Here is a 72,089-nt window from a genome sequence, read left to right on the forward strand (position 1 = left end):
TCCCTTGTCTAGCCATAGATGCTCGATTTATTACAGCTTCTCTAAAACATCTTCTAAAGGTTCTTTCTATCTCTAGATCGAATAGATTTAAATCATTTCCACTTCAGGGAATACTACTAGAAATAAAGATGTAAGTATCTACAAAAAAAAACAAATGAGCAACTAATTAATAAACTCTAAAGTAAAACTGTTGCACACCGACAATGGTGCCAAACACATGATGCTAGCTATATGCTATAGCGAAAGTGCAAGTATACATTATTGTCCAAATAATAAAGTGGTAACAAATTATTGGTACGAATGTCGAACCTGTAGGGAGCAAGTTTCTTACAGTAGAGTTAAAGTAAAACAAAGAAGAGTTGAAGTGATGAGTGACAAATAAGAGTAAAATGTGAGTTTATCAATGTTAAAGAGCAGGGAAATGCCACAACAATTAATGAATCATTCTAATAAAATGAACCCTATATGCTATTATATTTGGGTTACTTAACACATTATTAATGCTGAAGTACTACACTTATGAGTTACGTTAAGATTAATTCACAATATTGAACTTATATTTCTCATTAAAAAACCATATGTGCATAATCATAGGTAAGTAGACCCATATATTTAATGGTTTATGTTTTTTGGTTTAATTGGGTTGGATTTGGACCCAATTAGCCATAAAAGAGGAATTTTAAATATGAGAAAAATTAAGGAGGACTAACGGTGTAATTAGACTACTAAAAGAAAAAAGATGATATTTTTGGCTTTTAAGTGTGTTTTGGACGTGGAGTTCCCATATCTTATTCTTCATTTCTAATTTATTCCTCCTCCACAGCTAGAGCAAATTCAAGGTAAGTGTTTGGGGTTCTTCAATACACCTCTAAGCTTCAAATATTAATCCATAATCTTCCTCTTCTCGATGTTATTCTAAGAATCATTGTCTTTATTTTTCTTGTTTGAGCAAAAATGGTGGAAAATCAACAAATTCAAAATGGAAAGTGTTTGATAGATAAAGGAGCTTCATTATAAGATCTTAGTATCAAGGTAGTATGTTTCTAATTCTTTGGAGTATTAAGCTTTCATAAATTTAAAGTATTTGCTAAGATTTGTAAAGTTGAATAGATTAGGGTTTAAATTTGATCTCAAGATTAAAAGATGTTTTAGGTGTTAATAATGCGTTTTATGACATGTAAGGACCCAAGTTAACTGTATAAAACTTTAGTAAATGATTTAGAATCAAACTATGGCCTCTAGGATGAGTTTTAAGTACTTTTTAAGCGTAAATATCTATTTTAGGGTTTGAGTATAGATACTAGGATGAACAATATCAATACTGAATGAATTGGGGCAAAAATTAGGGATTTGATTGGCAATATCAATACTACGATGGGGAGTATCGATACGTCCCTTGCAATATCAATACTTAGGGTGTCAGTATCGATACTGAGGTCTTTTTTCACAAAAAATGCAGTTTTGGTACCAATACTCATAGGGGTATCGATACTTGACCCTAGGGTATCAATGCTGCAAGTAGAGTATTGATACTACTCACTTTGGATGGTTAGATTTGACTACTTTAAGGCCTGTAAGAGCTAAGTACAATCCGTAGTAGTAAGATTCAATCCATGAGAGACATAAATGACTAAACACTCTTAGAAATACTTGTAGGAGTAGGTTACAACAAATGTAGCCATATTAAATGTAATATGTTGAAGTATCTTCCTTCGATGATGTATACAGATAGTTGGGATCGATGATCATTCATGAGATATCTAATAAGTGGTACAATGAATATGTCAGATTCAGTGGTAGCGAAAAGTATGAGCTTTGAGAATATTAGTGAAGCAAGGAAGATTAAGCCATTCTTTTAAGTTCAAGAGGTTCTAAAGGGGAGTACGATAAATCAAATAGAGTACAACTACTTAGAAATGAACCCGATCCAGATATTGGGGTAGCCAGTTCGACAGTTAATAAATAAGCCTTCGCATAACATTCTAGATAGGAGAATGAAAGAGATAGCGACTAGTAAGAGGATGACTTTACATAGTGAGTACAACTATGTTAGGGTATACCCAAGTTACTTTAGTTACCTAGTGGGGGCATTGCTAGTGCACGAGGTATTTCAGGGGCTAACTAGGGTGTGAGACCCGAACGCATGTAAGGAATGGGTTAGCGATGTCAGTGTTATATGGTATGTACATCTTAGATATACATGGGTAGTTTTGTCAGTTAAGTACAGTCAGGTAAGCTCCGATACATGTAAAATTTTTTTTCGTACCCCAAGGCTATTTTGTATTCAAGGTAGGTTGGGGTGTTGTTCTAAGATGCACGTAAAATTCCTTCGACCACACACCAGACCTACATCATGTTTGTTTGTTTCAATCGTGAATGTATAGTCCTATCAGTCCAGTATATAAGATATATTAAAGCTTGTCTTGTAGTCTATGTGAGACTGAGCCAATGCTTTAGTTGTGTGGGAATTGTATCGATGCTATGTGACATCAATACACATTTAGTGATCTATTTGATGACTAGGAGATCATTCAGTATATTTTTTGGGAATTGCACCGATGCTATGCGATATTGGGTTCCCTCAGTAACTAAGATCTGATGGCTAAGTGAAACCATATACTAGTCAGGGTGCATTTAAATAATTCACATCATGGTCAGGTTTGCATTCAGATAATGCATAGTATGTTCGGATTCACATTCACAAAATGCACATAAGTATCAATGTCATATTTAGATAATGTGTAGCCAGTGCATTCATTAGTGTAAGAGACACTTCAGTGGTGTACTCACGGCAAGGCCCTTAGCAAGGACTAAGGGAAGCGTGAGTCCCTTACTTCATTGATAGAACAGAAAAGTCTTAAGTAGGTAGCACTCGATCTAGATCATGTATGTACCTACTGCTTAGTATCATGTCTTCAACATGCTTATGTTTATAAAATTCTTATTCTGTTCTAGATTAACGATTATGTAATACCCCAAAATTCTGGTTAGTGACCAAAATATAAAATCTAAAAGTTTAGTAGCTAAAGTGTAAATTTTGGAAAAGTTTAGTAACCAAAAGGGTATTTTTTAAAAGTTTAGGGACTAAAAGTGTAATTTTCAAACATTATGTATTTTGGCCCTGTAAATGAATAGTTCTCCCCAAGAATGATGTTTTGGTGGGAGTCATATTTTTGATCTGAAATTTATGTTAAAAGCTTTATAGTGTTTAAGTATGGTAAAAATTTGATAAATCAGGTCAAATAGAAATTTTGGGAAAATTTGAAGGTTATTAAATTAAACTTGGAAATATTATTTCCATATTTTGAAATGATGAAAAATAATATGATCATTGGATTTGAGAATTTATTTCCATGTTCAATTTAGACCGTTGGATGAAAATGAAATGATTGAAATTTATGGAAAATTGCATAGATAAAGTTGTCAAGGGCATAATATTTTGTTCATCTTTCACTTTGGAATATGATAAGTGTTGTGTGGCTTGGTATAGACGTAATTATCAAATTTCATTAATGGTAAATGTCGAGACATTTCTCTGCCTGGCGACGGAGAGTTCAAATAGTACACCTCAAGGGGTGTAACTAGTCTCGAAAAAGTAAGTATTTATCCTTCATGAATCAGATTTAATACCAAGGTGTAGAGTCTCCACCAATATTTTATTTTGTGAGATTGGTCACCAAAATGTTATATTACTTTAATAAAATTCCTAAGAATATTAGTAAAATAATACAACTCTGGTCTATTTACCAGAAAAATGAGTTCGGGAGTCGGTTACGTATAGGGAAGGATTAACACCCCCATAACGCCCAAAATTTGTACCAGTATTTATTAATTAGTTTCTTTGCAATAAATTATAAATTTGTAATTAATTTAATTTACAAATAATTTAATATAAATAAATATAAAATATTTAACATAGATACCATTAATCTTATTATAAAATTATACTATAATTACAAGTTATATAAAGTAATAATCTTAAAATATAAATATTAATTAATTATATAATATACTAATTATTAAAAATTAATACACAAAATATTTATATTAATTAATCTTAATTTAAAACAATCCTAAAATTATGGACTAATTATATAATTTACCTTAATTTATTAATACGAGATAAAAGTAGAATTAATTAAATTATATATATACGGTTAAGGACTAAAATAAAATTAAATAATATTTGAAAATTGAATAATAATATGCGAAAACATGCTTTTAGTACTAAATTGAAGGATTACAAAATTACAGGGACCTCAGATGGGATTTTCCCATACCCAATTTAGCACCGACACTCTCTCCCCAAAACGACATTGTTCAGGGAGGGGTATATATAGACCCTAAACTGGTTTTAAGAGGCTTTAAGCCTCATTTCATCAAATTTCTTCTCTCTTAGAGAGAGAAGCTATCGTCCCTCTCTAAGATTCCCTCACCGGAGGGAATCCGACCACCGTCAACCACTGTATGTCAGCACCGACACCCACCATTGGCAACCACTTACGGTGGTCAGAATTTACCCGAATACACCAAAATGAAACCCTAATCATCCTAAAACAAAATCCTACAACCGTTTCTCCAAAATAGCCTTAATCAATGTAGATATAAGATTTATACCTTTGAAACTTGGCTTCTCCGGTGGCGGTTGAAATCTCCGATGACTGTAAGACTTCCCTCTCTGTCTTTTTTATGATTTTTCTGTGGTTTGGGTTATTTCCTTGGCTTGTTCTTCGTTGTTCTCTTCTTTGTAGGTGCATCCCTATTTATAGGGGGTTTCGATGCTCCCTTTGGACCGGTTAAAAGACCGTACCCTGGCGAGTTACCAGAGCTACGGTGGTGACTCAGCCTAGGGGTGGTGAGCTATGTGGTAGAGAGGCTGAGTGCATTTAATGCACTCAGATCATGTGAATCCGACGAGGACGCTGCAACTATGTGGCTACTTTTGGTTGGAGCATTCGGCGTCGAGGACATCATCACCTTTGTGGTGCCGCCGGAATAGCCCTAGGGTTACAATCAGTACCCTAGAGTTTTGCTGGTGCCTTTTGGATCGTTAGATCTCCTCTGATTGAGTGGCTGTGGAGGAACGACTGCTACTGCTAGGGTAAAAATGCTAACTGATGAAAGAGATGAGCATTCCATCTTCATCTGGATCGAATGGTTGGGAAAGCTTATGGCACTGGAACATTTGTGAAACTCTAAACCGAACTTGGGTCCGCTTCTTGAGCATGCTGGGCTGCTCGGGTGGGATTTAAGCCTGAATCGAGTCTGGGTCTGCTGGATATGTTGTAATTGGGCTTTGGGTTGTAACTTATTTTGCATTTGGACCTTCATATTGTAATCGAACCTCCAGACTTAATGTGCATTTGGGCCTGTAAAATTGTAATAATTAATTATAATAATATAATAATATTTATTACAATATTTATAACGTATATATAAAATAAATGTCACTCAGACAAAAACTAATGTCGAAAACTGCCCCTCTTTGCTTATTTTTGTGTTAACAAGAATAAAGCAAAGATAAAAAGATAAGAAGTTTTCATCGAGTGATTTTTTATTTGATAAAAATTCGTTCCACTACTCTTCCGTGGAGATAGAACTTTTGATCTGATCTTGCTTCACTACTCTTTTATGAAGGATTGATTGCATTGCTTGTTTCCACTACTCTTCCAAGGAGATCAGATTGACTTGAAAGAATCTATTTCACTACTCTTCCGTGAAGATCAAATTCAAGGTTGATTTGCTTCCACTATTCTTTCGTGGAAATCAAATTTCGGGATTGATCGAATTTCTAAAAAAACCTGCAAATGTTATTTTGTGTTTTCCATCATGCATTTATAAATGTCATGATCCTATTTATTCCTAAAATGTGTGTAATGACAAAATTTCGGGGTATCTTATTTTTCTTCGAACAAGGACCCCCTTTTTGTTGTCCATTATTGACTTAGTCTCATCATGGGTGCTGCAAATATAATCATTTTATCTCAATCGATCGTCTTGATCCTTTTTGGTTGAACCTAAACTTGTCTTTTTTCTTCTTGAATTCCATTTGACAAATCATTCAATTAATGAAAAATATTTCAGATCATCATTAAGTATCTGAAACCTCCTATGCACTTCAATGTTTCATGTATCATGCCACCATATGTTAAAACATTGCTAGCCTCAGAATGACTGCATTTTTCAAAGACTTTTTGTGCAATAATACACCATGATTTTATGTACTTCAAATTAAACTACATGTTTTAAATTTTCAAAGCAAGATTTTTTACAAAAAGAACTTACAAGAAAACGTTTCTTTTTATTCATGCAAAGAATTTACATGGCAAACTTTTACTTGTAAAGACAAAGTAGGTGTCTTCAAACACTAATAGCATAAATGCTCTTGAATTGGCACACCATAAAGTGATTCGAGTGTAGCTTCTGTCGAAAGGTTCTTGAAATTATGATGAAGGTATGGAATTCCTCAAATCCTTCTTTCCTTTCATGCAAAATACCTTTTAACTGCATATGAATTTACTGGATAAGGTAATTCATGTCCATCCATTTCAGCAAGGATTAAAGCTCCTCCGAAAAAACCTTTTTTACAACATAAGGTCCTTCCCAATTTGGCATCCATTTTTCTCGGAAATCATTTTGAAAAGGTAAAATCCTTCTGAGTACAAGATCCCCTACGTAAAATTCTCAGAGGGGAACTTTTTTATCATGTGCTCGTATCATTCTCTTTTGATACATCTTACCATGACAAATTGCTTTCATTTTTTTTCTTAATCAAATTCAACTGGTCATATCTGGTTTGTACCCACTCTACCTCATCTAATTTTACTTCTGATAAAACTCGTAATGAGGAAATTTCTACCTCAATAGGTAAAACTACTTCTACCCATAGGTTAATGAAAATGGAGTTGCCCCAGTCAATGTCTGAAGTTCAATAGGCTAACAGCGCAAATGGTAGTTTCTCGTGCCAATCCTTATAGGTTTCAGTCATCCTCTTTATAAGCCGCTTGATATTCTTATTAGCTGCCTCAACCGCTCCATTCATCTTTGGCCGATAACTAGTGGAAATATAATACTTTATCTAGAATTGTTCACAAATTGATTTCATCATTTTGTTGTTCAGATTCAAAGCATTGTCGGTAATAATTATCTATGGAATACCATATCAACAAATTATATATTTTTTCAAGAATTTATAAGCTGTGGACTGAGTAATGTTCGCATAAGAAGTTGTTTCTACCCATTTGGTAAAATAGTTTGAAGCTTTTGCAAAATTTTGTCCTATAACATCTATGCCCCACATAGAGAATGGCCAAGGAGCTGTCATTACATGCAATGGATGAGGAGGAGTATGATTCCTGTCTCCGTAAATTTGACACTTGTGACACTTTCAGGCATAATTGATACAGTCTGTTTCCATAGTTGACCAATAGTATCCAAATCTCATAATTTGTCTAACCATTGTATGTCCATTACCATGAGTACGAAGAACCCCCTCGTGTACTTCTTCAAGAATTAATTTAGCTTCCTTGGTATCCACACATCTCAACATGACTTGATCCAGGATCTTTTTTTACAAGACTTCCTCTTCGATTATATACCCTGATGCCATTCTTCGGATAGTTCTCTTATCATTTTCAGTGGCTTGTTCGGGATAATTCTAATATATGATATATTACAAAATATCATAATACCAAGGTTTCTCTTCTTCTTCTTCTTCTTCTTCTTCAATTTTAAGACAATGAGCTAGATATTAATAAGCCTACATTTCAATAGGCATCATACTTGCATGTTCATTTACTTTAAATGTGGCTGCCAAAGTTGCCAAGGCATCTGCCATTTGATTTCTTCTCTGGGGATGTAATCAAAAGTCACTTCTTCAAATTCTTTGATGAGTTCCAGAACCAGTTTATGATATTTTACTAGCTTGAAATATTTTGTCTCCCATTCTCATATGATTTGGTAAATTACTAAAACTGAATCCCCATAAACCTTGAGCATTTTTACTTTACGTTCAATGGCAACTCTAAGACCCAAAATACATGTCTCATACTCAGCTGTATTGTTTTTACAATCAAAATTAAGTCTGCTAGTAAATGGTTAATGCTCTTCATCTGGTGAAACTAATATTGCCCCAATTTTGTATCCAAAGCATTTGAAGCACCATCAAAAGTCAACTTCCAATATTCATCATTGGACGCAATTGACTCTCCTATTGAAATTTCCATTAACTCCTATCAGGAAAATCAAAATTTATTGGCTCATATTCTTAAGATGTCCTACTTGAAATAAATTCAACTATTGCACTCCCTTTTACTCCTTTTCGACTGACATATTGGATGTATAATTATGACAACAAAATTTGCCAACAAGCTAATCTTCTAGATAATGCAGGAACATTCTTTAGATATTTTAAAGGATCAAATCTAGATATACGCCATGTAGTATGATGTAACATATATTGTCTAAGCCTTCGAGTGGTCCATACCAGAGCACAACACAATTTCTCAATTAAAGAATATATGGTTTCATATTCAGTGAACTTCTTACTGAGATAATAAATAACTCTTTCTTTCTTCTCAGTTTGATCATGCTGTCCTAATATGCATCCCATTGATTTTTCCAGACCGATAAATAAAGAATTAAATGTTTATCTGGGATAGGTGGTACTAAGATTGGAGTACTTGATAGATATTTCTTAACTGTCTCAAAGGCTTCTTTACATTCTTCATTCCATGTCCCATAATCATTCTTTCTAAGGAGGCAAAAAATAGGATCACATTTCTCAGTTAGCTACGAAAAAAATTGAGCTATATAATTAAGCCTCCCTAAAAATCCTCAAACATCCTTTTGTGTTTGTGTGGGTGGCAAATCTTGTATAGCCTTGACTTTATCTGGGTCTATTTCAATTCCTTTTTGGCTTACAACAAATCCCAAAAGTTTACCAGAGGTCACCCCAAATGTGCACTTATTTGGGTTGAGCTTTAACTGACATTCCCTTAATCTCTGGAAAAGCTTCCTCAAATTCTCAACATGCTCTTCTTCGGACTTGGCTTTAACAATCATGTCATCAACATAAACTTCTATTTCTTTATGCATCATTTCGTGAAATAAGGTTACCATAGCCCTTTGATATGTTGCCCCTGTATTCTTTAACCCAAATGACATCACTTTATAACAAAACGTTCCCATAAGGTGAAAAACATTGTTTTTTCCATATCATCAGGATACATTCTAATTTGATTATAGCCAAAGAAACCATCCATAAATGAGAATAAAGAATTCTTAGCAGTATTGTCTACTAATGTGCTATGTGTGGCAAAGGCAAATTATCCTCTGGACTGGCTTTATTAAGATCTCGATAATCAATACACATACAAAATTTACCATCCTTTTTTGTTATAGGGATAATATTTTCTACCCATTCAGGGTACTTGGCAACTTTAAAGAATCCATCATCGAATTGCTTTTTTACTTTTTCTTTGATCTTGAGTAGAATTTTGGGTTCCATTCTTCTCAACTTTTGTTGCACCGACTTCTATTCTGATTTTATTGGTAACTTGTGTACTACTAATTTTGTATCCAATCCTGTCTTGTCCTCGTAAGACCAAGCAAATACATACTTGTACTCTTGTAGCAATTCAATCAAATCCTGCCGCCCTTTTTTAGATAAAGTGGTACTAATTTTCACCTTCTTCTTTTCCACATTAGATCCTAAATTTAAGATGTCAATAGGTTCCTTACGAGGTAGGATTTGTTAATCCTATTTTCTACCATTTTTAACAGCTCGGAGGGTAAATCGCATCTTTCACCATAACCCTTAACTTCCTCAGGAAACAAAGGTTGTTCAAAATCAATTTCTGGGCCATCATTAGTATATATGTAATTGATATTTGAGTTCCTGAAAGAAAAATAAACAAAAATATATACATATAATTATGAAAATGCATTTTAAAATTGATTGCCATTTAAAACTAATACGTCTTTTATTGAAAAAGAAAAACACATAGTTTAACCCTTTACACAAAATCAAACTATTTCCCCAGGGTATAGGAAACAATGAAATTTTTGGTGTATTACTCTGAAAAAGACTTGAAAACTACATGTAATTCTTCCGCAGTCCAATTATTTAACTCAAAGTCTGATGATGCGGGGTAAATGCCCATAGTTTTCTTTTTTGCAGATTCATCATCTGATATAACATTGATACTCATTTCTTTCAAAGCATCTTCAACAACCAGCCTTTTGCTTTGCTGATCTTCTTGGAAAACATGTCCTCCCAATACAAAAGTATCATTTAATGGTGGAAAGATCATTGGTTCCCATGTAAGGTATGCTTTAGCTAATTTTTCTTTTCTCAGTTCTTGATTCTTTCTAATGCCCTTCTGTCTCTCTTTTATTGTCGGTCGATATCCTAAACCAAATCGATATTTCTTACAGATAGGTAAAACTAGATTAACTGACCATTGCAAATTGCTTCCTAATCCTTTTCCAGTTTTTACCTATTTCCCTAGGGTCAATCTGAGTCCCATTTTTGTGCAATTGGAAATTTTAGGTTTAGGTATCTTTTTCCCCTCAGCCACAAATATTGCATTGAAAAATTCCAATGATCTGAAAGAGCACTCAATAGCTTCTTCATCCAATTCGACATATGGAGTAGTGGTAGAGACTGAAGCAAATATGTCTTCTTCAGCATTAAGGCATATCAGCCTACCATCTATTACAAATTTTACCTTTTGGTGTAATGTAGATGGAACTGCCCCTGCTTGATGAATCCAGGGTCTTCCCAACAAACAATTATAAGTGGGTATAATATCCATTACAAGGAATTCTATCTCATATGTAGCCGGACCAATAGTTAAAGGAATATCGATTTTCCTAATACCTCCTTCTTGGTTCCATCAAAAGCTCAGACAATAATCTGACTAATTCTCATAAGTATGCTATCAAATGCTAATTTCTTCAAATTCACTAATGGCAATACATTCAAAGCTGAGCTATTATCTATGAACACTTAAGATAAAATATGTCATTTTCACTTAACTATGATGTGCAGAGCTTTAGGGCTACCATTCATTTCAGAAGGAATTTTATCTTCGGAAAAAGAAAGGAAATTGTCAGCCTGTATATTTGCAATTAGCCTATCTAATTTGTTTACAGGCAATTCCTTTGGTACAAAAGTTTGATTTAACACTTTTAGCAAAGTATTATGATGTGCTTCAGACCTTAATAAAAATACTAACACTGATATACGAGCTGGGAATTTGTGCAACTGTTCAACAATATTGTATTCACTGTGCTTGAGAAACTTCAAGAATTCTACAACTTCATTTTCAGTTACAGGTTCATTAATGACAATTTCATCCTCTTTTAACTGTAGCTAGACCTTTTTCCCATTATCACTGGGGCTTGTTTATCAGATTCCTTAGAATAACATTTCCCATTTCTGGTAAAAATGTCATACTTTATCTACTTCTTCATTTCCTCCCATTATTTTCTTCACTTGGCATTCATAATTCCATGGAACTTGCTTGTCATCTTTATAAGGAAATGGGGATGATGAAGTGATGATTACCTTTAGAGATTTCTTATATGGTACCTGAGTCCTTGGTGTGATAATTAGAGGATGATTAAGTCATAATCCTCTCTAAATGATCCTTCAAAGGCACAAATATTCGTTTCTTCTTCAGATATTTCCTGGAAAAATTCCATTTTCTTTTTATCTATCATATCATGTACCAAAACCTGAAAATCTAAGCATTGTTGTATAACATGTCCTTCATAACCATGATAATTACATATATTTCCACAGTTTAATTGTTCTGTTGGCATATCATATTTTAGCAAACCAACTTTAATCATTTGAGTCCATACCCATAATATAGGTGATTTTACTTCACTGACTTGCCTTATCACCTACTCTCCTTTTTCCTCTATAATTGCATTGATCCATGTTCCTGCATGATTTGGTAATAGGTTTTGAGGCACATTTGGTTGCTCTTTATCACCAAAATTTATGATATTCTTTGTTCTCAAGTTTTGAGCAATTCTTTTGAATACGATGCAGTTTTTGATAGAATGTCCACGAGCTCCTGCATGATAGTCGCATTGCAAGTTATCATTATACCACTTAGGATATGGGGGTTGTATGGGTGATACATGATAGGGTGATATTATATACTTGTCATATAATATATGGTATAACACTTTGTAGGTCATTGGAATTGGGTCAAACTGAAGTTTCTCTCTTTCCATCTTTGGTTCCCTTCTCCCTTGTTTGACAAAGTCCTGTGTAGAAGATCCAATATCTAGAGGTCGAGACACTGTAATATTATTGGACTCATATTTCCTTGCATCATTTACCTCACTTTCTTTTTTTTCATAGATGGCTTCTTACTAGATTCACCACTTTCAAGTTTCCCACTCTTAATCGCCATTTCAATCATCTCACCCACTGTAACTATGTCAGCAAAGCTTTTGAAAGAATTCCCTACGAGGTGAGTAAAGAAAGGATATTTCAAAGTGTTCACAAAGAGCACATTTTTTTCTTATTATTTCATGGTGGATGTACCTGTATAGCCATGTCCCTCATCTCTGGGCATATTGCCCGAAACTTTCATTGAATTTCTTTTCCATGTTCTGCAGTACCATTCGATTAGGCCTTATATCTTTCACATGCTTATATTGTTCCAAAAAGGATCTGGCCAAGTCTTTCCAAGATTTAATATGAGCTCTACTTAATTGGTTATACCATTGGATGACTGAACCAGTTAATCTTTACTGAAACAATGGATCAGTAGTTGATCATTCCCTATATAACCCGTTATTTTCCTACAAACATTGTGATATGGGTAGAAGAACATTTCATACCATTAAAATTTTCAAAGTTTGGGATTTTGAACTTGGGTGGTAATACCAAATCAGGTACCAAACTCAATTCCATGGCTTTAATTCCATATACGTTAGAGCATTCCTTTATTACCCTAACTTCTTCTATTAGTTGTTCCAATTGTTTGTTTGACTCTTTCTTTTCTTCTTGATCAAAATTGGAACATTCTCTACTTTTTGTTGGTTTATAGAAGCACTAGGTAAATTTATGTTTACCCTCCCTGTTTGAGTAAATGTTCCGGACTAGGCTTTAATAAGAGAGGCTGCATGATCCGGAGGGTATAAAGGCTCCTCAATTACTTTAGTTTTTAGACGATCTAATTTTGGTGGAAAGCCCGGAGGACATAAAGGCTCTTCAGTGATAGTACCAATACATGGGGCATTTATTTGATCCACGCTTCTTCTTTGTAACATTCTTGCAAATTTTTCCATCATCTCACTCTGAGATTTTATCATCTGTTCATGTATTTCTTTATAATTTTCTTGAAATTCTCTTGTATCTCAAGCTGATTTCTTTCAATTTGAGCGATATTATCATCCATTGCCCTTTTTCTGGCATTATACGGATGCTTAGGGGGTCCAGTATTCTTTGAAAAAGAAGAAAAACCTTTTAATGAATATGGATGTTTATTAATAATTATGAAAAATATAATGTCAAATGTTCATGCTCAATATGTAAATGTAAGATGTTGATATCAAGATGATTTCTTATAACAACTTATATATTAAAACAAAGTTTTATTACAAAGCTTTAAAACATAGTACACATACAACATCACAGATACATCTCAACAGCTTCTCCTAACTGATGTATATGTTCAAGTAACTCAAAGACCTTATGGGCTTCTTTGGTTCCTAGTTCCAATTCTTCAGTCAAAGTGGTAGCTTCGTATGCTAAGTCCACCAAATAATAGGCCACTCCTTGAGTTTGTTCAAAATATTTTGCAATGAGGTCGTCTTTTTGTTTAACTTTCCATTGAGCACGTTCCCAACGATATCGTCATTGAAAAATTCCTTCGTACGGGACAATAGAGTTGATTCACCTTTCTCTGAAGTTCTTGGACTTTGGTTTCCAGCTCATTCACTTGCTTCATTAGATTCTTAGCTTCCGAGTTACTTTTTTGACTTCACAGTGCAGTTTCCAACCTTTTAATCTTGCTTTTTAGTCTCTGGTTTTGAGCTTGATTTTCCAATAGTCTTTGCTCTAATGCCTTCTTTTATTTGGCAAGTATCGTGGTTCGGTGTTTACTTTGTTTGAGCTCCTCTTTACCTTCTTCAACTTTTCTTTTTAGACATGTTGACTCTTGTTTACTTGATCTTTCTTTAATCTGAGTCTTTATCACCCATTGATAGGTTGACTGGAGATCATTGAAATCTATCCTGAGTTATTTTTAAACCCTGTTAACATGATATGCTCTCCCTTTATGGATGTCTATCTCAATTTCTTTGTGGTATACTTCTTGTTCCAGCTTTTGCAGAGTTTTTCTCCATTGCTTTCTTTCACTCTCAAAATCCTTTTTTTGCCAGTTCTAATGGAGATGGTATAGTTATCAAATATTCTTTGATGGGTTGAACATTCTTAAAATTAACCACTGGAATATTTTCGTTGACTCGGTTGATTCTCCATTGCTCATATTCGTGCGAGAGCTTTTGACAGAAAATAAATAAATTTACTCGATGAATCCATTTCTAGGCCTCATCAACCTTTCTGATCTTTACCTTGCACTAACCACTTCTGAATGCAAATTCTGATTCAGATAAACTTGATGTCATAGGAATAAACTGTCTTGATCTATATTGTCTGGAAACCGTCAAAGGTGCATATCCTACAGAACCCCATATGCCAAGTAAGGGAACCCAATCATGTTTTCCACACTTATACATTATGTTTGAAGAAGTATTCCGTGAGGCTTGCCATAATATGTCATTATCTTCGAGATTTTGAAATATGTTTATCTATTTTTCTTCATCATAACCACCAGACCATTTGTGAGAAAGGTAATCTTGTAGAGGTGAGAAGCCTTCCAGAAATACCCGTCCATGAGCTCTTTTGTCATGTTTAAAATGATTCAAAATCCATACCAATAATAGGGTGCACAACCTATAAAATGTCCCTCTCCTTCACATCTGTAGGAATTCAAGGAGCGAAATGTCTTAGCTAATATAGCAGGAACGAGATCTGTATTCTTGTTCAATCTTTCAAATAGGTCTACAGCTGCTATATCCACATGCCCCAGAATCTTCGAAAAAAGAATTAATCTATAGATTCTTAAAGCCAATATATCAATATGTTTTCTTTTGTCTAGATGGCGGTAGATTACTTCTCTCAAGGCAGCCCAAGTAATACATTCACTATTACCTTTCCTCTTGATATTTCTTGTAGCCCACTCTTCACTCATCCCAGTCAATAAAAGTACTTTCTTCTTAAAAGGAGCAGTATTAGGTGACTTGATATATACCATGTCTTCACTGATTCTTGGACAGCGAATAAGAGCTCGATATTCCTCTATAGTAGGTGATGTAGGATGAATCTACATGCTTTAATGGAAGTGAGTAGATAGCCTTATTATGTCCTGATCAAAGGATTGACAAGTACTAATGTCCTTGAATTATAAGTTTGGGTTGCAATAAAAATAAGAAATAAATAATATTAATGATGGACTTAAGAAATGGATAATAATGAAAGTAATGAAAATAAAAAGAAATGAAAGAGATGGCTGCGGAATTAAGAAGATGATGATTGTCTTGATGGAGGATGTTGATGGTGTTTATGTTGAAATGGAGAAGGTGGTGATGTTGTATCTCAAGCACGCCAAAGAGGAAACTATGCTAGAAAGGATAATCTTGATCTTCACAAACTTACTTGAGGGGTGGTGATAGTGTCTTCAACCCACTAAATATAAATCTAGGAATTTAGGAAATTAACTCACAAGAGTTTGTTTAATATATAGATGAGATGATTAAAAATGATGAAAGCATCTCAATTTATAGGAAATAAGAGGGCTTGGCCGAATGGTTATATAGTGTTTTAGCTAAGTACATGTCTATAAGGAAGAACATAATGATTCAAAATGAAAGGAGAAGTCCCTTGGCTTGGTGATGGTTCGACTAACCCTTTAATAAGGGCATTGATGTTTTGGCAAAAGGGTGGGGAGACATCTCCCTTGGCCGAATGTGCATGTTGGTTCAACTTGGCGCCAAAGTCATCTCATTGGCGAAATGATGATGTGATTCCTCATGTTTGGCGTAAAAGCACTCATGTGCAAGGCATGTGGTGTGGACGAATAGTCATGAAGCTTTATCTAATGTACCTTGATGTGTTAGGCCTCCAATGAGTGTGATCTCTTCACCAACGTGCTCATTGGTGAAAGGGTATCTTCATGGATATCATCATTCATGAAAATCACAATGTTTGGAAAGGTAACCTTTCATGTTTGAGCTAGTTCGGAGGTTAATAAACTGGAGATGAACTGGCCATAGGTGAGTTGTAGCATGGTGCACATTATGGCAGCTTCTGTTGAAAAGGTAGCTCTTGAGGTGGAAACTATTCACGAAAAGGTACGATTTCACAAATTTTGACTTAGGACATATTTGAAGTGTCCTAAGTAGTGATGATGATGGTGCAGGTCCCCAGTTGAATTGAAGTCATCTTGTAGCTCAATCCAGTTATGAGCTCACGAGTCTCCGGATAACTTTTCACCACTGGTTCCTTATGCTCTCTTAAACGTCCCCATGTTAGACTCCTTGTTGTTGCCTGCTCCATTTAGCTCCAATATAGCTCCCAAGTTGTAGCCGAATGTGCCTACATACATAACATAAGGAAATAGGTTAATTATATGAATTATATAATGTGTATAAGATAAATATGTATACTATAGGTTATTTAATATTCAACATGTAACATATTAAAAAACCTATCATCTAATGTTTCTTTCTCGTTAAAAGATTTAAAAGCATGAATGCACTTATGAGAAAGTACTTCCCTGAATTATTTTTCCCTTGCACAAGTAATAGGTCCTTTAGGCATGACTTCAAGATCCATTTGTGTAGTTGTGATCATATCATCCTCCCCTTATTTTGAGCGATTTGTCCTCAAACCGTCGTAGTCTTTTAATGGAGAAAGATCTGAAATATTAAAAGTTCCACTTACATTGTATTCACCAGGTATGATTTGAAACGATCCATCTCCTCTTGGTAACAACTTGGATTTCCTTTGATAGGGAAATCATTCTTTCCTGAAATGCACCAACACCCAATCACCTTACTCCAATTTTAGTTGCTTGTGTCCCTTATTTGCTTGCTATTCATATTTCCTTGTTCCTTTTTCTATATTGTCTCGAACTTGCTGATGAAGTTTCTTAATGAACTCAGCCTTGTTCTTGAGGAAAAGGAAGAAGATCTAAAGGAGTTAAGGGATTAAATCTGTACACTACCTCAAATGGTGACATCTTGGTCGTTGAATGGATAACCCGATTGTATGCAAACTCAACGTGTGGTAAGCATTCCTCCCACACTTTGATGTTCTTTTTGATGATAGAACTCAACAAGGTTGATAATACTCGATTCACCACTTAATTTTGTCCCAATCTTATTCCATAATGTCCTCCAGAAATGGCTTACAAATTTGACATCTCTATCGAAAACTATGGTTCATGGAACGCCAATTAATCTCACATTTTCTTTGAAGAACAAGTTGGCCACATGTGTTGCATCGTTGGTCTTATGACATGGTATGAAATGTGCCATTTTAAAAAAACGATCCACCACAACAAATATTGAATCTCGTCCATTCTTTGTCCTTGGTAGTCCCATCATAAAGTCCATTGATATGTCAACCCATGGTGCTTGAGGAATAGGTCTTGCATGTAAAGTCCATGAGGAATAACTTTTGATTTTGCCTTTTTGCAAGTGATACATCTTTCACATACCCTTTCAACCTCTCTGTTCATTTTAGGTGAATAGAGGTGTTGTTTCAAAATCTCCAAGGTTTTACTTACTCCAAAATGACCCATGAGACCTCTTTCATGTGCTTCTCGAACAAGTACTTCTCGAAGAGATCCTTGGGGAATGCACATACACCCTTCTTTGAATAGATACCCTTCGTGCCCATAAAACTTTTCATATGCACCTTTCTCACAAGCTTTATACTTCTCTTCAAAGTCATGGTCAGTAGCATAGCAATATTTAATATATGAAAAACCAATTAAATTTGAATCAAGAGCATTAAAGAGTACATACCTTCTAGAGAGAGTATCGGCTACAATGTTATATTTTCCTTTTTTGTAATGAATAACATAGGGAAATGACTCCAAAAATTCCACCCATTTGGCATGACACTTGTTCAACTTATGTTGGCCTTTGATATGCTTTAAGGATTCATGGTCGGTATGTATAACGAATTCCTTTAGTAAAAGATAATGTTGCCAAACTTCAAGTGCCCTTATGAGAAAATACATCTCTTTGTCATAAGTTTGATAGTTTAACAAAGCATCATTCAACTTTTCACTAAAGTGTGCAATGGGTCATCCTTCTTGAGTCAAAACAGCCCTAATTCCGATTGGAGAAGCATCACATTCCACTTTAAAAGTCTTATCAAAGTTATATAGTGCAAGTAAAGGTGCCTTGGTTAAACATCTCTTTATTTTATTGAAGGAATCTTCTTGTTCTTTGCCCCATGAAAAGATATAATTCTTTTTAATGATCTCGGTTAAGGGGGTGGAAATAAAACTGAAATTAGGAATAAACCTTCTGTAGAAACTTACAAGACCATGAAAACTTCTGACTTGACTGATTGAAGTAGGCGGTGGCCATTCTTGGATGGCTTTGATCTTTTCAGGATCAACTTCAAGTCCTTATGAACTTATAATAAAGCCTAAGAAGGATAAACTGTTAGTGCAAATGACACATTTCTTCATATTAGCATAGAGCTTTTCCTTTTGAAGGGTTTCAAGAACATACCTCAAGTGTTGCACATATGATTCCAAGTCATGGCTATAAATCAGAATATCATCAAAATAATCCACACAAAACTTACTGATGAATGGCCGGAGTACATGATTCATTAACCTCATGAAGGTGCTTGGAGCATTGGTTAAACCGAAAGGCATCACCATCATTCGTACAATTCTTGCTTTGTTTTGAATGCCGTTTTCCACTCGTCTCCTTCTCGCATTCTGATTTGATGATATCCACTCTTTAAAGAAATTTTGTAGAATATAGTGGCTCCACTCAATTCATCCAACATATCATCAAGTCTTGGTATAGGATGTCGGTACTTGATGGTTATTTGATTGAGAGCACAGATATCTACACACATTCTCTATAAACCATTCTTTTTGGGGACAAGTATCACCGGAACAACACATGGGCTTAAACTCTTTTGTATGTATCCCTTGTCCATAAATTCTTCAACTTGTCTTTGAAGTTCCTTAGTTTTTTCAGGGTTACTTCTATATGCTTGTCGGTTTGGAATGGATGCACCGGGTATAAAGTCAATTTGATGCTCGATCCCTCTAATAGGTGACAATCCACTAGGAATATCTTCTGGGAATAATTCTTCGAATTCTTGCAATAAAGACAAAATAGAAGAAGGCAAGCCTTTTGGAATGTTAGTCAAAATTAAGCTTTCCTTGCACCTAAGTATAATTAGAGCTTTGTAGGATAACAAGTGTTTCCTAATGTCTTTTCCTCCAGCATATATGTTCATCTTTGTTGGTTCCTCCTCCTTAATGGATTTGAAAGCTTCAATGCTTTTCTTCAACGCGTCTTGATCTTCAGACACTTGGTTTGGCGAAAGAGGAGTCAAGATGAATTTCTTTTCATTGTGATAGAAAGAATACCAGTTTGTGTAACCATCATGGACAACCTTCTTATCAAATTGCCAAGGACTGAATGATCTTTCTTTGATTATTCTCCATGGACTGAATATTCAAAGATCTTTTCACTACAAAAACTTGTCCTGAAACTCGAGACATTGTTAGTAGAAAATAAAACAAAATTAAACCTTACCAGCACACTCACAAAGTCTCACAAGGTTCACTCTAAAGAAATGATAAGATCACTCCACTCAACACTTGTGTTTACTCTCGGGAATATATCTTGGCTTTCAACAATTCCCGTTCTGATCTCACTCTCTTAATTAGCCTTTTTCCACTCAATTTCTCTTGTTAAGTCCTTTGAAGAACTTACTCAAAATTGGAACTAGTTAATTCTCTACTTGTGTACGTGGGCTGCAAGTATGTTAGGGTAAAAAGGAAAATAAGAACTGGAAAGGTAGAAGAAAGGATTCAAGGTATTTAAAAGAAGGAAATGGTTGAAGACAAGGAAAATGAAAGTATAGAAAAGGAAGAGGTGACTTACAATTCAAGAAAGAACACTTACTGCAACCTTTCTCAAGAAACAATAAGGTTATCTTCTCTTAGTGTAGTTATTCCTCTTTTATGTACTTGCAATAGTATACCACTTTCCTTGGCTTTGCTTCTCTTTTTGAAATTATTTTCTTCTTCTTTTTCTTGATTTTTTTCTTCTTTTTATCTTTGAACTCCTTTGATTGTTATAGGAGCCTTTCTTTTTCTTTTTTTTGAATTCTTTTTTTTTGCTTTTGTATGCCAATGACACTTTTGCTATCAATCCAACTATGCTCTGATACCGCTTGATGTAGGCTGAATCTACACGCTTTGATGGAAGTGAGTAGATATCCTTATTATGTCCCGATCTAGGAATGACAAGTACTGATGTCCTTGAATTATAAGTTTGGGCTGCAATAAAAATAAGAAAGAAATAATATTAATGATGGACTTAATAAATGAATAATAATGAAAGTAATGAAAATAGAAAGAAATGAAAAAGGTGGCTGTAGAATTAAAAGGATGATGATGGTCTTGATGGAGGATGTTGATGGTGTTGATGTTGAAATGGAGATGGTGGTGATGTTGTATCTCAAGCACTCCAAAGAGGAAACTATGCTAGAAAGTACAATATCGATCTTCACAAACTTACTTGAGGGGTGATGATAGTGTCTTCAACCCACTAGATATAAATCTAGGAATTTAGGAATCAAGATGGAAGGTATGACGCCATAAGTATATGAATTATACTTGCTTAATCAATAAAGTTCACAAAGAACTTTGAAAAGAAATTAATTCACAAGAGTTTTTTAATATATGAGATAAGATGATTACAAATGATGACAAGCCTCTCAATTTATAGGAAATGAGAGGGCTTTGCCGAATGGTTACATAGTGTTTAGGCTAAGTACATGTCTCTAAGGAAGTCCCTTGGCTTGGTGATGGTTCAGCTAACCCTTCATGAAGGGCCTTGATGTTTCGGCAAAAGGGTGGGGAGATATCTCCCTTGGCCAAATGTGCATGTTGGTTCAACTTGGTGCCAAAGTCATCTCCTTGGCCAAATGATGATGTGCCTCCTCATGTTTGGCGCCAAAGCTCTCATGTGCAAGGCATGTGGTGTGGCCGAATAGTCATGCAACGTTATTTAATGTCCCTTGATATTCTAGGCCTCCAATTGGTGTGATCTCTTCATCAACGTGCTCCATGGTGAAAGGGCATCTTCATGGGCAGCATCATTCATGGAAGATCACAATGTTTAGAAAGGTAACCTTTCATGTTTAAGCTAGTTCGGAGGTGAATGAGCTGGAGGTTAGCTGGCCATAGGTGAGTTGTAGCATGGTGCACATTATGGCAACTCCTTGTGAAAAGGTACCTCTTTAGGTGGCAACTATTCACAAAAATGTATGATTTCGTAAATTTTAACTTAGGACATATTTGAAGTGTCCTAAGTGGTGATGATGATGGTGCAACTCCCCAGCTGAATTGAAGTCATCTTGTAGCTCAAATCTTTAGCTCAATCCATCTATGAGCTCACGGGTCTCCAGATAACTTTTCACCATTGGTTCCTTATGCTCTCCTAAATGTCTCCATCTAACTTTCCTTGCTGTTGCATGGTATATTTAGCTCCAATATAGCTCCTAAGTTATGGCCGAATGTGCCTACATACATAACATAAGGAAATAAGTTAAGTATATGAACTTTATAATGTGTATAAGATAAAGATGTGTATTATAGGTTATTTAATATTCAATAACTAACATATTAAACAACCTATTATCTAATGGTTCTTTCTCATTAAAAGATTTAAAAGCATGAATGCACTTATGAGAAAGTACTTCCCTGAATTGTTTTTCCCTTGCACAAGTAATATGTCCTTTAGGCATGACTTCTGGATCCATTTGTGTATTTGTGATTATATCAGTAGGTGTCAAGTCTATTTTGCCAAAGCTAAAGAACCTATAGTTAGGGTTCCAAAACTGTGATAGAGCTCTGAACATATGTCGGTCAATATGAATGTCCAAAAGATAGGCAATGTCACCATATAACTGATAAAATAGTTGCTTGTCCGCTGCTTCCCATTTTCCCATATTTCTTTCAACTGACCCAGGTTATTCTGGCGAACATTGATATGCATATATCTGACCAAATCTGACACGTATCCATATGATATACTATTTCCTTTGATAAGTTGAGATTGCTCAAACCATCTTAGAACAACCGCATTGTCTTCTACTTCATATTGAACTCTTTGTTCCATATTTCCATCTTTCTATATGAAATCAGTCATGAAGCAACACCATGATATGAAAATGCACAATTCAATAATTAAAATGAAGCATAAAAAATAATTAAAAATATTTAAATTCTAATTTCATGCCATCTAGTTCCATGCTTTATTTAGAACGGCAAACCTAACTGCATGAATTCTAGTTCACATGTATTTACAAAATAACAATTAAAAGATTTAAAAAGCTTTTCCTTGTGTTCTCATCTTAAAAGATTTAATTGGGTTAGGTTCCACCTAGACTTGAGTTCTAAGTTTATTATATGTTGGGTTTTGGCTCTAGGGTAAAAGGGTAAACGAATTGTCTTTTGTTGGTGTCCCCTTGGATTGCCAAGCCCTCAATCCTGGTCCATTACAGACTTTTGGATTAAGTTCAATTTGAAGGAACACATTTCCTTATGTCTATACGGAGGTGAAAACCACAAGAGGAACATAAGGTGTGAGCTCAAATAATGGTCCCCTATCGCATACGGAGGTGAAAACCACATGAGGGAATAGTTTCTCATTCGCTTAAACATGATAAGAGCGGGGTTTTAGCTCATGTTCTGAATGCAGTGCATAGTGGGTGAGGAAAAACATAAAAAGGATAAAATAATATATAACCTATTATTTTATTCTAATGACCCAAAATTAATTCTTTACACATAAAAAACAAAAGTTCATAAAATAATAAAAATAATTAAAACAAATTTATTATTTACTGCAAAGACAACTAATTAACAAATTGGTGGCTAGACTCTCTTTTTAAATTCCCCAGCGGAGTCGCCAAGCTGTCGAGACGTTTCTCTGCCCGGCGACGGAGAGTGAAAATAGTACACCTCAAGGGGTGTAACTAGTCTCGAAAAAGTAAGTATTTATCATCCATGAATCAGATGAAATACCAAGGTGTAGAGTCGCCACCAATCTTTTAATTCGGTGAGATTGGTCACCAAAATGTTATATTACTTTAATAAAATTCCTAAGAATAATATTAAAATAATACAACTCGGGTCATCTTACCAGAAAAATGAGTTCGATAGTCGGTTACGTGTGGGGAAGGATTAGCACCCCCATAACGCCCAAAATTAGTATCGATATTTATTAATTAGTGTCTTTGCAATAAATTATAAATTTGTAATTAATTTAATTTACAAATAATTAAATATTAATAAATATAAAATATTTAACATAGATATCATTCATCTTATTATATAATTATACTATAATTACAAATTATATAAAATAATAATCTTCAAATATAAATATTAATTAATCATATAATATACTAATTATTAATAATTAATACATAAAATATTTATATTAATTAATCATAATTCAAAACAATCCTAAAATTATGGACTAATTATATAATTTACCTTAATTTATTAATAAGAGATAAAAGTAGAATTTATTAATATTTAAGGGACTAAGCATGTAATTTAACCTAAATATATATGGTTATGGACTAAAATAAAATAAAATAATATATGAAAACTGAATCATAATATGCAAAACACATGCTTTGAAGTACTAAATTGAAGGATTACAAAATTACAGGGACTTCGGATGGGATATTCCCACACCCAAATTTGCACCGACACTCCCTCCCTAAAACGACATCGTTTGGGGAGGGGTATATATAGACCCTAAACTAGTTTTAAGAGGCTTTAAGCCTCATTTCATCAAATTGTTTCTCTCTCTTAAAGAGAGAAGCTCTCGTCCCTCTTTAGGATTCCCTCACCAGAGGGAATCCAGCCACTGTCGACCACAGTATGTCGGCACCGACACCCACCATCGGCCACCACTTACGGTGGTCGAAATTTACCCGAATACACCAAAATAAAACCTAATCATCCTAAAGCCAAATCCGACAACCGTTTCTCCTAAAAAGCCTTAAATCAATTATATCTAAGATTTATACCTTCGAAGCTTGGCTTCTCCGATGCCTCTTGAAATCTCCGACGACTGTAAGACTTCCCTCTCTCTCTTTTTTATGATTTTTCTGTGGTTTGGGTTGCTGCCTTAGCTTGTTCTTCATTGTTCTCTTCTTGGTAGGTGCATCCCTATTTATAGGGGGTTTCAATGCTCCATTTGGACTGGTTAAAAGACTGTACCCAGGTGAGTCACAGGAGCTACGGTGGTGACTCACCTTAGGGGTGGTGAGCTATGCGATGGAGAGGTTGTGTGCATTTAATGCACTCAGATCTTATGAATTTGGCTAGGACATGGCAACTACGTGGCTACTATTGGTTGGAGCGTTTGGCGACAAGGACATCATCACCTCTGTGGTGGCGCCGGAATAACCCTAGGGTTATAATGAGTACCCTAGGGTTTTGCTGGTGCCTTGTAGATTGTTAGATCTCCCTCCGATCGAGCGGCTGTGGAGGAACGACGGCTACTGTTAGGGTAAAAACCCTAACTGATGGAAGATCTGGGCCTTCCATCTTCATCTGGATCAAATGGTTGAGGAAGCTTGCAGTGTTAGAATATGTGTGAAACCCTAAACCGAACTTGGGTCCTCCCCTTGAGCATGTTGGGCTGCTCGGGTCGGATTTGGGCCAGAACCGAGTCTGGGTCTGTTGGGATATGTTGTAATTGGGCTTCGGGTTATAACTTATTTTGCATTTGGACCTTCGAATTGTAATTGGACCTCCAGGCTTAATGTGCATTTGGGCCTGTAAAATTGTAATAATTAATTATAATAATATAATAATATTTATTATAATATTTATAACATATATATATAATAAACATCACTCGGACGAAAACTAATATCGATAGTAAAATTTATATTTCTCATTAAATGAATTTTAAATTTATTTAAACTTAATAAATGGCAAATGTACATGAAATTAACTATAAATTTCATGAAAAAAATTCATGTTTAAAAGGAGCCATGGATTAAAGCTTCACAATGTATGGAGAAAAAATTTAATTTTCATTTCAAGTAATTTCCTTTGGTTTTTCGATTAAGACGTGAAATAGAAAATTGTTCTATTTGAAGAGTTCTATCATTTGGTACCATTATTGCATACTAATCTTGCTTGAGTGTTAAAATCCCAAATTTTAAGGTTTATGTTCATGTTAGGGTTTTATGAATTGACGATGGATTTTGACGATATTGATGCTGAAGAATCATTTCCAAGCTTGTTTGATGATTAAAAACCCCTAGAAGTACATTAATTTCATTCGACCTAAACCTAGGGTTTTGGGGAGTTTGTGATTTGGTTAAATTATGTTAGGGATTTGATTGTAAAGGATTTGAGATGTTGTTTAGAGGTTGATTTCATGCTTGAGTAAAAGAAAAAAATCATGATTCTAGAAGCCCTAAGTATTCAACCTTGAGAATAAAATGGGGAAAATTATGGAAAAATTTTCACTAGGGTTAGAAATGATATTTGGAAGGTTCTAGAGACTTTAGAATGTTTTTGGACCAATATGTAATTTTATGAAAGTTGGTGGATTTATTCAACAAATATGGAAAATTATGGGTTCAATGTGTAAATGTTCAATATCTGATGTACTCCGGAAATTAATGTTAGAGTGTTGAGGATGTGAAATTGGGCCATTTTGGAAAGTCAGTAAAAGTTGAGGATAAAATAAAAAATATGGAAAAGTTCATAACTTAAGTGAAAATGTTATGTGAAGTTTGGATAAATTTGGATTAAAAGGAACTTGAATGGTCAATTTGAAGTGTTAAGGTGAACATAGATTTTGTTGACATGAAATTAGTATCGAATAAGCATCGAAACATTTTTATGAATTTATTTTCTAACGTGTGCATATGTTAGTAAGATTCTAACAAGTGATTTGAATTTGTATATGTTTTGTAATGATGATCATTTAGATTGTGCGCTTGAAATCAAGATCAAACATTATTAAAGCCAAGGAGAAGCTTAAGGATGAGTTGTGAATCTCTAAGAAAGGTTTACAAGCTAAGGATACCAGGTGAGTGCAAATTTAATTTGTACTTATGTTATCGAACAAAAATTGACTTGCGATGAGCCATTGGCAGAGTCTTATGATAAAAAATGACTCCTAACGTTTTGTGGTTTTTTTATTTATGCATATATGTGCATTTGGAGAGCTAATAGAATTAGTGAATAAACTGAAAATGCAAATTGGTGAAATATGCCTAGAATTGTGAACTGAACGGTAAGTTTAAAAAACACCATAAATTCTACAGATTTGATTAGAGAATGATTTTTAAATCATTGTAATCATATATAAGTAAAGTTTTATTTAAAACAAACGGATACTAATTTAGAGGATTATACAAAAATATATGAATTTTTAAGCAATGATAGGTAAAAAAACAAGGTAATAGATCCTGCTCGAAACATCTTCTGTATGTCAACTTTGAAAATTCTCTATAAATTGTACAAATTTAACTAGAAGAAGTTACTTATATTTTTAGATTCATATTCGAGTTTAGTTCATTGGTGGCAAAACCTTAATGCTAAACTTGACCTCACAGTCAGGTGGTAACCCCGATAACTCTTCTGATAATACATCAAAGAATTCTTGAACGGTACGGATGTCCTCAAGCAAAGTTTAAGTTATCTCATCTTGCATCTTAAATTTGTGTCATGCTTGGAAAGACAGTCCATTCCTAATATCACATCGAACTCCCAAAATAGTAGCTCCATTAAAAAAACCTAAGAATATCTTATCTTGAAGCTCTATGGGGCAATGACGGTAAACCTTGTCAACCAAAATGTCTAATCCCAGGGGACTAGATACTCTGACCCCTATCTCTAAGTCCTTTGCGTGAATGTTCTCTATCCAACCAAATCACGACAAACATAGGAGTGGTTGGAACCTTAATATACTAATACAGTAAAATGAATAGATAAAATCATAAATATACATGAGATCATATCCGCAACATTACACTCCTTCTGGGTTGTGAGGACATATTGGTGCGATACTACCCTCTGCTCCTAAACGGACTTTGATCTGGTCGTACCCTTTTTATACTACCCTGAAATAATTCTGTCACCCCTCGAGGACCCTCGGCCTCACTGAACAAATGGGGCAAACCTTTGAGATGACGCGGGGGCCAAACTCCGAGCCTTGGCACAATCCCTAACAAAATGGCTTAAGGACCCACAGCTGAAGCATATTCCTATCGCCCGATAACATTCTTCATGTTATCTCCATCCACAAGTTAGACACACTAGATGATCTGCTGCTGCTAGATCTAAAAGCTGATAATAAGGGTCTCATGTGGTAGCCAGATCTACCTCCTCGATCTAAACTATGGGATGCTTCCCTAGATGACCTTGATGGTAGTCTCCTTGAACCTTGGGGCCCACTGGCCCACTTTGTTGATGACTAAGACTATCTAGATGTCTCTAGAGGCCTCTGAATCTATCCCACTAAGTCACCCATTGACTAAGCTCTCTTGTTCATAATTCTATCAATTGCCTTAACATGGCGGCTTAGATTGATAAATACACGAGGGGATTGGCTGCTAACTGAGTCTGAATATCAAAATGAAGTCCATCCATGAACCTCTTGTAGTAGTGAGCCTCAATCAAAATAATCTCTGGTGCATACTTACTCAACCTAAAATACGTTTTTTCATACTCGAGTATATTTCGATCACCTTACGACATATGTAGAAATTGGTCGTGCAAATCATCAATGTAATGCCTATCCAATTTACTTCTCATGGAACTCTGACAAGAAGTACTCTCAGGTGGGTCTCTTTGGCTCCATCGTTAACTCTACGATCTCTCATCAATTAATCGTGTCAGCATTCAGAAGAGTGGTGACGCACTCTAACTTACCTTCGGAAGTGAGGTGCAACTAAAGAAGTGTACAGAGTATCTCTTAGAGACACTGGTTTGCGAAGATGGGATCGTCATCCCTAGATCCATAGAATTCGATCATCTTGTACCTACAGAGCCTCTCGATCGGAGACTCCTAGGGTGCTACGGAACTGGTGGTACATGTGGTGATGGTGGCATAGCAGACAGATTCAGTATGGCATCGACTATCAGTTGAAGTGTTGAGGTCAATTCACAAAAGAAAGTCGCTTCATCAATTCCGGCGTCCGTAGGCACCCATTCTTAGAATCTGGGGATCGCTATTGACATTCTAGAATCTTGAGTATTTTTTACACTCTAGGGGCATGTAATCATATAGACACTTACCGACTCTGACCCACGGGTCCTAGGAACGACTAAACTCGAATGGTCTGATACCACTAAATACAACACCCTAATCAAATCTAACCTAAAGATCCATGGATAATGATGGCACATAGAACCATTGAGATGGTCAACCTAAAAATTCTTTGCAAAGCAGTTTATAATTATCAAAATATTCCATCATATCACATGCAAAATCAAAATAAAGTTTACAAAATACGAGAGTCTCCCAAAATACGTACAATAAATTCATAGAATTTTTTAAAAAAATAGAGTTATTACTCGAATACACAAGGTCTATATAGAATACATACTCTCTACAAATACTCAAGACATAATCTTTAAATCATCTGGTCTAGAATGCTCGAATGCGATAGGCTCCCTCAACGATCCTCTAAAAGCCGACACACAAAAACCACATTCCATACGCTGAGCCCACAACTCAGTGCCACGAAAATAACTATGCAATGCTACATGCCTTCATTATATGAACATGCCAAAATGAAAATTCATAAACATGCATAAGTACATATCAAACATGAGATAGGCCAAGTGGTGTAGTCAGAGGAATTTATGTGCATCTTGTGCAACACACTAACCTATCTAAAATGTGATAGAATCAGGGTAAGAATCAAAATTCACATGCTTCAAAACTAATGGCCCTTATTCTACCTCAGATCCTCGAGAGGTCGGGGTAAGGTACTTAATTTACATGCATTGGAAACTCATATCTTGTACCTAGTCGAGCATAGGGTACGATTCCAAAATTTACGTGCATCAAAATTCGTATCGATACGACCCATAATTTACATACATCGGATGCATACCAAACAAATAATATCCAGATATTCACAAACAAAGGATGATCGTTATAATAATAGAGTAATTTGGGTGTCCGAAATATTCCCGAGTGTCACACAAGGCAAATCTTATGAGATCCTTATTTGCTTGATTTCTAGGTGAGAAATTAGTGATCTTAACTATTTTCACTTGTATTGGATACTTTTATCTTATACATACTCAAACAACCTTAGCCTGAACACCCAAGAAAATTACAAAATTGCCCAAAAATCTCTGTGTGTATCAATACTAGCCCAACATTATCTATACTCCATGAGTTTCGATACGAAAATCAGCTTCGATATTTTAATAAATACCGTAGTATCGATGCTGAGGGGTATCGATACTAGACCCTGAGTATCGATACTCCTTGAAGGGTATCGATACTGACCTTGTAAAATTACTTGATTTTTATCTTCTACGAAGAACAATATTGGTATTGTTCCTCCAGTACCGATACTGACAGACCTAGGTGCTTTGTTTTCATCATGAAATCTTACCCAAAACACACCCATTCACTCCCCTAAGGCAAGTAAACATTTTAAAGTCTTATTTGGTATCTTAGAGGTAAAAAGGTGGCATCTTTCATGTATATAAAACACAAATACAAATCATGCCATAAAATCATTCTAAAATTCTTACATTAATAAAACATACACTTTATGCATATTTAACGAACTACATGTGGTATGGACAAGTTAGAATCGTATTACCTTGAAGCTTGGTGACTCAAATCGTTCTTGAATCACCCAAAGACTAGTTTTTCCTTGTCTCTAGCCTTTGAGCTCTCCCCTTGCTCTTGCACTAATCAAAGCCATGAAAATGAGTTGTTAACTCATTTTAAAATTAAAGGAACACTAAAAATAATTATCACAACCCAAAACGCTCTCAAAACCGGACTGAATCACAAGGTTCCTTTAACCCCTCTAAAACCCATTTTTCCTAAGACATCCAAACCATGCAAATGAGGGTTCAACTTAAAGTTTAAAAAGTGTAGATTAAGAATCTTACCTTGGAAATTATAATTCAAGCTTGCAAAATTACAAAGCTTGGACTTTTAACTTTTCTTGGATAGTAAAAAGATAAGAAAGAGGAGAGGAAGGAGATAACAAAGGGATGAAAAATATGAGCTTATTGTAGACGTGATATCATCCCAAATAAATGAGATTCAACCTTAGTTTCAAAAATTGGGTTAATTACTTCCCTAATCCTCATTCAATTGATCCATGATTAGAATTATCTTTTTTCAAGTTTTTTGGGTTCATCCCAAGCACAAAGCAAATCTACTTGGGTCCAAAACTTAATTTAAAGGAAAATTATTCTAACGTCCATTCGAATAAACTCGAAACTTCTAACCCATATTTTGGGGCGTTACATCAATAATCCAACCTTATAACATGAAAACATAACCTCCTCTTTATACATATAATTCAATAATTCAAGGTTTCAAGTATGAAAAGCATGAATAAATGGTACAAAATGATAGAGAATTTGAAGGAGATCAATTTCTCATGCTCTCATCCAAATTCCAAATAAATTGCCTTAAAAATCAAATTGGAGATTTTCCTTACATGTGGAGGAGCTCACGACATGAAGAAGATGGTCATGAGAAAGTGTTGATTTTTCTAAAAAAACATCATAGTCCACTTGACTTATAATTAATTAAAATGAAAAAAAATTCATTTTACAATCTAAAGACATTTTTACCATTAAAATTTCTTGATAATTACCATCTACATGTCAAGTTTGTTCATCCAAGGTCAAAGATGAACAAAAAAATTACTATATTCCAATTTTCCCTTGAAGATTTCCCGAAATTATAATCTCGCCATTTTAATCCAACGATCCTAATTTAAAATGGAATATCAATTTAAATCCAATGGTCCAAGTTAAATTTTACTAAATTAAGACATATAAATGACATTATTAACCTTAATTTTTCACCCTTCAAAATATCCTAAATATTCAATTGATCCGATTATCCGAATATTTTTTTCGAAATTTACTTTATAGCCATTAATACATAATCTGGACCAAAATTCTGCTTAACATGAAACCATCATTATTGGGGTTAAACTATTCATTTATGGGTTTAAAATACATAAACTTTGAAAATTACAACTTAGTTCCTAAACTTTTACAATGTTTACACTTTAGTCATGTAACTTTCAATTTATTCGCTCTCATACTCTAAATTTTTTCAATCACCTTGACCTGACGGGTCAGCTCGAAGAAGACTCTAGGCAGATCGACTGTCAAATAGGTAAAAATATATAGGTGGAGGCCCTCTTTGAATATTTTACAATGGTTATCCTCCGTCACTACAAGCTTTGGTGTATATTGGCTCATGCATAGAAATTCTCGGTCATATTCATAGATAGATAGGTCACCATGAACTATGTGCAAGAAATGGTCCCTCAAATCATATATATGGGCCTCATTGATGTACTAATTTCAAACTCTACCAAACAAAAGCTCCTACATTAGTTACTCTGGCTTTAGTTCCATCTCAACAGTCTCCCACCAAACTATTGCATAACCCTTCAGTAGGGCGGTGATGCATTCAAACCTATCATTGGGGGTAAGATATATCTATCGAGGGTATGAAGGGTCTCACAGAGCCATTGATTAGTTGCTATAGGATCATCATCTTCTAAACCAAAGAATTCAATGGTTTAATAGCAGTGTAGTCTCTTGACTAGGGAGTCCTGATAGGCTACATTGGTGGAACTTATTGGGCAAGTATAGCAGGTGCTATAGGGATAACTCCCACTGTATGCCTCAAAGCCTGTGTGAGGTCTTTAAAGAATGTTGCCTCATCTATACCCACATCCTTTGAGACTTCCATATCCTTTGAATATGGGACAGACTCATCCCTTGTGTCCTTGAATGATGAGGCATGACTCTCTTCATGACTATCATAACTATGGGCACGAGATCATCAAACATAGGCTACAAGTTTCCAAAGAAATGAGAAGAGTCATCATCGTCTTTCCCAGACATTTAAGTACACTTGACACATTAGAGGCACATACATCATTGATACTTCTTGACTCTAACCCACAGGTCATAGGAAAGACTGAAGCTAGGCTCTGATATGACTAATGAAACACCATAATCTGGTTTGACCTGAAATCTAGATGTTTATAATTCACACGAAACCACCAAAGTTGCTAACTATATTTTTTGACAACATTCAATCATTTAAAACATAGTTTAAAACATAATAACATCAAAATATAATGTTGTTTGCAAAATTGGGGTGCTCCCATTAATACAACCCAAAATAGACATTATACTTTACTCGTTGGGGCCTGGTGCACAAAAGAGGATGTGCATGATATTGGCATTGAGTTGAATGAGTCTTTGATCATCATTGGTCTATTCTAACTTGACCTTTAGTACAATAAGCTATCCTTTCATGTTTGAAGGAATGGATGATCCGTTGATGATAACGTCCTATATCAAATAATCAGTCTTGAATAAATAGCATCATCCTATTCTATTAGTAAGAATAGTAACACCATTGAAATAATAGAGTTATTGGGAGAAGTTTTCTTAAAATAAATGTTACCCAGATGCTTCGAGTATATTACTATTTTCATTAATTAAAAAAAATAACCATTGGGAAAGAGGGGTATCAGTACTAAGAAACAGAGTATTGATACTACTATTATACATAGTATCGATGTTGGATAAGTATCGATGCCAAAATTGTAATATAGAAATTACTATCTTTAAAAAACATAAGAGAATCAACGATACTTCTAAGCGGAGATTCGATAATACAATTATAATTAGTATTGATATTGAATGGGTATCAATAACAATTTTATATACTGGAATTTGCAAAACCAAAGATGTATTGGCACTTCCTTGAGTAGTATTGACACTACTATGTATTTTTAAAACAGTGACATTGGTACTGCATCGACACCACATGAAAACAAATATTCATATTGTTCGTGTAGTATTGATATTGGTGTGCATAATTTTTTTTAGCTTGATTAAAGTTTGAAACCCTTAGAAAAAAAATGTTTCGAAATTATTTTCAGTATATGACTCAATTTTAAAGAAAGTAAGGAGAAAATGGAGTTTTAACTCTTATAAAAACATCTTCATAATTGAATATCCAAATTGAATATAATATTAAAATTTATTCAAAACATAACTTTTTCGTATATTAATGTAACACTCCAAATTTTGGGTTAGTAGTTTTAGGCTAACCCGAGAGGGTTTGGATAAAACCAATAGCATTGTAGGAAGCCTTGGTCCAAGTGTGGGCGGATTTGGGCTAGAGTTAACCCCAATTAGATGTAAAGGGGTAATTTTTTTATTATGTGTTAAACGATGAAAGACTAAATGTGTAATTTACCTCTAAAATGTTTTAAAGGATGAAATCCATTTATGAATGATGATGTATGCGAGCAAGAAATTAGGAAAAGGTAAGTTTTCCTCCTCATTTTCTTCACCGCCTTTGTCATCTTTTTTACTTCAAAACTCTCTCCTTCTCCACTTATAGTTTGAGAAAAGGAGCAAGCATTTTTCCTCCACTCCTATTTCAAAATTAAAAAGGTAAGTTGTGTAATCAGCTCCCCTATAGCTTCTATTTAATTCCTTCATCTTGCAGTTTGGCCATGATGGCCAAGTGGGGTTTTAGAAGGGTTTTATGTTATAGAAGGCTCTTGATCATTTTTAACCCTTACAAATAGATTTCTTGCCTCTCCTATATCTTTAGATTAGTTAATAACTCATCTCTTTGTTGTTGTTATTGAGAGAAGTGGGTTAATGCTCTAAGGTCAAGTCCAAGTTGAGCCTCATACCTCAGTGATTTGATCAGTATGTGGTTAAAGGAAAATGTTTGCATACTTGGTAAAAGAGTAAATCTCGATGTGATTTAGTTATATCTAAAAGAAAATAATTATATCTATATGTTACATTGAAGGTAATCCTGTCTTATATGCCCAAAACTTTGGTTATATTGGATACTTAAGATAATAACCTTAATGGTTTAGCCACTCAAGTGGACTTTGAATCTTAAATGCACTCTAGATGTCCTTTATGTGTTTACATGGAGATGATACCATTTTGACCTCATTCATGATATTATGGTTAAGTATATTTAAGTAAGGTTTGATTGGTTCTAAAGTGAGAAGTTTGTTGAAATTTTGGATTTCTGATTAGAGAGGGTTTTAACGAGTAAACATATTTTGAGTATTAAGGTTCAATGAAAGAATCATGATCATATAAAAGATACCTTAGAGATTCAAGAATTGATGGACACTCTGTGTTTGTATTTCTGTGACAGGTAAATTTCGATGATGAAATTTCTTAATGGGGAGAGTTGTCACACCCCAATTTTAAGCTTGATTTATAATTGCATAATTAAACTTGTTTTGGAACCAAATTTCAGGATTTTCAGAACTTAAGAATTATTTCACAATTTGCAAACTAGTTCATGGCCTTTATTACCCACTTTTCTTTGACCTTTAAATGATGAAAAGGTGAATAAAATATAAATTGGGGGTTAGATTATTTTGAACTCGTGACCTAGATAGGGTATGACCAACCATGCCTTAGATATTAGGCCAAGTCACTATTTTCAGAATTACACAATAAAACTAGGTTTTAAATCTATATATACCAGATCCTTGAATCCCCAAATCAAATTTTCTCTATTTGTATTGAACTAAAATCCAAAATTTCTTTTAAGTCTTATAACCTCATCCACCATAAACTACACTTCTCCTGCTGTCTATGGAGTGCACCACAACCACAAGTGTGACAATCATCATCTTGTGATCAAAACCCTTTATATCACTCACTATAGATCATCATCCTTTTCCATAGAAAAACTTTTGAAGCCTCACTGGAACCCAAAATGTCTCCCTTTATTTTTTTCGATTTCCAGTGATCCCAAATTCGATGACCAACTACCATAATCGTTGAAATCATTTGGCTATTTCGATTATAACACCACTAGATTTGTCACCTCAACCTTATGCCTTTATTGTCTATCGATGGTAAGCTTTTGGTACTTTGTGAAATGGTTTCTCCAATGCTCTTCGTCGTGAAACAAGGCTGGTAAGAATCTTAAAATCATAAAATATTTAAATAGAGACAATTTATAGCGTTTCTGGCAACCAGTGCCACCGGATGCGCACGTGGGGTGGGTTATTCTTTTAGGAACTTCTAAAATTTGATCTGAACCAGTTTAGACCTTTTTAGATATGTCTAAGCTGAGCCAATCACTTCAGTCGAGCCATAAACCAAGCCTGGCAAGCCACCTAAGCTGAGTCATGAACTGAGCTAAGGTGACTACTCGAAACATTTATAAACAAAGAGAAGTGATAAGTCAAGTATAGTCATCAGTCGAACTGAGTCATTATTGACCATGACCAACCCTCGAGCGCCGTTGATCGACCGTTAATCTTCATTAACTAACCGTTAACTTTTTTTGAGACTAATATCCTAATGTTCTTTTATGTCCTAAGTCTATTTTTAGGGTCTTTTTTGCCAAATTCAAACCTGGAAGTTGTTTTTCAACGTTTGATCTTCCAATTTGATCTGATTTTTGTAATCAAGTTTTATTTTTGATGCAAATCATTTTTCCATGTATCCAAGATGTTAAGAGAAATCTAATTCAATTTTAAAAGTGATCGAATGGAGTTTATATAGTCAACTGATGTAGCTAAAAATTTGAGGTAATACTCAACAACCTTTTTTATGTTTTACAAAACTTGCTTGTAACTAGTAAATGCATGAATTGAAATAATTGGTCATGTGCTTATCGATGATTATTCTAAAACTAGTGCTAAATATGGTAAAAACATAGTACATTAGCTAAGATTCGATTGACTCTCTTAAGGAACTAGAAGACAAATATAAAATAATTCCAAGTTCAGTGATTTATTGGTAAATCAATTAACCTCAAAATCTTTAAATTCTAATCTTTCCTAATAAAAAATCTTAATGTCAGAAATGTTTGGCTAAAAAATTACGAGAATACCATTAAAAAGTAAAAATGGACATGAATTGAATGGATAATGAAATTGCCTAAGTATTCATATTTGACTCGATAAACTTACTGATTCACCTATTAAATTCTTGATATGTTGGAAATATTATAGTAATCGCTGGCCTCCAAGAGTGTCAAAGACTTATAATTTATATTTTTTAGAACAAATACCCGAACACCAAATTATTGGAAATAATGCATATGTTTGGACCAAATAAAATAATCTAAACACTCTCGAGCTCCAAAATGACTAAATTAACCTCAAGTACTAAAATGACCTAATTACCCTCATGACTCGGCTTAACGGAATGCATGTAGATACATTATGGAAGTACCATATGTTGTAAAGCCCCTAAGGTTTTATAGTACAACCTAAGTATGCAAGCGATCCTTATTACTAATACAATACTAGAAAGGAATACCACCTAAATACATTCCTCTCTTATTGAATCACATTGAAAGATGGTTTTTGAAGGTTATTTGTTCAAGTATATAATGCTTTATGTAGTAAGAAAAGAATATTCGTGAAGTGTTTCTGTCTGAATAATCGGTAATATCGCGTTACTAAAGTTCGATTTGTTCAATGGGACTTAAAATCTTGATAATTCATTTAAAATCTAAAATACTTCAAATTATCATTTTATCCTCATTAGAACGAATTAAAAAAATTTATCTTGATAGTAAATGACTAAAATGCCCCGCATAATGAAATTACTCTTGTTGTATCTGAATCGTATGTAATTCTAATGTAAAAGTTATTGAATATCTTCCTCATGCATTGGAATTCTAAATGGTCCTAAAACATCAATTTCTAAATGTTTGATTAGATCTATTAGTATTCAAACCCTTTTAAAAGAGTCATTGTTTTCAAAATATAATCAATTTACAAAAGTTTCATGTTTCCCTTCCTAATAACTAGAATATACTCTGAAAATAAATGGATTTGCTAGTGTGTTCTTGGTGTACTATGATTGTTTTTTCTATTTTAATTTATGAATGAATTATCTGATTTAAATTATAATCCCTGATTTACTAGTTACAAAATATGTTTGCCTGATATATTTTCTTTAGTTACCAATTTTACTGGAAAATATAAATATGTCTAATACTATTTGTTTACTATATGAAATTGTACAAGTTCAGCTCTGATCAAGTTGATAATTCCTTATGGACCTAAGGTGACCCTCGGGTAGGATCTTAGGTCCCAAGGTACTCCTTTATGCTGGCTTTTATACACAATGGGTATAGGTTAAGTCCTTTTGAATGTAGGTTTAGGGACTACATTTTAGTGTACAGGTGGAGAGTAATTATGTGATTTAAATAAACATCATTGTCACTTTTATGATATATTTGGCTCGTAGTTTATGATATTATTGGTTACAATTTAATATGATTCATATTGGGGTACTATTTTGTGTCTGTTATGGAGTCTCTATAGGTTCAGCTCTGATCAAGCTGGTAATTCTTTACTGAATTGAGGCATCCCCTCATGTTGGCACCTACACCCAATGGGCCTAGGGTAAGTCCTTATGGATGCAGTTATGGGGAAATGCATATTGGTGTTCGGCTGAAGGGTAATACTGTGATTTGAAAATCTATTTTCCTTAAATAAACTACTACTATTTATAAACTATATCTACGCCTATTTTTGGTTTTGTTGCAACACATTAAACACCCTAATTTGATCTCCTAAATCTATCTCTCTAAATATTTCTTCTAAATTATAAGTTTCCTTACTGTTATATGAAAAATTAATAAATAAAACCTCAACTTATACCTAGAACTTGTATTTGCTTGGATCACTAAGAATGTTTTATGCTTTACTATATATATTTGATCGTCCTTTAGCATCTTTTGGTAGTTCAATATTACTGAGCATTCCCAAAGCTCATTCTATTACTTTTTACTGCAAGTTAAAAGGATTTAATCATGTTCTATTTTCGACATCTATGATAGGACTTCTTTTGACCTTATTTGTAAAGTACGGTACAAGAGTAATTAGAGGGCATGTTAGTTATATTTGCTTTTTATACTAATTCAAAAACTTGTACAACTGATTTTTATTTTTAATATATAAATGATTTTTGTATAATTTATTTATAAATTGATTTTGTTTTGCTCAGCAGAAGAAATGTTTATTAAATAAATCCTAAGTCAAGAGTCTCGTTAAAAACCTCCCTAAACTTAAGTGGAGGAAAAGAGTACTCTTGACTAGGAGCAAAATACAACTCCAAACGATACAAACGAAACAAAACACAATACACACAAAGATGCCCCTTCAATTTCTGAAGCCCCTTACCAAAGGCAAGGCTGCGAGCAATGCAACGTTACAACAACCAACAGACTGAGTGCAACAACAACACCTTCAACCAACACTTTAAAGGCTTGACACAAACATCATCTCTAGAACCAGCACAAACAAAACCAGGCTAAAACAAGCAAAGCTAACATCGTCTAAATGAAGAACAGAGAATGACTGCATGCTTCGACAATAACTCTCTAGACCATACCTAGAAATAAATTGGTTAACTACCTAACCAACAAAGAGAAAGCCCAAAAAACAAGCAGAGCAGCTAACGAAGACTCCAGCACTGTAGAGGTCATCCAGACCAACTAGCAACCAACCTTCCAACAAGAATAACCCAAAAGCAATCGGTTCTGCGCACCCCATCAAGCGCAAAGCAATGCGCCATTCTATTACGATTACAAGGCATGAACCAACCATAACATTACTTGATCATCCAAACAAATGTACAAATTTCAGGAAGAACAATTGGATAAACTCTTCAGGAAACACTTCTTTGACCAACAAGACCAAGCAAAGAAAAAAGGGTGATCAACTCCCTCACAAAAGCCAAGATACATCTAGCAAAAGACAATATGAAATGGCCGAGACAACCAACACAATCAAACTCTAAACTCCTACAAAAACAAACAACAAATAAAAACTTTGCTCCCTTCTCAAAATGTCTAATAAACCTATAGAGAATAATCAACAGAACATTACTAACTGCCGCTAGAACCTAACATGAATCAGTGCAACTTTAAATCATTTCTAACAAAGCTAATTCCTTCACCACTTCCTGCTTCTCACTGGAAAATTGGAAACCAAGGCTTTTACCCAACTTCAAAGTTTTCTCGGCTTCTTTATATGTAGCCAACCATCTACCTTTTAAATCTTATATCTTTAATTTGAGCTTCTTAAGCGCTTGATCCCTTTTTCTTCTACTTGGAACAAATAAAACTTGATTTTTTAGTTTCAGAAGAGATCCTTACTTTTTTGATTTTTTGTTTTTTCTCATGAGCTCAATTTTTGGAAATGAATTGACCAAATCATCAGTCACAAAATCTCCCGACCCTTAAAGTCCTTAAGAGTCCTCCGTAAGTGATTGTGGTCTACATTAGTTCCTAGAGAATAAGAATCGCTACCCATATGGAAACCAACATCTCCATTATTTAAAGCACTACTCTCAACATTCTTACCAGCATCTCGATTGATATCAACGTGCTCCTCAAGTGAAGCAATAACCTTCCCTGTTGAACCTTCAACTCAATTAACATCAACTCCAAAAACCCCATCATTCCGAGAAGGATCATGAACCGCCAAAATATTACCTCCAGCACTCAATTTTGATTCATTCAGAAGGCGTGATTTCTTGTCTAATTGAGTGTCATCATTTCTAATGAATTCGTTCCCAAAGCAACACACAGTTAATTTAGCAACCCTCACCTCTTCAGTTCTTTCAAACTTAGCCGAAGATGCACCAGAGTTATCCTCTTCTATTCAACTCATATGGAAATCCTCCTTATGATAATTCGAACCTCCCTTCAATTTTTGTTTGATATCCCATTGAGTTGTAGTTCCAACATCATCTGAAATGTCGATCTCAAAAACTCGAACCAAGTGAATATTGTTTCCAATTTCTATCTCCATTGTTTCATCGATCCTCTTATATAGGTTTGTAGTAATCAAAATTGTTACGTTCTCACAATCAATTGACTGGTCTGCATTCTCACCTAAAGATTCAAAATTTCCCCATAACTCCGCCACCCTTTTAAGTGTAATATGATTCCAACAAAGCAATGGAACACCCGAGACCTTAATCCAAGTCGCCCTCTCTAAATAAACCAACGATTCTGACCATAGCTCAACCTTTTGAGAAGATTTCTTTGAGATATGACCAGTTCAAGTCTTCTAACATCAAGAACAATTCATCATATTCAAAGCTTAATAGAAATAATTTACCTCCAATACGTTGGACTTTGATGCTCTTCAATCCCCATTTCTGCAAGAAAAATCTAATCTCCCTCACGCTGCAAACCGTTGACATCCTTCCCACTAGGCATTTTTTAAATTTCAACAAGACCTCCTTCTCTACAAAGAATTTTATACGCTTCATTGAACTCACCTCATTTCTGATCAATCTTCCCCTTCTTTATTTTTAGCCTAAAAATTTCTAAATTGTTCCTGCTCTTGGTTCAAATTCCTTAGAGAGTCCTCCTTAGATGTTTCTGCTTGAAAGCAATATCCCCATGACCTTATCTCCCTATCAGCGTCTCTATGACCTCCCAATCTTTATGATCCTCTAGACTTTTCAAACTGAACTGACAATTTGCAATTATTGAGAACAAAACTATTCAGCTTCTCCATACAACGTTCTGCCTCTACCTTGCTACCAAACCTAACAAAACCAAAATGCTAACCCTTTCTGCTTAACTTATTTGCAATGCACGCACCAACGACATTCCAATACCTAGTAAATAAAAACCATAGACCCTTCCAATGAAATGCCTTAGGGATATTTTCCACAAACAAAGAAACTACCTGAGTTACTGTTGAATCGATCATCTTCTTTGTTATATGAAGAAAATCACACACACATAAACACAAACAGGTGAAGTGCAACTGAAAACAACCTTATAAACAAATCATGATGTGATACCTTGAATAATTGATTTATGATTTAAATATTTAACAAAAAGTTATTTTTTATCATCAATTTATTAAGGGTCGCTTCGGTGACCCTAATGTGACACCTCAAACTAGATCGAGTTACCCATAACGATTTGAAGGTGTTACAATTCTTTTTAAAATACAAATCAATTTTTAAATGTGGAAAATATTTACTATTATCAAATTTTCAGTATATTCATGTCATCGGGATGCTTCCATTGTGCAATCACAGTGGAAATAACCCACCCCTACAACTTAAAGAGCACTGAGTGTCATTTGCTATCAATGTTGAGATATATCCACTAATCATAAGATACAGGATGCCTCCGAATGAAAGAGAAGCCTACACTCATTAACAATAAAATTGTTGAGTTACCTTTGTACCTATAGACTGTGAGTTACCTCCGTATGGTGTTGAGTTACCTTTACCCTGGCTTGTGGCCAGAAAACCACCAGAGGGATAGAGTTGCCTCTGCTTCGACGTTTAGTCGGCTTTTTCTCAATAACTCAATTTTACTTATATTGTATGGTACACGTAAAGATGCCTCCGCTCTTGCCGTAGTGTGCTACCATAGACTCACTACACTGAGAGACCTTGCACTCTCTCCAGTATGACGTCCTCTAATTGGCTAATAAAATTAGAGTGGTCACTCTAATGGAGCATTGAGATACCTTTAATTTTTAATGACATAGTAAAGATGCCTCAATTTTGCCTACCGTGTATGGAATGTATTGAGATGACTTTGTACTCACTACAGTGCGCTACTGTAGACTGAGAAGTCTACTCTTCCGGTTCGAGTAATGTTTAGATGTCTCACACCTCTTTTAGACATGCAAGATCAAGTCTCAAAATGAACCGAAAGAGTTGAAGCCTCCAATTTAATAAAATATTGATAGACCCTTAACCTAGATGCCCGACTGGTGTAGGAATGCCTCTCTCTTGCTAATATAGGATTGAGTAATCTCTAGAGAGTATCTAGATGCCTTTCCTATGGCATTGAGAACCCTTTTCCTATCAAAAGGAAAAGGTTAGCTTCATTTTCTCACCATAAAAGATGTGCCTCCACTCATTTACTAGATTTCTTCAAATATGTCGACTCACTTCTCCTTTGACAAAGGGTTTAGAAAAGTCTCTTCCCCATTCACATCTAAAACTATGTCTTTTCTACTAGATATCAAACCAGAGGAATTAAAATATCTTTGTTAACTTTCTATAATGTCAAAATATGAATAAAATCTTCTCTTCTAGATATGAAACCTCTCACAGAATATCAAACAAGGCCAAAGAAAGAGACAACCTAAAATATACCATGTATCCGAGCGTTGAGAATATTGCCCAAAGAGGTCTTTGCCCGATAATCCTTTTCCCATCATAAAAATCTTCATATCAAAGCATTGAGAACCCTACGTAGAACGGTCTTCATCTAGTAATTGGCGCATTCGCATGCGATTTAGAGGCTCTTAGACAAACAATCCCCACAAAAAGTGTCTAGAATCCTAGATATACAGTCTTATACCTTTGCATTTGAAAATTGACGAACCTTCAGCGAGGAATCTTTACCCTGTGATTCTGACTTTTATACAAAGAGTCAAGCAAATACTTTCAAAATCATATCTCTGCACAAATCTTTGAGAGAAAAAGTAAGAGAAAACATCTCCAAAAAAGAAAAATTACACGCAAGGAAACACTTGCCTTCGTATTAGTTGAAGAAATTCCAAAAAAATTCGCGCACTAGAATGTATCATTAGTCGCCCTTCTTCAGTTGGTGGATTAGCAAAATCTCCGCCCAAGGCTATGTCCTCTATGCTAGCATAGAGATAAGAACTTGGTGTAAAGAATCCCTCACTTCTTGTAAAGACGTGCACATAAATCGTCAAGAAATAGGCTCTTGAAAGAACCTCCACATAAAACATTGATAAAAAGAGTTCTAACTAGGTACCTCTACACAAAATGTTCAGAAAACAACTTTACCTCCTTTAAAACATTGAGAAAAGAGACTATATCATCCCTTAACGATGTCTATACCTAATACCTATGCAATAAGCAATAAGAAGAGGAGTCCATACCGAAAACATCTACGTTAGTATTGAAGAATTTCAAATAAAGAAATTTACTATGAGATGTTTCCACAAAGTAACAAAGGTTTTATTTAAAGAAACCACCATCTTGGTATGCGAAAAAACTCCCTCCCAAAAACTTTACAATAATTTCCTATATTAAACATCGAATAAGAGGAAAACCTCCGCTCATAATTACACTAACGAGGCCGATCACTCCTCCACATCTTTAAGTGTTGAGGTGTAATCTACCTTAACATATCCCAAGGAAAAGTCACAGATTCTATCTGTAGGTAGAGACACCCCTTAACTGACTTTCTCTAAGAAATAATGAATTTATTGTAACACCCCTTCATGTTCCTTTAAAAATCATTCAATTTAACATCAATTACCAGAAGCTATTTAATCGCGTAAATCAAAATATAACATTTTAACATTCAAATCAAATCCATTTTAAGACATCAACCAAGTAGTTTATAACTACATCATGTAATAAATCAAACTACCTAAAAATTGCTTAAAACAAAATTCATTTCATTATCCAATTAAATTAACCTTACCAAAATATTCATCAACAAACCATATTTATAACTAGTTTAATTACTTACTATATGTTAAAATACATTCATATAATATACTATAACTCATTTAAGATTCATAGTTATGTCAAAGTATCATTAACACATATTATATACATGTCAACTAGAAATATCAAAGAACATCAAAAAGTTGTCATATTGATACGCAAAATATGATCCTCGATAGGTGATGCAAAACTAAGCTGCTTAGATAACTTGATTTTCTTTACCTACACCTGAAAATCATCACGCACTAACTATACACTTAGTGAGGCATTTTAATAATTAAAGTAAAGTATATTGATATGTAAAATAATATATAAACCATAGTACAAAAAATATCCTATAAGAACATATAAACAAAGCCATTTCTCATCTTGTATCCCAAAAATAATCAGTTTGTGTATATATAGCATTTAATACCAAATCAGAATATTCGATGAAATATTTAATTTCAATCAAACATATCAAACATGCACTTTTCAAGTTCATTCGAATTATAGCCTAATGTATAATGAATGAGAAAACATGGTATGCAAGTCACATACAAGTATACATAATTTTCACTTTTAGTGCCATATAGAGTGTACAAATATAACATCAACACATATGTATCAGTGTACTAGAACATGAATACAATAGCACCATCAACACATACGTTCCATATAATGTATCCTGAAAGTATGAAAGCACCATCAACACATATGTGCTACGTACTAACACTCTACCTCAATTCATGATAATTATACCAAAACCTCTCAATGTACATACAATGGGAATTTCATCAAAACCATATACTATACATATATCAAAGATGTCAATATCAATAGTTATATCAAAATATCATATGATATTGCATTAGGTAGTTCATACACGAAATCATTCAAGTTTCATTTAGCAAAATATCATGAAAACATATCATAATATGATTTAAATTTTTTTCATTTCTAAAACATCCAATGTTGGCTCATCGCAAGCCTTCATAATATCATATATAATAGTATAAGTATAGCAATGCACTCACCTGGTACGCCTCACTAGCAAACCTTCTTAACGATAAGAATGACTCTTGAATTGTTTCATTAGAAGCTTACTTTGATATTGGTTTTGGTCACAATCTATGCTATATTCATTAACAAAACACATACATTTCGAAGTACATGTTAATATCTTACTAACATAAGTGCATAGTCGGAATGAAATTCTTAAAAATTCTTCTAATTCTTATTCGATACTAAATTCATTTCATATGATCAATATTAATCCTAATACTTCAAATTACAACTTCAAATACCTCAATATTTCATTCAATAAATAATTCACATAACTATTTCCAATTTCACAATTTAATTATTAAAATGAATTCTAAAAGAATTCATCTTAATATTTCCAAAATATTCAAAATGCTATCTGTCCATTTAACTTCAAATTCAAGTTTCCAAATACTCATTCAAGCATGATAATAAATTTCTAACCAATTTCCACTTTAATTATAATATTCCTACATCATCCGATTTGGTTCCATAACCTTTACATACTTCTAGATTACTCCAAACAACATTCTAAAGCTTGTAAAATCATATCTAACCTTTACATACTTTCACACCATTCTATAGACAATTCGAGAGTGTAAGTTATACGCCATGTTTGGGAAGTGTGAATTCTGGTTGATAGAAGGAGTTGAACTCGAGACAACATAAATAGGTAGAACTATTAAAGGACTGTGGTTGTTTGATCGACTATCATCCAAGCAAAGCGAATGTTGTTGCGGATGCTTGAGCAGGAAAGTCATGGTAGAGTCATAAGCTTTACTAGCCTGTTTGAGCTTTATTGGTTCAGATAGTTTATTAGGCAATTTGTAGGTTGAAGTTAAATTAAGAGGTTGTATAGTATGAACAACCGATTGAAGACTTGAGTAGAGCAAGTATTTCAATGAGAGGCACCAGGTTATGAGTTACGTGATGAAAGTGTGATGTACTTTAGAGGTCGATTGTTTGTACCTGCATGCAAACAACTGCGTGATAAGATCCTACACGAAGCATATTGTGGCCCTCTTATAATCCATCATGGTAGTAAAAAATGTACCAAGAGCTCCAACCATTTTATTGGAGTCCGGGCATGAAAAGGGAAGTATATGAGTTTGTTGTTGAGTAGTAAGTATGCCAAAAAGTCAAGGCGGAACATCAAGTTTCTTCAGGTTGACTAAAACCGTTTCAAATACCACAATGGAAGCGGGAAAGAGAGACCATGAATTTCGTAACTTGTCTACCGATTATAAGATTTAGGCATGATGCAATGTAGGTTATGGTAGACCGATGAACCAAACCCTCTCAATTTCTTACAGTTATGATCGATTACATTTTAGAGAGATTGGCATAGTTGTACGTTCGTGAGATAGTGTGGTAGCTTTGGGTTCCTACCCCGATCATATCCGAAAAAGATATACGTTTCACCTCATGATTCTAGAAAACAATAGGCAAAGCATTAGGTACTAAGCTACAATTTAACAACACCTTCCATCATCAGACATACAATCCGAACTTGTTTTTCATATCTTGGAAGATATGCTCAGGTGTACCGTCTTAGACCTTGAGGATAGTTGGGAGGATCACTTCCCATTGGTGGAGTTCACATATAACAATAGTTATCAGGCTAGCATCTAGATAGAACTATATGGACGTAAGTGTATAACTTTGTTGTGTTGGACAGAGCTTAGTAGGGGTCCCAACTTGATCTGGCATATCGAAGAAATAATTTAGTTGATTTATAGTCAATTTAAAGAGGCTTCTGATAAATAGAGGTCGTATGTTGACCTAATGTGCAATGATATAAAGTTTAAAGTGGGAGACAAAGTGTTCCTCAAGGTTTCCCCATTGAAAAAGGTCATTCGTTTTGGACAAAAAGGAAAGTTGGCTCCATGTTTCATATGACCTTATGAAGTACTTGAGAGAGTTGAACTAGTGGTTTATCGATTGACCTTACCTCCTATAACGTGCTGTGAGTATTATAAATTGGATGCAATTTATGTGTAAGTAATAAAGAGTGAATTAGTGTCGTTCCCATTAGGATTGTAGAAAATTAGAAGTAAGCTAAATCACGAATACTAAAATATCTAAATATAGTTAATGGCATGCACAAATGAGAATGACTAGGCAAAATGAAATGTGTGTGGGTGATTTGGCTTGGTTGTGTGAATGTGTAGCAAATGGAAATCTTGGGCAATTTGAATAAAAAATATTAATGCGAGGTGAAATGATAACTTGAGAATTAACTAAAATGACTTTGTAATCCTCTCACAAATAAGCTATTATGGGAATGATTGACGGGGTCATTAAGGAATCCTAATATTGGTCTTTTAGAATGGTCTAAACATCTATGGTTCACTTGCTGGACAGATTTCACTAAGAGTTCTCCTACGTTATCTCTATTCATGGAACCTGACAGATAGAAATACCATGACAAATCCTTTCGTCCTAAGCATCAACATTTAACCTATCGAATAAGCTCAACTACTATTAGTCGTTGAAATCCTACCTTAGTTTCTCTCAAACACTAATGTTGGATTAGGCTCTAGTTATTAGCTAAAACCCATTGTTTGCATTGATCTTCCCTTAGTTTCTCTCAAACACTAAGTATCTTTAACTTAGTTTCTCTCGAAAACTAAGTAATATACTTAAGAAAGGGTCATTCTCATACCTCCTACAATCTCAAGTAATTTGAAACAATGAACAAAACAAGTGATAAACATAAAAGTATCAACCATTCATTAAAGAAAAACAATTAATCATCCATTATAAACCCCACTAAATAAGGTTTAGTTCATGGTAGGGTTTGAATCATCCCTAAAAATAATATGTTCTATACAACCCATCGAATAAAAAGAGAAATAAAGCAAAAAGGGTGAAGGAAAACTCCCAACTTACATTGTCATAAGCTCCTCAGCCACTACTAACTGCCTTAGCATCGCTTGCTCTTCTCAGACGCCAATCTCATCACTCCCTTAGAGTTGTTTATTGGAGGAACACCAAGAATAAATAAAATAAAAGGAAGAAAAAGGAGAAACTTTTCAGCGCCTCTTTAACTCAAAAATGGAAATTAGAAGACTGTGGAAAAGGTATCTTTCTTAGTGACATCATAATCTATATATACCAATGGAATATACTTAGGTTTTTGTGCCAAAATTTCAATGTTACCCTAAGTCACATTTTTTTACATGTGAGGGGTAGGATAATACATGACAGTGGGTCGCTCATGCATGGTTGGCAATAAAGAACACGTGGTGAAAAGACAGTTGGCATTGTGTGAAAATATCTTCAACTTCATTGTCCTTTTTTGTGCCAAAAAATTCGTGGTATTTTTGTGCTATTTGCTACGGTAATTCTCCCTGCACACCATCTAGAAATATCAGGACTTTTTGATCCAGTTTACCACAACAATTTTCCTTGCACACCCTTGTTCCTAGAATCTGCGCATCAAAATCCAAACTAGATCTTCCCCATAAAATAGCACTATTCACAAAATAAAATGCCAAGGCAAAACAAATCCACCAAACACAATTACAAGCTCCTAAATGCATCTATATAAACCTATATTTGCTTTAATATAGCAAATAACTCATGTGAAAAGGGCCTAAATGTAGCCTTTTTACGGAGTTATCACACTACTAAACTTAAGCTATTGTTTTTCCTCAAGCAATGGATAGTAGTTATCAAAAGAAAAAAGTCATGGCAAAATTCAGTTTCAGGATAACCATGTGGGATAAAGTTTCATCCCTTAGAAATGTATTGGCACCAACAAGTTAGACAAGTGGAGATTTCAAGAATATTACCACATGTCAAAGTCTTTTACGAGTGTGTATGACTATATCCAAAAGATTCTTTTTTAAGTTAGAAAAATTCTAAAGAATGTATACTATTCTGCCATAACATGTTCTAAAATTTAAGCACAATTTCATTACTCCCATTTCCATTTAACTTATCAAAATTTTTTAACACTGCTACGAGGGGAGCATACCTAGATGAATGGGAGCATATCATATATCTCCGAGCTAGTCAGGTAGAGTCATCATGTGACTACTTTCATTCACTCATGTGGCTATAGCTTCCATTTATTAAAATACGGTATCCAAACATTGTCATGGCAATAGGAGTGTCCCTCTAGAATTATGTCGAAACATATATTCACAATTAATCACAATTCACAATATATATGGGATTTTAATTTAATCAATTAAGTTCATTCTCATTAATATACACCAAGGCATTCAAGTTTTCTTTCCTAAAAAAATTCTAAAATTCCTAAGCATAGAGAGCATACAATCGTGTAGCAATTAAAAGAACAAACAACTATGTCATTGAGCAAATCCTATCCAACTCCAACGTCATGTACATTCAATTCTATAATAGCCATAAGAATTCGTCATCATCGGGCATCATCAACTTATTCCAGGAAACTATTCTAATTCTTACTAATGCCATGGAAAATTAATTCTGCTAACACTATCATGCAAAATGGCCTAATAAAAACACTACCTCCCGTAAAATTGAGGGATGCATTATCCTCAATGCATAAAATAAACTATGGTACTAACTAACTAGATGTTATGCAAATGCAATGCAAGGTACATCGAATTGTAATAGTGGATGTGGTGTCGTGATGGATGTGTTGTGCACCATGCACCTTTTCAATGAGGGTGGGCTCGACTAGTTTTAGGTTCCTAGGTGGACAAAGTGTCCACACATCCTATAGACCTCTTCAGGCATCTTTTAGTCCTGTGTGGGGTAGATTGTCGCAACAATTCTGTTAGCTTAGGAAATTCTCCATGTAGCTCTTCAGCAGTAGTGTGGGCCTCCATTTTCTGTTCTAGCTTAGCTTTGGTTTCTGATCTACTAAAAAACTAATATTAAAATAAATAAATCAAAGAAAGAAAAACAAAAACACAATCGAAACAAAACAAAAATTGTTTTAAAAAAAATAAAAAAAAGTTAACGGAAAACAAACTTTAAAACATCCTAAATTGATATAGCAGTTTCTTCATCTTCGATTGGAGCACCAATATAAAAGAAAATTCCCTACATATTAAGTAGTTCCAGTTTTAGAATGAGCCAACATAACCCAAATTGTAGAACCCTTGCAGCAGTCCTTGCTCCATTCAGAATGCCCTTTTTCAATACTATATATTGTAATCATTTTCTCAGCACATTCTCTGAAGAGGTAGGGGTTATTCCAATGACAATAGTGAACATCATGCATGAACTTGTACTTTCCCTATCTATTCAAAATAGGGGGCAAAAATACGACTAACGAGAAAATTGACAATGTCAGCGTACCGCGAAATTATCGCAACAAATAATAATTTCTCGTTAGGAAATCCATCCTTAATTTCTAACTCATTTCTTAGGTCCTTTATAATTTCAAGCCTAGAAAGATGGGCATATACTTTATTTTTAATCACAAGAAAATTCTCATTGCATCCGGAGTAAACATATTTAAGATACAAAGGCTTTAATTCTAATAAGGGTGCACGTTATAATGAGGACTTAGGAGGAATAAATTCATTGAAATCAAGAGGTTCAAAGAACATACCTAGTCTAGCTGGGAGTAAACTAGACTATTATACCTCTAATGGAAATTCCTCGGCCTCCTCTTCATTTTCATTATCAAAGATCTTTTCATAATCGTCCAGCTGTATGAAATTACCGTGGAAAAGATGTTATGCTTCCCATTCTATCATTGAGTCTGTTTTTAGAATGATCTGGCCTTTTTCAGAATCATCCACATACTTGAGATAATGAAAGACATTCACGGTCACACTTTGATCGGCCACTCGCATAGTGAGTTCACCATTCTCACAATCAATAAGAATGCGACCTCTGGCTAAGAAAGGTCTCCCCCAAAATTATGAGTGCATTGACATCAACCTTGCAATCAAGTATAAGAAAGTCAGATGGGAACACAAACTTATCCACCTTTATTGTGACATCTTTAATCCTTCCCTCAGGATGAACTTGGAACTGTTGGCTAGTTAAAAAAGAATGGAGGTGGGTCTTGCATTTCCCATCCCAAGCTTAAAAAATGTTTACTTGGTCATTAGATTCACACTTGATCCAAGGTCACATAGTGTCTTCCTAACATATTTGTCTCATATAGAACAAGGAATAATGAACCTACCCTGATCTTTTTGCTTCAATGGTAGCTTGCTCAATACGGGGTAGAATTCTTTTATCGTGGTGGTTATCTCATACTTTTAAATTTTTCTATTCTTAGTGAGAATTTCTTTGAGAAATTTGGCATAAGTAGGCATCTAATCAATGGTCTCCATTATATCAATAAACTTCTTGAACTGAATGTCATCATTATGTTTCTTCAGTCTTTGTGGGAAGGGTGGTGTGGGTGTGACTTCTTCCACTGATGGTGTGAGAACTACTTTTGATGTTGCATTTCTGTCTGCTCCCTTAGTAGGCTCACTAGTTGAACCCTCATCATTGTCTTTCTCTTGGAGTATCTCGTACTATAATTCTGGTTCTGCTTGCACATTCATGAGGTGAAATTATCCGTCTTCTTTCCCATAAACTTGTCTTGTTGGTTGATTTGGTTGCCACTCCTTAGAGTGAGTGATCTACATTTCTCTTTTTCATGAGGTTTAGGGGGATTAATGTCACTTGGCGGATGACCTACTTAGCCTTCTTGCAATGCCTCGATAATTTGACCAACTTGAACCTCTAAAGCTCTCAGAGATGCGTTGTGGCTTTGTAGCATTGTTTCTTGATTCATGATGGTTGTAAAATGTTATTGTAGCATAGTTCTTGTGTTTACTATAAATTCTTGCATGGTAGCCTCCAACGACTTGCTATTAGATAAAGATATTGCCCCTTGTTAGAATTACGCCACAACATAACTTTTTGAAAGGCTGGGAGGCCTTTTACAATATGGTACCAAACGGGATGATTAACATCAGTGGCTACTTGATTTCCCCACAAAAAATTAGGATGTTCAAGCCATCCTATGTTGTACGTGTTGGAGTAGGGGTTGTTATTGTTGCTTCGGTTGAAATTGCCCACATAGTTGATGGATTCTTGATTTTCAGGGCATTCGCTCTCATGGTGATTACCTCGGCATAAGAAATTTGATGATCTACACACCTTTACTTCTTTCACCTTGTTAGAATGTTGCAAGTTCTCCAACATATTTGTGATATCTGAGAGTTGAGCAGACACAAAATCCTTAGATCTTGCACAAATGTCCCTGGTGCCCTCCTCTTTGTTTTAAGCCTTGAAGAAGGAATCTGTTAATCATTATTTACTATCATATCAAGAATATCAAAAGCCTCTTGGGGTGATTTTTCTATCAAAGTGCTATTTCTCGAGGCATCTAACATCATCCTGGTGGGTTCATTGACTCTATTATAAAACATCACGACTTGAGTCAAATATTGGAATCAATTATTAGAACACTTTCGAAGCAATCCCTTATATCGGTGCCAACACTCATACATATGCTCGTCATCAGCTTAACAGAAAGATTTTATGTCATTTATAAGTTGAGTATGCATGTTTGGCAGATTATACTGCAACAAAAAACCTTTGCATAGATCAACTCATGACTCTATCGAGCCGGACGAAATTCCACTCAACCAAACCCTCATTCAATCACACAAAGAATATGGAAATAATTTCATCTTCAACATATTTCATGCACTCCTTCTTGACTAAATTAGTCACAAACATCCAAAAAAGCATGAATATGTTGTCTTGTATCTTCATGAGGCTTGCTACAAAATAATCCTATTGAGTTCAACATGTTGAACATGACTAGTTTGAGTTCAAAGTGGGATGCCTGAATATCGGGAGCTAAAATCTCTGGATTTATATCATCTAAGATAAGAGCTAAGTGATCTCTATTAGTACATGGTCGAGGTACAAGTCCATCATTCTGATTCGCCTCAGTATTTGGTTCTGCTGGATCTTACACTTCCATAATTCTTTGGTTTTGATCATTGTTCATGACTTTATTAGCACATTGAGCTTGTCGTATTCAATGAAATAAGTGTTCAGTCTCAGGTACTAGAGGATAAAGAGGTTCCTCAAGAGACCTTCTGGTCATGCAATGGAAAAGCCTGAAAAAGAAAAACAAAGAAAGTAATAAGTAAAACTATACTAAAAATAAACAAACAAGAGTAAAATAAAAATACTATAGCAAAAATGTTAAACTTTCAATTGTCAATCCTCGATAATGGTGCCAAAAAACTTGTTATGTGCTGTGAGTACTATAAATTAGATGCAAATTATGTGCAAGTATACATAATCATACAAGTAATAAAGAGTGAGTGAGTATTGTTCCCACGAGATTTGCAGGAAAATGTAAGTTAAGTTAAAGCACGGATACTAATTTATCTAAATATAGTTAATGGTATGCACAAATGAGTATGTCGAGGCAAACTGAAATATATGTGGGTGAATTGGTTTGGGGGTGTGAATATGTAGCAAATGGAAATCTCGGCCGATTTGAATAAAAAATGTCAAGACAATGTGAAACGGATAACTTGGGAATTAACTAAAATGACTTTATAATCCCATCACAAACAAGTTATTATGGGAATAATTTATGGGGTCACTAAGGAATCCTGACGATGGTATTTTAGAATGGTCTAAACATCTATGGTTCACTTGCTCGATAGAGTTCACTAAGAGTGCTCATACGCTATCTCTAGTCATGGAACCTGATAGACAAGAATGTCACACCAAATCCTCTTGGCCTATACAACAACATCTAACCTATTGAATAAGTTCAACTCCTATTAGTCGTTGAAATCCTACCTTAGTTTCTCTCGAAAACTAATGTTGGATTAGGATCTAGTTATTAGCTAAATCCCATTATTTACATTGATCTTACCCTAGTTTTTCTCGAACACTAAGGATCTTTGACATAGTTTCTCTTGAGCACTAAGTAATATACTTAAGAAATGATCATTCTCATGCCATCTGCAATATCAAGTAATTCGAAAGAATGAACAAAATAAGTGATAAACATAAAAGCGTCAACTATTTATTAAAGAAAAACACTTAATCATCCATCATAACCCACAAGAAATAAGGTTTATTTCATGGTAGGGTTCAAATCATCCATAAAAATAATTCGTTCCATGCAACAAATTGAATAAAAAGATAAATGAAGAAAAAATCGTATAGAAAAACTCCCAACATGCACTGACTTGAGCTCATCGACCACCATGAACTACCTTAACGTTGCTTACTCATCTCGGATTCCAAGCTCGCCACTCTGTCAAGATCATTTAATGGAATAACACCATGATGAAATAAAATAAAATGAAGAAAATAGGAATTTTTTCAGCCACCTCTTTAGCTAAAAAATGGAAATTAGAAGACTATGGAAAAGCTCTATTCCTTTGTGGCGTCATAATTTATATATACCAAGGAAATGTACTTAGGTTTTTGTGCCAAAATTCCAATTGCACCCTAAGTCACATTTCCCACGTGAGGGGTAGTACAATAGCTAGTAGTGGGCCCCTCATAGGCAGTTGGCAGCAAAGAACACGCGGTGAAAAGACAACTAGCCTTGTGTGAAAATATCTTCAAATTCTTTGTCATTTTCTGCTCCAAGAAATGTCGCAGCATTTTTTTGCTATTTGCTACGAAAATTCTCCTTGCACACATCCTAGAAATGCCACTGTTGTTTTCATCCAGTTTACCATGAAAATTTTCCTTACACACCCTTGCTTTTAGAACCTGCACATCAACATCCAAACCAGACATTCCCCATAAAATAACACCATTCAAAAAATAAAATGTCAAGGCAAAACAAATCCACCAAATGTAATTACATGCTGCTAAATGCATCCATGTGAACATATATGTTCTTTATGATAGAGAATAACTTAAGAGAAAATGCCATAAATATAACCTTTTTACAGAGTTATCACATTCGGAGCTAGAACGCATCCATAATATGTTTCATATGTTCATACTTAAGAGATATTGATCCAATCTACCCCACATCATATCCATTGAGCATATCGAAGTGAGTCGGGACTTGACCTACGAGCACGAACCAATCAAGATGTTATCCAGAGACGTCAAGGAATTGAGAAACAAGAGGACACCATTGGTGAAAGTTCTATGTAGAAACCATTGTGCAGAGGAAGCAACATGGGAAGTCGATGAGAATATGCAACTTCAATATCCTCATATCTTCTAGTTATATTAGGAGTTTTAGGCTTATCCAATCGTGTCTTATAATAAATTTACTTAGTTTATGCAGTTCTTGACTTAAGTGGGTTTTGGATTGGGCTTGGGTGAGCCCAATATTGGATAAAGAGTTTGTATTTAAATATGAAACAAAGGAGTAAGGACTAAATGTGTAATTAACACATTTTATTCAAACAAAGACGAAATCTCAATAAATGGGATAATATCATATTGAAATTTCATCCTCTTTTTCACCCCATTATTTGTCTCTTTCTCCTTATTTGTTCATCTTCTTTTTTCCCAAATAGGCAAAAAAAGATCGAAGCTTTAAGAAATTCAGACATCCTCTAAAATTTATAAGGTAAGAACCTTAATCTACTCCTTCCAAACTCCATTTCAAGTCCCCATTTGCAAGATTTAGTTTAGTTACCCAAAACTGGCTTTTAATGGGCTTTATGAGACCTTAGGATTGTTAATATGTTTTTAAAGAGGTTTCAGTTGTAGAAAACACTCCAAGGTAACAACTAATTTTCCTTGATTTAATTAATGAAAGAGAAATGAGAAAGCTCTAAGGAAAGGGGTAAAGAGAAGCTAGTCCTTGGGTGAGTTAAGGACGTTTTTAGCAGCTAAGCAACAAGGTAACATGTTTCTAACTTGTTCATACCACATGTAAATCATTATATGTGTATAAATAGTTAGTTAGGTTAATGAAGCATGCTGGAGAAATTTATGGTAAATTTTATGTTTGATGTTTGTAAGCAAGAAAGGTAACCTATTTTAACCCCTAATACCTCAAATAAGACTCTAATAATGATTGCTAGCCTTAGTAGAATGAATGGGTGATGTTGGGATGCATTTTTGTGTCGAAAACAGGGCATATCAAAATGACAGTCCAGATACTAGATGAGCAGTATTGATACTTTTCATAAATCAAGGTAAAAATGATGATTTTTATGGAATGAAGTATCGATACTGGTGGTCGGGTTTTGTCCGCGAATTGTGACTACTATATATGGTCACGAAAATATGTGCAAGTATACACAAACAAACAAGTAAAATAGCAATGAGTGGGTATCGTATCCACATGGATTGGAGGAGATTTATAAGTTAAATCAAAGTAATTTACTATTTCACCTAAGTATAGTTAGTGATGTTATTTACAAATGAGAATGGTGGGACAAGATGAAGTGGATGTTGTGGAAATGGAATGATAGTGTAATGGAAAATGGTAGCAAATGGAAATGTAGTGGCAAAATGGATGGAAACGTCTTGGCAAATTTATATTGAGTGTAGTGGAATCAATTGAAAATGTAAAGGCAAAACTAAATGTAAAAACTGGATTTGATTATAAGGACTTTAGGCTCCTTACACAACAAGCTACTATGAGAATGAATAATAGGAGTCAATTAGGAATCTTAAGTTTACTTCTCATGATGGTCTTACTTCTATGCCTTATTTGCTTGACAAAGTTTACTAATGGTGCCCTATGCTATCTCTAGTCATGGGACTCGACAGGTTCAAGATGCCTTAGCAAAACCTATTGGCGTTAGTTAGTGTAGGTATTCTATTGGTTCAGATAACAAGATATGTCACGTAAATACCTTTTAGCGGCAGTACTAATAACTAACCTCTTAATCGACCACTACTCTTTTAACCGATTAAAATCCTAGCCTTCTATCTAAGGTTTAATTAGGCCTAGTTACTACATAGAGCCCCTTGGTTATGTGGATCCTCCCTAGTTTCTCTCGAACACTAAGGATATGCTACTTAGTCATTCTATTGAACACTAAGCAATCTCCTAAGGAATGGCTACTCTCATAGCTCCTACAACCTTAAGGCATTAAACATCAAAAATAAAACAAATAACAACATACAAAAATAATCATCCATTAAAATAAAACTTAAATAACCATAAGTAACTCCCACTAAATAATACTAGTTCATGGTGGGGTTCAAATATTCTAAGCAACAAGGCATGAAATTAATCTATCCCATACAACCCAAATAAGATAAAAGATAGCAAGCAGTAAAGGGAAGGAGAAAAAGCCTAGCTCTCTAGCTCCTCTCGGACGCCTAGCTCGCCACTCCCTCTAGCTTGTTAATGAAGGAATGCCACGACAAAGGTGGTTAATGGAAAAATGAGAGACCTTTTTCTCTATAAAATTAAGATCAAGCCGGTGTGTGTAAAGTCTTTTCTTTTGGTGGTTTCATCTCCTATTTATTGGGGGAATAAACCTAGGAATATATGTTAAAATTTCAAGGATACCCCAGTCAGGCTCTTTTCACGTGAGGGGTGAGTAGCTGTGGCAGTGGTCCCCTCCAAGGCAGCGGGGTGTTGTCCCCTTATGGGTAGCTTGCAGCTGGGCATGGTTCCGACAGAATCAGATGACCCAGGTGGCAGATTTATCCTCCTAGTTGAATGGCGGTTGAGGGCACGTGAAGATAAGGGCTGTTGGCTCATAAAAATATAATCTTTCATCTTTTTTCACTTCAAAATACTGATTTGGCATTTGCATTCTGCTCAGCAGTCTCATAATGTCACGACAATTCCCTTTTTGATTATATATGCTCCCAAATCTTGCACATCATCAAACAAAACACCTTCCCCCTAACGCAGCACCGTTTACAAAATAAAATGTCGCGAAAAAATATATTTCCACCATAAGTAACTATATGCTCCTAAATGCATCTATATGATCCTATATGAGCTCTTTGACAGTCAATAAGTTAAGTGGAAAGGTCCTAAATATAGCCTTTTTAGGGAGTTATCACACCCTAAACTAATCATGTGGATAGAGTTTCAGCCCTCAAAATAGTTGGCTTCAACATGCTAGACTAGTTTGAGAAATCAAGTATTGTCCCCTAGGGAAAGATCCTTTGTGTAAGTGTGTGCGTGTGATTGTATCAATTCCATACTTAACAAATATAAAAAATTTCTAAGCAATCTCTCTTGTTTTGCCACGACATTTACAATATTACTCCCACATTGTTTTCTACTCCTTCTTTAACACTACTGTCGTAACCATCTTTCGGTTGGGCCCCGGAATTGGGCTTCGACTTAGGAAAAATATGGATTGGGAGTCACCACCGATCATTTATTTAAAACAAATGGGTTGATTGGATACCCTATTTCTTACCTGATCTGCGTCTTTCCAAAGATGTGTCGGGTTCGAGAGTCGGTTACGGTCAAGGAATGATTAGCACCCTTGAACCACCCTTTCGGTAATACGTAATTTCAAGTTGTCTTTGATTAAGAAAATTGCAAGTTAAATTAAAAGGTAAAATTTGATCCGAATTACTTACCCATAATGAGTTTACGGAAACACCCTTAAAAAATTAAATAAGATGTTTAAAGAAAATAATAATAATAATAAAAGAAAGTAACAAAACTAAAGAGTAAACCAAGGAAATAAATGAAAACAATAATAATAAACATAAAATAATTGGATGGAACAAATATAAAAAAAAATGAAATTGAATAAAATAAAATAAATGAAGAAAAAAATATATATACGAAAAAGAATAAAAAAAGGTAAAGTGTTTTTTAAAAAAAGAAAAAATAATAATAAGAGCAAAGAAACTAAAAACATAATGAAAATAAATAACTAGTATAAATAAAATAAAAAAATATATAAAAATATAAAAATGTATGTATAATATAATAAAATACTAAATAGTAACAATAATAATAAATAAATGAAAAATAAATATACATATAATATTAACTAAAAATATAGTAATCATAGAAATATAAAATAAAATGAAGTAAGAATATATATATATAACGTTAGGAAAATATAGTAAAAAAACATAGTAAATATGTAAACATAGATAAAAAATAATATATAATATATATATATATATATATATATATATATATATATATATATATATATATATATATAACAATAGGAAAATAATATAATATAATGCAAAGAAAAATGAAAAAAATTATAATAAATAAATAAAAATAATTAAATATATATATACATATACATATAAATAGTAAGGGTTAAATTAAAATAAAAAATGAATTAGGGGTCAAAATTAAAAGCCAATCGAAAAAAATGACAAAATACGCGGATCCACAAGACCCGTTTATAAAAATCCGAATAGTTTTTCAAAAACACAAGCCTCGGGGACTAGATCTACAAAAATAGATCTCGATAACACCCCCGTTCATCGGCCAAAAACACTTCTCTCAGTTTTCTTTCGATTCAAAACACAGCAAGGGTAAGGAAAAATAACATGCGAAGGTATGAACTTTACCTAAAAAAATACTAATTAGGGGATTCATTTGACTCAGCGTTTTACCATAGGGAGATTTATTTCACTTTGTCAAGAAGAAAGATATGACATTAAGACTCTATATTGACTACCAAAATTTGAACAAGCTCACGGTAAAAAAACAGATATCCCATGCCTTGAATTGATGATTTGTTTACTTGACTACTTTATAAACTCTATATGGTTATTATGAGTTTTAAGTAATACCAATATGGTTAACTAATGCACATTTACCTTTATGGATATGATGAATTGGGTGTTTTGACCCTATCTAGACCAAGTTGTGGTCAAGTTTATTGAAGATATATTAGTGTATTCTCGAACTAAAAAAACATGATGAGCAATTAAGGATCATTCTGTAGACTCTGAGAAAGTATAAGTTGCATGCAAAGTTGAGAAAATGGGAGTTTTGGCCCAACGAGGTGGCTTTTATAGGGTATATCGTATCTGCGAAGTGTATTCGGGTATATCCGAGTAATGTGGACACTATTTTGAACTTAAAGCAATCCATGAACATCTCAGAGATCCGTAACTTCTTAGGCTTAGTTGCATATTATGATCATTTTGTTTAAGGGCTTTCCATCATTACAGCTCCACTAGCGATGCTATTGGGAAAAATGTTCTTTTTTCTGGTATGAAGATAGAAAGCTAGGTTTGAGAAACTAAATATTATTCTGACTAAAGCCCTAGTTTTGATTTAGCCTGAGTTTATGAAGGATTTTTTTTAGTTTACAGTGATGCTTCTCACTCTGGACTGGGGTGTGTTTTGATGGAGGATGGGATGGTTGTAGCTTATGTGTCTCACTAATTAAAGTCGTATGAGCGCAACTACACAACCCACGATCTGGATTTAACTGCATTGGTCTTTTTCTCTAAAGATTTGAAGACACTATCTCTATGGAGAGAAGTGTTATATCTATATTGATCATAAGAGTCTGAAATATATGTTTACTAATAATGAGTTTAATCTGAGACGATATCACTGATTGAAGCTTCTGAAAGATTATGATTGTGAGACAAAATATTATATGATACCTTGAGCTGTAAGGTAGTATGTAATGTGAGAGTATTGTTTTCCAGGTTAAGCATGTATGATGATGGCATTTTGTTGACTGAGTTATAGGTTAAATCGACCTTATCCATTGAGATCAACAACAAACAGCTTATACATAGCTCATTGGTTTCCATTATAAAACAAGCTGAGCATGGATCGGGCTTTGATTATACTTTTGATCAGGATGGTATTCTATGCTTCCATGGTCGTTATCATGTTCCTAAAGATGATGAGTTGAGGTGGGCTATTCTATAGGAGGCTCATAGTAGTCCCTATGCTATGCATTATGGTGGGGATAAGATGTACAAGAATCTCAAGGAGCGTTACTTTTGGGTTGGTATGAAGAATGATATTTTTGATTACGTAGTGAGGTGTCTGACCTATCAGTAGATCAAGGCAGAACATCAACATCTGTCTGGTTTGTCGGGATTGTCGGTGCAACCCATGGTGCAGCAAAAAGAAACTCGACAATCTCACCAGCGATCCATGTACAATAAAACTGAAATCAGGAGGAAGAGATACAATTGTTTACATTAGATTCCTTGAAAAATAGCAAGATTGTAGCTATAGTAAGAGTAATCATGAACGGTTCGAATCGCAAGCCTCCACGATAGACGTCTCAACCTCTACGCAGTTCACCATATTGAAAAACATATGAGAACAATTCCTTTTTCTCAAACTCTCACAAACAATTTTGAGAAAATTCGTTTCAAAAGGGTTAAGCGGTTTCCAGACCAAAAACATCCCTTTTATATCGTGTTGTCCTAACCGTTATGGTTTTAATTCTGAAAATTATAAAAAAGAACTCTAATTATATTATTTTGATTAAATTCGACATTCCATGTATAATTAAAATTACAACCGTATATATATATATATATATCAAATATATATTAATATTAATTACAGATTTTATACATGGGCAGTTAAAATTCTACATGTATAACTCATTTATAAGTTGCTCTTTTCAACATTGGGGCGTGTGAAATACCCCAAAATTTTGGTAAGTGACTAAAATATAAATTTTGAAAGTTTGGTAGCAAAATAGAAATTTAAAAAGTTTATGGACCTAAGTGGTAATTTTACCAAAAAGATTTTTTTTCCATAAATGGATAGTTTACTCTTGAGAGTGGGGTTTTATTGAAATCAGATTCTTGATATAGAAATTGTGTAAAAAATGGAAAGTGTTAATGTCCGGTAAAAATTTGACAAATCGGATCGAATAAAAATTTGGAGAAATTTTAAGGATGATAAATTAATATTAGAATTATTATTCCATATTTTAAAATGTTAGAAAATAATATCGAGGATTGGATTTAAGAATTTATTTTCATATTCAATTTGGACCGTTGGATGAAAAATGGCAAGATTGAAAATTTTGGAAAACGGCATGGGCAAAGTTGTAAAGGGGAAAATAATTTGTCCATCTTTGACTTTGGAAAGATTATAAGGTTATGTAGCTTGGTATTATTGTAAATATTAAGTTCCATTAAGGGTAAAATGGACATTTCTCATTAAATGAATATTTTATTCATTTAAGCTTAATTAAAGATTATATTAACATATAATTCATTAGAAATTTCATGAAAACTTAGTCATTTTCAGCCAACATTTCTTGCTCCCCAAGAACAAGGTAAGAGAAATTTAATTTTTCATTTTTGAGCAATTTCATTTGGATTTTGTATCATACCGTGAAATAGAAAATTGTTTTATTCAAAAAACACTATCATTTGGTACCATTATTATTTGCTAATTTGTTTTGTGTTCAAAGATACCAAATTCTAGGGTTTATGTTCATATTAGGGTTTATGGAATTGATGAAGGATTTTGATTTTTTGAGGTTGTAGAATCATTTACAAGCATATTTGATGATTAAAATCACTTGGACATGGTTATATGAACCTATAAATTTTCGACCAAACCCTTGATTTAGGGGAGAGATGTGTTTTGATGAAATTAAGTTAGGGTTTTGATTGTAGAGTTTTTATAAGGTTGAATCGAAGTTGATTTCATGCTTGGATTGAATCAAAATCGAGTAAAATCATAAAAACCCTAATCTTGAACATACAAAGCTTTAGGCATTGATTATAGAGAATGAGAAAAATTATGGAAATATTATGTAGGGCTAGAAATGATGTAGAGAGTATTCTACAAGCCTTAGAAAAATTTTAGGGATCATTATATAATTTTTGAAACGTTTGGGGGCCCAAATTGACAAATTTGGAAAAGTTGCAGATTGTTGTGTAAGTGTTCAATAGTTCACGTACTATGCTGGAAATTAATGTTTGAGTGTTGAAAATGAAGTTAGGATGTTAATTTGGATTATTTTGGAATGATTGTAAAAGTTGAGGTTTTAATCAAAAAGGCATAATGCAAACAAATATCCCTAACGTTTAACAGTATATGTAAATTTTCCCCTATTGTTTTTTCGGAACATTTAACCCCACAATGTTTTATTTTGATTCAAAAGTCATCTCCCGTTGGATGGAAACCGTTAGTCAACTGACCGTTAACACCTCCAGCTGACTAAGCAAGCACATGTGGACATCAATGATGATGTGGCATGTCCACAACACTAAAATATATTGACATTAATTGACATGTCAAATTTTATTTTTATTAAAAAATAATATTTTTATGAGAATCTTGTACTAATGAGAGAGTGATACTGTCACTCTCCTAATACTGCTACTGTAGCTGAATGAAGAAAAACCCATTTTGCGTGGAAGGGGACTTGAACTTGGGGCAAAGGCGTGAAATGATATGCCTCTTGCCATCAGGCCAAGCAGAGTTCTTTCACTGTTTCTCTCTATCTATAAAGTAAAGCCTTTTTTCCTTCTTTATCTCAGTTTCTGTGCTCTCCATTAATAACTCTCTTCGTCCCCTCCGTTATTATGCATGTGATTTTCGGTTTATTTTTACTGTTCGCTTTGTTGTAAAGCTGATTTGTGAAGGGACGTTGCAGTGTTTGGTCGATGCGAGTCGTGCTACTGTGTTTTTGCTTCTTCTAGGGTTCCTTTGGTGTAGAAGGGTTAGGATTATTAGAGTATTAAGTGATGGATGGCGGATCAAATTCGAATTCATATTGCAGTCATCGATGCCTTCAAGGGCTTCATCAGCATCGTAGGAGCCTCAGGTAATTTACGCCTTTATTTATATTTATCTTTTTAAAAGTTAAGGTGAGGTGTCGTTGATGGAAGTGGGATTAATTTATTGTTTGCTAGTTTAAATAAGGTACTGTTGATGTTAGTTTTCTTTCTACTTAGGGGTTTTAGCATTTCTATTAGTATAATTTAGTCTAGAATATGATGTTACTGAAGGATCGATGGTTCTTTTTTTATGTTTTATACTAATTGAAACGTGTTGTGGCTATGTAAAAACTTCTGAGGTCTGTTTATGTGTGGAAATCGGTGGGGAGGAAAAATAATTAGTATTTGGAAGGAGCAATATATTGAATCAACGGTGCAGATGGAGTACATGAAAGTTGATAGCTAGTACAATAGTTTTCACTGCGGAAAAGTGTCAAGATTCTTATCAAGCACCTTGCCACAACCAAAGGATATTGAAGCCGATGATCTATATTTTATATTTTAATAGGAATCAAAAGGAGGATCCTGACCATAATCATTCATGTGGTCTGAAATTCCAGTGTCGAGAGAAGTAGATAGCATGCCCTTATAATACAAGTTTGTAGGGAAGAGTATATGTTGTATGGACGATAAAGTAGGAAAATTGCTCGATGAATGTTTTTATCATCCTTGTTTATACTTGAAAAGGAATGATATATGAATTGCATTCAAGTTTCCTTTTCTGGGTATTATTTCTTCAAAATTTCTGGTTTGCAAAATTGTTAAATGTCATTCCTGATTCTATTTTCTATTTTAGCTATTATTTATGAAGTCAACATATTCATTTGTTGTTTCTTTTGCCTTTTGAGTTTGATATAATTTCCTCACCACCTACCTTTTATTGTAATTATCATTACTTCCATTTAACAAAAAATAAAATCTTATGTGTCAATTCCACGCCAGCATACTTTAGTGACGTGGACACGCCACTTCATCATTTGTGTCCACACGTGCTTGCTTAGTCAGTTGGAGGCGTTGATTGCCATTGACTAATGGTTTCCATCAAACTAGGTGACTTGAATCAAAATAAAATGTTGTGGGGTCATATGTTCCAAAAAAACAATAGGGTCAAATTTGCATATACTGTTAAATGTTAGGGTTATTTGTTTGCATTATGCCAATAAAAAATATGGAAAGGTTGGGATATAACTTCATAATTACCATAAAACCTAGATACTTATCATTATCATCATCAAAATCAGATAAATATCACCCTTATCATCTTTTAATAGTCAAAGATGAACAAATTAGTTTTCCTCTTTATCGTTTTGCCCTTGTAATTTCCAAAAATTACAATTTAGTCACTTTAATCAAACAATCCAAATTGAACATGAAATTAAACCATTAAATATTATTTCCCAACATTTTAAAAATGTGAAAATATTATTTTTATTACTTATTTTTGTGACCCATATGTAATTTTTTAAAAATTATATTTTGGTCCCTAAACTTTCAAAAGTTAATACTTTGGTCACCAAACTTTACCAAATTTATAATTTGGTCACTAAATAAATCCATTTATGCAATAAAATTCTTTTTGGAAAAAATCACCACTTAATTCCTTAAACGTTTCACAATTTTTGACTTTGACCATCAAACTTTCAAAATTTGCATTTTTGTCATTTTCTAAATTTTTGGGGTATTACACCTAATGTATCTAATCTAAAATTTCTAACCTGGTCTATTACTTATCAAACTTGTTTCTTAATAGGGATCCTTATTCTGAAATCAGTTCGAAATCTATCTGAAGTTTTGTCTTCTCTTTTCTTAAAATTATTAAGTAATTTTGAGAAATAATTTAGGCCCTCTAGTGTGTTCCGTATCCACCTGAATATTTTCTCTAATTTAAAAACGAATTTGTTTTCTCTGATTTTAAACCTATGATTCTGTTATAAGAATAAAAGCACAATCTCTGATTTCTATTTTTTGATACAAAATATATTCATATAATGATTTTTATATTACTGTTTTATTGTTCTGGGATTGATTATTGTTGGAGGAAGTGTATCAAGCTTAGTCAAAGACTTTTAAGTCCTTACCACAGGCTCCTTTGCTTTTGTGCACAGGGTAAGTCCATATTGCAGGCTCTTTTGCTAGTGTGCACAGGGTAAGTCCTTACCGCAGGCTCCTTTACTTTGCGCATAGTGTAAATCATTACCATAGGCCTTTATGCTATAAGTATAAGGTCCTTATTCGGTGTACAGGTGGATATATGGTTCAGGGGAACCTACATATTCTTGCATTCAGATGAAGGGCAGTTAGATATTTTTAAATTAAAATTATCGTCTCTTTTAAAGTATGTTTTATTAAAATAAATTTTATGTATATTGTTCTTTGTACTGATGAAACACACAAAACTCTCTGACTCAGCCTCTAAAATATATCCATGTCTGACATCTTCTGGACTAGATACTTTCCAACTGTTACTATAAGGATTAATAAATAAATTTATAAGACTTTTCTAGAGCCTATAGATACCACTATCAATGAGGAAATTTTCATGTATTAACATATACCTATTTTCCCTTTAGAATCTTTTAGTAGTTCTATATTACTGAGTTGTCCCAAAGTTCACTTTGTGACTTACCATTTCAGGTTAAATGACTTATCGATATAGTAGAAAAATTGAGGCAGTACTTTACTGCCCTATGCATGCTTTACGGTATATGTAGATAATTGGCCAATGTTGACAGTGAAATGTTAAATTTCATAATGCAGTCGTAGTTCTTGAATACCCTATGTGTGGGTTTCGTATGTTTCTTGTGGGGGTCTGTTGAACCGGATGCACTGAGCCAAACTGAGCTATCGAGAAAAGTCGAGTTGAGCTGTCGCGCCAAACATTTGACTACCATTGATCGGTCGTTGACTTTTTTTGAAACCACATATCCTAATTTTTTGACATCCTGGGCCCATTTTTTTGGATATGTTTCACCAAATTCAAACCCAATAAGCTATTTTTTAGTGTTTTATTTTTTGATTTGACTTCAGTTGGGAGTTCCTTTGTCGTTACTTGTGGAGTACGAAGCATATATGTTATAGTTGCTTTTATACTATAGTCTAAACCTTGTTTTTATATATCTACAGTACTAAATTTTTTTTTAATGTCTACATATATTTATTTTTTATATATATTAAGATTATTTTATGATTGCTTAAAGTTTTGTTCTTCTCAGATTTTCAGAGTGGGTCACTCGAGTGGAGCTAATTTGGCACCTTGGATCGGATTAGGTCACATATATCGATCTCAGGGTATTACAATTAGTGGTATCAGATCTTAGAGTTGAGCCTTTATGTGTAGATCGATCGATCGTCTGATGTAGGATGTCTGGTGATGCTATATAAGATGCTATGGCATTTAACATAAGTATACATATCGCTCAAGTAATAAAGTGGTAGCAATTAATGCTATGGATGTCGAACCCACAAGGAGAAAAATGTTTTTATTAGAGTTTTCAATAGCAAGTTTTACCAAATATTTGAGATGCTTAAAAAGAAAATAATGAAATTAATAACAAAAAGATATTAGTACATGCTGCAACATTTTAGAAAGCAATTTTTCAGCTATCGAATCAAAAGATATAATATTATGAGTTCCATGTTTTATGCAAACAATGCACACTTAGTCTATGTGATTAGTATTGATTAAAACCATTTGAACTATTTTAATAACTTTCATTAATTAAAGGTTCAAACTATTAACAACATTAATCAGTTGGCTTCACACTTTTCAGTATACCTATGCTACTCAACAACACCAATGCTCACAAACATATATAGCAATTCAAATAAAACTATTTCTAGATTAAAATGAAAATATTATTATATATCTAATTGCAAATATTTCTATTCACTATCATGAAAAATATTTCTACTCACTATCATTAAGTTCAAAGCTCATAAACTAAGTATACAAGTAAACACAAAGTAAGGAAATTCATAATAAACATCCAACAAAGTTTAAAAATTCAAATCACTCCCTCTCTCAATATAAGACATTGAATGGTGATCCGCTAACCGTCCCTGGCAGAGGACTTAGGCTTCCATTGCTTGGAATAAACTAACGTTGAAAACGATACTTTGGATCTCTCTCAATCGTCACACTTTTTTCACCAAAGTACTCCATTTTTATAGCTTGGATGAAAATCTCATGACCCAATAGGAAAGGTTCACGTTTCAGATGTTATTTAGCACATGAAAGCTACCCGAGCCAACTTTCCCAATCCATAAGATTTTTTTCCAATCGTCTAGAGCTTGGACGACTGCTACAGCATCCGATCAGTATTTCCTACAGTGCTACAACATCAGTGCAGCCATTTTCAACAACATAAATCAATTTTAGCCCTTAGCAACCCACGATGCTCCTACCATGCAAAATATGTAAAATTAAGTAATTTTAATCCTAAAATGCTCTTAAATATGCTTAAGTTAAAGATAAACCTAGGTGAAAAAGTCTACTAAAGATAACTCTTTTCAAGAGTTATCACACCTCGAAACCTAAGGGTTTGCTTGTCCTCAAGCAACAATATGCATGGAATATTTAAACAAAAATTCCGCATAATAACTCTAAAAAATTAACCAAGCAGACAAGATCCTTTTTCATCTCTAAGCTAATGCTATGAAGCATATATATAAACTCAAATAAGGAAACACAATTTCATCTCATCAAAACCAGAATCCTCTTAGTGTAGTGTGTGTAGTATAGGTGTATCCAATCAATACTTAGCTAAGTTATAAATTTTTGCACCTACTCAATTAAAGGCATTCAATGCTACAAAAATATTTCTTGACCAAATGTTGGAATTCCAACTTATTTCTCTCACTATGATGGAGCTATTACCAGCATTACCCAACTTATTTCCCAAGACTACGTTGGAGCGATTACCAACATTACCCAAATTATTTCCTAACTACTCTTATTTTATTCTTTTTGTTTTTTTTATATTTTATATAGCATCTAATAAAGACAAGAGATTTACAGCTTGAAAATTTCTAAATTCTCTAAGTATTAAGAACATGCACCTATTAAGAACATGCACCTAATTGTTAAAAGAAAATTCTAAGGACCCTAATTTCAAAAGGAATCCACAGTATTTCCATTAGCATTTCATTTCAATTAATAATCATCATTGATATCATTAAAATTCCCTTAACGACTTCATTAATTCCTTCAAAATTATCCTATGACATTGCATTGAATTAATTCCTTCAAAATAATCATATGGCATTACCAATGCAGCTCTATATGTAAAATTATATTCCTAAATGCAACATCTAAACCTAAAAAAAGACCCCCAAACCTAAGGGATGCAATGTACCTAATGCATGCAATACGAACAACAAATGACAACTAAACTAAACTAAAACTGGATAAAGGGAAGTAAGACTCCCCTAAGTGGGTTTCCTTAAGCTTTTGCGCGGACTAAGAACATTTGATCAAAAACACTTTCCTACTGCTTTTGCCTTCACTGAGCGCTTTCTCTTTTGATTGACCAATGTTGTTGAGGACTTTACCAAAGTATCATCAAAGACTGGAGATATTGACGTTGTAGCATCCAGTGATTTATGTGCTTCTGGTCCTGATATTTTAGCGCCTCTAGCCAAATTGATGGGAGTGCTCTCTGACTGAATCGTATCAATTGATTGCTCAACAGCAGTGATAGCATTACGAATTACTGTCACTGTATCTAACTTTAGTTCATCAATAGTAATAGCTTTTACCATAGCTGTGGTGGTATTTAAATTCAGCAACTAAGTTGCCACTTGCTCTGCTAGAGCATCAGCTCTATCCGTAGACGTCGCTTGCAACTGATCGCTTCTTACCTACTCCTCTTCTTCTAGAATTTCCTCATCCATGGGCAAAACTACAGTTGTTTTCTCTGACTCATCTTTCTTTTCACTGTTGCCCTCTTCTTCTTCTCTTTGAACCTCCTCTTCGCCATCCACTAACTTGGTATCGATATCTATAGTGTCTTCTTCGCCTCCTGGCTATGTGTCATTAGGAGTCTAAGAATTAGCTAAGCTATAGCTAGCATCAGACATTGTTGGCTTCATCAAATCTTCCAATATCTTCACTGGGAAGATTGGGAACAGTTCTCCAGTCTTTGTGAATAAATCTATGAACATCATCTTGGTTGGTAGATCTCTTTTTTGTGCATACTCCAAATACTAATCCTGGGTAATGTACATCTGATACTGATTTTGAAGAGAATGGCTCAACAATGCCCTGGCTTGATCCAACTTAACATTAAAAGATGCTATAGATGTTTTGAAGCCCTCTAAGGTTCAGTCATCAACAGGTGAGAGTTGTGCTATAGCAATGGGAGTATATGGTTCCCCATGAGCTTTATTGGGGTCAGCCCATCCTTCAACAGTGTTTGCTTTATAGCAACATAGGTGATTGGGCTCCGATTTTCTATAATATTATCAGAAGACAAAACAACCACTTGTGCTTGATATCACTATGTAGTGATTTTATCCACATTAATTTTCTCCTTAACAAAATAAAATAAAGAAGTAAAATACAATTTTTACTAATGGTGGAAGAGTGCATGGTCAGCATTAAATGAGTTATAAGAAAAATGAACCAAACCTTTGCATCTCGATGTAGATCTAATCTTTTTATGGTGTGAACACCTGTCGTTGATCTCATCCAATAATGACCGGGTAAACAAACATCGCATCCAACATGCTTCAATTCTACCTCAGTTAAGTTTTCCATGAAAGTTTAATGTTCACAAGGCTCCTGAGCAAGACCCAACAAGTCGTTAAGTGGTTTCGCCCACCAATGGACCATCTTCTCACAAATAAAAACTAATCGTTTGGTTTGATCAGTGAGATTGCTATAAAATTCCCAAACTACTTGTTGGTTCATGTCGCTAGGGTGCTCAGAAAATTTCTCCTAACCTCATTGGGTAATTAATTGGGAAATATAATAGAAAAGTTGGGGTTCCTCTTCTGTAGTCAAATTGAATCCCTACTCATAATAAAAATCTCGACCCTCAAATTTCTCCTCATAACACCGTTTGTGTTCATCATCCATGAATCACATGATTTCCTCTGACAGAGACAATGTTAACGGTGTAGATAAAGTAGAAGACGGAGTGGTTGTATGACTTCATGGCTTTGTATTGATTTCTTTTTAGGCGCCATGGCAGTTTATAAATAGATGAGCAAATTAAAGGATAATGTAATAAGGGTTTTAGAAACAGGGAGAAGAAGAAGGCAAAGTAAATGTGAGTTAAGAGGTTAAGTGAAAAAGGATAAAAGAACTTTAAAATTTCAAACTCTAGGGTGGAGGGATAATGATAGATTTAAATGGGCGATTATGATTGTGTTAAATGGATGGTGAAAAATGGAAGAGGGAAAAATGGTAAACAACTCACACCTAGTTTTATCTTCAGAACTTAGTTAGTTGTCCTTGTAGAACTGTGGCATCAATACAACAATGAAATATATCAGAATTTGAAGAGCTACACAGCATGAGAGACCGGACTAGGAATGATCGAAAGAAAAGTAATACGTGTAAAAGAATAGATAAAAAGTAATGAAAAAATACAAACTTAAAAGTAAATGTCACGAGAATTGACTAATTCACAAGGACAAAAATATCAAAAAGAATGGGGTCGCTTAGTGTGATTGAAGCGATGCTTGGCTCTATTGATGGAAATAATACTTTAGACACTTCCTATTTACTTTAAAAGTGCTTCCATCCACTAAGTTTTTCAATAATCCATGAGGGAAAACTTCAAGAACTTCGAAAGTCCCAGACCAACGAGAACTCAATTTCCCATGAAATAGCTTTAGTCTTAAATTAAATAACATTACTTGTTATATAGTAATGAATTCCCTTGGCAAAATATTCTGATAATTCCACTTCTTGCTCTTATCTTTGTAAATGCATGAACTCTAATAGCCATTGTTTCGGAGTTCCTTCAACTCATTAAGCTCCAGCATCCGTTTTTTGCCTGCAGCATCTAGATCAAAATTTAGCCTCCTTAATGCCCACATTGCTTTATGGTCTAGCTCCACAGGTAAATGTAAAGCTTTTCCATAGACAATATGATAAGGGGACATCCCTAACAAAGTCTTGTAGGCGGTTCGATAAGCCCATAATTATTCTTCAAGGCACTGAGACCAATCCTTTCTAGAAGTGTTTACCACTTTCTTAAGAATTTTCTTAATTTCTCAGTTAGACACCTCGACTTGACCATTAGACTGTGGATGATATGCTGTTTCAATCTTGTTTTTCACTCCATATATGTGCAATGCTCTAGCAACTTGATGACCAATAAATTAAGATCATTCATCACTGATAAA

The sequence above is a fragment of the Hibiscus syriacus genome, unplaced genomic scaffold (assembly GCF_006381635.1).
Source record: "Hibiscus syriacus cultivar Baekdansim isolate YM2019G1 unplaced genomic scaffold, ASM638163v2 tig00110076_pilon, whole genome shotgun sequence".
Taxonomy (NCBI): Eukaryota; Viridiplantae; Streptophyta; class Magnoliopsida; order Malvales; family Malvaceae; genus Hibiscus; species Hibiscus syriacus.